General features: G+C 45.7%; 1 protein-coding gene across 2 annotated transcripts; it reads right to left on the bottom strand.

Annotated features, from left to right (window-relative positions):
* Positions 1 to 23,244: 23,244 nt before the first annotated feature.
* csrnp1b (cysteine-serine-rich nuclear protein 1b) lies at positions 23,245 to 56,465 on the bottom strand. Of its 2 annotated transcripts, none has more exons than XM_038808852.1 (5): positions 56,255 to 56,465; positions 38,073 to 38,311; positions 34,098 to 34,357; positions 31,304 to 31,600; positions 23,245 to 28,707 (listed from the first exon to the last, which is right to left on the bottom strand). In XM_038808852.1, exons 2-5 carry the CDS (start codon positions 38,284 to 38,286, stop codon positions 27,676 to 27,678), a joined length of 1,803 nt encoding a protein of 600 aa, XP_038664780.1. In that variant the 5' UTR covers positions 38,287 to 38,311; positions 56,255 to 56,465; the 3' UTR covers positions 23,245 to 27,675. The 2 variants fall into 2 exon arrangements, with proteins under 2 accessions (XP_038664780.1, XP_038664781.1); XM_038808853.1 differs by lacking the exon at positions 56,255 to 56,465 and adding an exon at positions 48,154 to 48,225.
* Positions 56,466 to 72,089: the final 15,624 nt, after the last annotated feature.

Genomic DNA, 72,089 nt, shown 5'->3' with positions numbered 1-72,089 from the left:
GGACCTCGCCATAGTAAGGCGAGAAACCAATTATTACCACTTTAGCCCAATTTCCATACAATTAACGAGAGCCATCCCATTACCACCGGCCCCATGTCATTCAGCGGCCTCCCGAGCACCGGTTAGTGCACCTTTAGAAAAATGTGAACCTGAAAGAAGGGCTTTTGTGAGGACCCAAGGAGGGAAGTTGCCATCTTTGCTCACAGGGAAATAGTCCGGGGGCATTGGGCTTGCCACCCCATTGTTCGGTTGGGAGGCCCTTGGCTTGGGGTGGGGGATCATAGGAGGGTGGGGTGGGAGGTGCTGGTGGGCAACCGGGGGGCCAACCACTCACGGCACCACTATGCCAACCTCTGGATCATTTACGTATTCCAGGGGCAACCCTTGTCCCTACCTGTCTGCCCAACCAAATACCCATAACCCCCATCGGCTGCCGAGGCCTCAGGCCATGTGGCTGAAGGCTTTTGCTGGCAGGGAATTGGTAATCGTGTTTAAGTGAGTACTTCACACATCCCAAGTGGACTCTCGTGGGTAGGTGGGCTATGTAGCATGTGGGAGTCATTGCCTGGAATCCCAATCCCACCTTGATGCCTGGACAGTGTGTAATCACTGTGGGAGGCAACATCACACATGCAGCAGCCAACATTTGACAGGTCCTCCGGGTGTGGCCCAGTGGTTCCTCACCTCTGCGGCGTCTGCCAGCCTCCACATGTGTGATCGATCTGTCCTCGGCCACACCAGTCACCTCCAAGGGACGCTCCTCAAAGGTGGTGAGGATTCTTTAGACCAACATCCCTCTGCCAGTCTGGGACCTCTCCCAATGATTATGCTGGAGCTTTTCCTGAGGAGAGACAGAGGGGGCATCGTTAGCCACACGTATAGTTCACAGTGGTGGGAGGGTGTGTGTGCAGGGTCCCTTGGATAAGATTGTGGTAGTGTGGCATGTTGAAGGAGCATACTCTTGCAGTGCATGTGGCCTATCATGCAGGAGTGCACAAATTCTGACCCACAGGGAAAAAGCAACGTTCCCGGGGAGCAAGGTCCTAGTCAAAGTGAACCTGGGAGCCAGAGTGTGAAGACCTGTATAAAGATTCTGTGCCTGTATATAAGTTACCTTTGTTTGTTGCCAACAAAACCTTCATTATTCCTTACTTATATCTATTTGGGGCTGTTTAGCACAACGCTAAATTGCTGGCTTTGAAAGCAGACCAAGCAGGCCAGCAGCACGGTTCGATTCCCGTAACAGCCTCCCCGAACAGGCGCCGGAATGTGGCGACTAGGGGCTTTTCACAGTAACTTCATTTGAAGCCTACTCGTGACAATAAGTGATTTTCATTTCATTTAATTTCATTTCATTTGGTATTGCCTCGAGCCATCACATTGGCGACGAGTATAAACTGGATTGCTCGCAAACCTGCAGTCATTGAATTCAAGGGGGAAAGGAGAAGCCTCCAGGGAAATAAAGGAACAGAGAAATCGGAAAGCCCGGCGTTACCAGAGAACGGTGAGTAAAAAGTGCCCAAGACTGGGAACTTAGACCATTCCAACAGGGGACTGAAAACTGGAGTCGCGAATTCCAGTGGCTCCATTATTTCTCCACAGCAAATGAAATAACGGATGAGGATAAAAAGAAAGTTATCCTATTAAGTTTGCGGGCCAACAACCTAAGAAATTTGACATCCCTGAAGGCACCTCACACAAGGTCTTTTGACAAATATGCGAAGCTGGTCAGGGAGTATTTCAATCCCAGACCCTCAATCATAGTACAAGTTCAAATCGGCTGTCAGGGACCCAGGAGAAACAATCTCCGCCTTTGTTGCCCGATCCGGCAAATGGCTGAAAATTGTGAGCTCTGTGCAGCACTCAGTGACATGCTGCGTGATCATTTAGTATGCGGTATTAATAACAAAGTGTACAAAAGAAGCTTCTAACTGAAATTAAGATTTCTTTAAACAGGGTGAACGAGATTGTCCAGGCAACCGAATGCACGGGGAGGGCGTGTAAGAGTTTCAAAGTGTGCAAGAGGGCGAAGTGACCCAGTTGTGGAGCAGTATGGCTATAAGGCATGGAACCAGGTCAACAGGCACAGAGGAAGTTCAGCCATGATCCCAGGAACAGGGGGCTGGATTCTCTGGACGCCTTGCTGAAATCACGTTCGGCGAAGAGGCGGAGAATCACATTTCCCAACCGAATCGGGGGCGGCGCTGCTTTTACGATGCTCCGCCTCCTCCAAAGCAGCACATGCGCAGAGTACATCGCATCATGTATCCACAGCCTCAGGCCATTGCCTTAGACCTGCCCCCGATGCTCCGCCCCCAACTGGCCGAGTTCCCGACGGGGCATGTGTGGTCTCATCCAAAGGGAACTCAGCTTGGCGGCTGGGGACTCAGTCCAGTCCCGCCACAGTTGGGGGAGAGTCGATCCACGGGTGGGGGGGGGGGGACATTATTCGGGGCTGGGGGCACTGTGGTGGGGCCTGCCGAAGGGGGGAACTATTTCGCGGGTTGGGTCCGTGAGCGGACTCCGCCATGAAGCACAACATAGCCGCTGCAGTCCGCCGCTGTGCGCAAGCGCAGCCATGGACCTGGCAATTCTCCAGGACGTATCAACAGCTAGACCCGGGTGCTCTATGCTGCCGTCCTGCTAGCCCCCAGCAAATGGGAAATCGGTGGCCATTTTGCACCAGTTCCATTCCCACACTGCCATGGGGACGTAGTCTCCAAATCTGAGAATCTAGCCCAGGATGTCAGTGGTGAGGGAAGACATTTGGATGTCAGCCCAGAAGTCAAGATGACTGTTATCGATGTGCAGATGATTACCCCCAAGAATCGTGCCACCGCAGACAGTTTTTTTGTTTTTGGTGCAATGGGAAGAGCCATTTCCAGGCACATTTCCACATCAATCAGACCATACCAATTTAAAAAGAAGCAGCAAAACCATAGTCCCAGTGCACAAAACTAGTAAGGGCTGCTTTAGCTCATTGGACTAGACAGCTGGTTTGTGATGCAGAACAAGGCCAGCAGCGCAGGTTCAATTCCTGTACCAGCAGAGAATTCTGAACGCTCCCTCTGTGTATCTGAACATGGTGTCAACTTCATTGCAGTGTTAATGTAAGCCTACTTGTACAATAAGTTAATTTAAGTGGAGAGGAATTCAGATGAAGAACCTGAAACATATAAGTTAAACATGGTGAATGTGAGCAAACCAGCCCCAATTGAGATAGTCCTCACAGTAAATTGAAGACCACTAAAGATGGAGGTCACAACACTGGGGCATCGGCCACGGTGGGCAAATATCTTTGAAGAGACATTCAGTTTTTGAACTTGAAGAGCACAACAGACAAATTGGCAACATACATGGGGGAAACCCTGGGAACGGTGACTCCAGTGTCACATCAGCAACAAAATGCCCAGCTACCTGTGATCATTGTCAAGGGACATCGACCAAGCCTGATGGGGCAGGATTAGTTGCTCCAAATCAAGTGGAATTGGTTGGAAATTTTCAAACTCTTGAACAGTGTCTTTCAGGAAATCTTGTGCAAATATAAAGACATGTTGCAGAACGCACTGGGTCGAATAAATAATAACAATCTTTAGAATAACTTTATTGTCACAACTATGCTTACATTAACACTGCAATGACGTTACTGTGAAAATCCCCTAGTCGCCAAACTCCAGCATCTGTTCGGATATACAGAGGGAGAATTCAGAATGTCCAATTCACCTAACAGAACGTCTTTTGGGGCTTTTGGGAGGAAATAGGAGCACCCAGAGGAAACCCACACAGAAACGGGGAGAACGTGCGGACTCCACACAGACAGTGTCGCAAGCCAGGAATTGAACCCGGGTCCCTGGCGCTGTGAAGCAACAGTGCTAACCACTCCCACATTCTTCACAACTCATGGTCTGCAGACCAAATTTCTTATACCACTGCTATCTCTTCTGCTCCAAGCCTCTTTGCTTGTTATTTTCTGCACCTTCATCCTTGGCGTCATGATTGCTTGCAGCCTCCTGCTTTTCAACAAATGCTACAGATTTCCTTGTCCCGAGAAAGCGCGGAATGCAGCATCTGAGAGATACAAGGGATGAAGGTGAACATTTTGGAGTGTGCACCTCATGTTGAATCTCCGCGGCCTGGACCAATCGCCACGGTGACTCCTGTCTCTGGGCGAAGGATCGGCCATCGAGGCATAGGCCGTCGAGGTAGGCATCAGCCCAGGGGTCAGGCCTTGCATCTGAATGACCCAGAGGAGGCTGAGGATATGAGTTGCAGCTGAATTGTTTGGCAATGGCCCATGTGGCCCCTATTCGTGCCCTGATTCAGGTGAACGACCATATGCTCCAAATGGAGTTGGATATGGGAGTTGCTGTTTCTGTAGTGGTTAGAGCACCTTTGATCTTATTAAACGGGGCGTGCATAATTTGACTTTGGCTGACATGGCAGCTTGTTTCGACACTCAACACGGGGAATGACTGAATATTGTGGAGTCCACCCTTACTGCAGTAGTTTACAGTCACCAATCAGTTCACCTTCCCCTCATTGTGGTGCCAAGAATCGCCCCGAGCCTGTTGGGCTGCATTTGGCTACACCATCTCCAGTTGGTTTGCAACATATCCTCCAAGTGGGATCTGGTCTTTGTGCAGTGCTGAGCAAATTCCCTGAGGTTTTCCAGCCTGACTTGGGTAAAATTGAAGGGGCCGTGGCCAAGATCTAGGTGGACTTGGAGGCCCAGCCCCAATATTTCAGCGCCCAACCAGTTCCCTATGCTTTAGTGGAGAACGTCAAGACCGAATTTCTGCTCTTGGAGAGTCTGGGCATCATCCTACCTGCACGCTTCACCAATTGGGCGGCGCCGATCATCCCCGTAATGAAGCCGGATAAACCATCTTGCTCTGCTGCGACCATAAATTGATAGTGAACACGAGGTTAGACCGTTAGCCTTTGCCACGCATTGAGATTCTTAATACTACATTGGCCGATGGCTGTACATTACAAAAATGGACATGAGCAACGCTTATCTACAGCTGGAGCTTAATAAATCATCATGGAAGTACGTCACAATCAATACACACAAGAGACTCGACAAGTGCACCAGGCTCCCGTTTGGAGTACCTTGCCATGTGCAGCCTTCCAGCGCGTCATGGAGATCATCCTACACAGATTGCAGTTTACTTAGATGATGTGCTAGTCGCAGGAACCACAGAGTAAGAACATTTGGAGAACCTCGAGATTGTGTTGAAACATTTTGCAGAGTATGAAGTCCGCCTGCGCTGCATGAAGTGAGTGCTTCACATGAAATAAGTCATATATTTAGGGTATTGGGTGGAATGAGACTGCCTGCATCTGGCCGCTGAGCAAGTAAGAACCATCAAGATGGCCTCTGACCCCCCTGAGGTGCCACAGAGCTTTGCTCTTTTCTTGGAATTATTATGGCCGATTCATTCCGAATTTGGCAATCATCCTGGCACCCCTTCACCACTCCTCAAGAAGCACCAGCCTTGCGATGGAACGAGGGTCAGGGTGAGGCATTTAAGAAGGTTAAATGGCGGTTGTCCTCTTCAGGGGTATTGACATATTTCAACCCTTTGAAACCATTATTCGCCATTTGGGATTGGGGCACTACTGTCTCATCTGATGAGCGATGTCTGTGACTGTCTTATCGCCTTTGATTCCCGGACGCTGGCTACGGCTGAGAGAAAATAGGCCCAGATCGAAAAAGAAGGACTGGCGGTCTTATTTGGTGGAAAGCGATTTCATCATTACGTTAATGGATTGGATTTGGATTTGTTTATTGTCACGTGTACCAAGGTACAGTGAAAAGTATTTTTCTGCGAGCAGCTCAACAGATCATTAAGTACATGAAAAGGAAAGGAAATAAAAGAAAATACTTAATAGGGCAACACAAGGTCCACAATGTAACTACATAACACCGGTATTGGGTGAAGCATACAGGGGTGTAGTATTAATGAGGTCAGTCCATAAGAGGGTCATATAGGAGTCTGGTAACAGCGGGGAAGAAGCTGTTTTTGAGTCTGTTTGTGCGTGTTCTCAGCCTTTTGTATCTCCTGCCCGATGGAAGAACTTGGAAGAGTGAATGAGCCATGTGGGAGGGGTCTTTGATTATGCTGCCCACTTTCCCAAGGCAGTGGGAGGTGTAGACAGAGTCAATGAATGGAAGGGAAGAATTAATGTGGACATGCTGAATTTCCTTAGTTTCCTGAGGAAGTATAGGCGCTGTTGTGCTTTCTTGGTGGTAGCGTCGACATGGGTGGACCAGGACAGATATTTGGAGATGTGTACCCCTAGGATGCAGCCTATGGCTGCATTCCTTTATCATCACGGATCACAAGCGGTTGCTGGGCACCTTCCGTGGAGAAAAGGCGATCCCACCAATTGCGTCCGCAACGATTTAGCACTGGGCCTTGCTGTTGGCTGCTTACGAATACTCTTTCAAGCACCTCCCAGGGACCCAGATTACGCATGCAGATGCAGTGAGCCAACGTCCCCTGCAGGCCAACTGCCCATTGTGAGCAGTTTTGGGATTGTGAGCAGTTTTGGGCCCTGTATCTAAGGAAGGATGTACTGGCCTTGGAAAGGGTCCAGAGGAGGTTCACAAGAATGATCCCTGGGACTTGTCGTATGAGGAACGGTTGAGGACTCTGGTTCTGTTCTCGTTGAAGTTTAGAAAGATGAGAGGGGATCTTATTGAAACTTACAAGATACTGTGAGGCCTGGATAGAGTGGACGTGGAGAGGATATTTCCACTTGTAGGAAAAACTAGAACCAGAGGACACCACCTCAGATTAAAGGGACGATCCTTTAAAACAGAGATGAGGAGGAATTTCTTCAGCCAGAGGGTGGTGAATCTGTGGAACTCTTTGCCGCAAAAGGCTGTGGAGGCCAATTCACTGAGTGTCTTTAAGACAGAGATAGAAAGGTCCTTGATTAATAAGGGGATCAGGGGTTATGGGGAGAAGGCAGGAGAATGGGGATGAGAAAATATCAGCCATGATTGAATGGCGGAGCAGACTCGATGGGCCAAGTGGCCTAATTCTACTCCTATGTTTTATGATCTTATGGTCTTAAACCCCCCTATGGCAGACAAAGTTGTTGGTGTACTGAATTTTATGGACTCCTTGCCTGTCACTGCATTGTGTTTCATGATTGGACGTAAACCAGCCCCCTACTGACCAAGGTAGGGCATCTAGTGCTATAAAGTGGCCAGCATCGACAGCTTCCACAGTAGCCCAGTGGTTAGCACCATTCCTTCACTGTGCCAGGGACCCCGTTCGATTCCAGGTTTGGGTCACAGTCCGTGCGGGGTCTGCACGTTCTCCCCATGTCTATGTGGGTTTCCTCCGGGTGCTCCGGTTTCCTCCCACAAGTCCCAAAAGATGTGTTGTCAGGTGAATTGGACAATCTGAATTCTCCCTGTCAACCTCTGGTGCCAGCCTGGTGTCCAGGAAGCCCAAAGTCTGTTTCTTTAACCCCCATTTAACATCTGCACGGCCCTTTGTGCCAAGCCATTCGTTGCCGGATGATATGCAGCAGAGCGGACATGCTGCATCCCGTTGCTTTCCCCAAAAGCGGCAAATCCTTCACTCGTGAAAGAGGCCCCATTATCTGTTATGAGCATCTCAGAGGTTCACGCTGCACGCAGTAACTGGAGTGTCCCCCGCTGAGATGTTAATGGGTCGTAGGCTTTGTACCAGACTGAATTTGGTTCTCCCAGACAGTGGCGCGAATGTGCACCGTAACCAAGATTTGAAAGGGCGTTGCCCAGTTTGATGCTGACGTCTTCGACTCTCTACACCTGACGACACATTGTTAATTTGTAACGTCAATGGTGGTCCTCGCTGGCTCTCTGAGAATATTGTCCGTCAAACATGTCCAGTCTCTTAACGAGTTCGACTTCGGGGGCAACTGATGAAACAGCACTTTCATCACATTTGCTCACGGAGCTTGCTCCCTCATGAGGTTCCTCAGAAGAAACCTGCCCTGAATCCTCCAATTCCATTGCTAAACTAGCCTGCTGCGGTGCCTCCAGTTTATCCTGATGCTGACATGCCTCACGTTGTATCTTGCGACTCTGAAATGGAGACGCAGAAGTCTGAGTTCACGGACGCTGATTCGACAGTCCAGCCACTTCCTGCCAATCGTTCACCACAGCGTGACTGCTGCAGACGGCGTTCACCGGCTGGGTATATGCTGACTGATGCGGTACACGACGATTTGCCGGAGAGGAAGAGAGTCAGAAATCCTCCACCTGCTCCTCCTTCGCCTCATTGGTCATCAAGTGGGTCTTCAGATTTTGGTGGGGGTAGGAATGAATTATCCCTCATGGGACTTACAGGGTGGTAATGATTGTCTTCCCTGTGATCCTTGTGGAGTATGAGCTCCCCAGGCTAGGGACAGGATAACTCTATTACCCACTTTATAAAAGGTCGGTCAGTAAGGCACCAACCTGGAGAGAAAAACCCGGTAGGAATCTACCGCGTAGTGTAAGTACCGTATTGTAAATAAATCTTTGTTCTTTACTTCACTCGGTGTGGACTCCCAATGTCCTTATTAAAGTCTGCTCTCCCGATTTACGTAACAGCAGGAAAGCACTCCGGTTGATCCTTGTTACCCTGACAGACAAGTGACCACTAGTTGAATAACAATTTAAAATAAATACATTTAGAGTATCCAATTCTTTTTTCCCAATTAAACGGCAATTTAGCGTGGTCAATCCACCTACTGCACATCTTTTTGGGCTGTGGGGGTGAGCCTCACGCAGACAAAGAGAGAATATGCAAACTCCCCACGGGCAGTGACCCGGGGTCCGGATCGAACCCGGGTTCTCAGTGCCGTGAGTTAGCAGTGCTAACCACTGCACCACCGTGTCGCCCCTCAGTTGAATTACTAATTAACGGTTTATTAAAGTGAAAAAATATGTACAGACATTGAGATAAAAGCTACCATGTTCCAAGACTCCAAACTCCTAAATGACTGGGAACCCACGTGCCGTCCCCAGGGTTTGCATGCTCCAGCCCCATTGGCCAATTGGGTCACACGACCCTCCGGGGACTCACCCCCCTTATATGGGCATGCCGACACACATTGTTAAGTGGTCAAATATACGGGTGATGCTAAATATGAAGAATCAGCTGAGAAATTATAAAAAATGTTGATAATACAGAGGAATGCCAGAATAAATTCCCTCTCGCCCTTGTAGTAATTTACTTTCTTGCTGTCTCGTGTTTCATTCCCTCCCATCTCAGCTCTTTATTCTTTTACCATCTCCTGCTTTATTTCCTCTTGTTGCCTCCTGTTATTTAACACTCTGATCAACTCTAATTTTTATTCCTTCTGCCTCTCTCTCTCTTAGCAATTCACACGATTACTGACTCTTGCTGTTGCTCTGTCTCACTCAGTCATGGTATTTTAAAATCCCAGAACGATTCTTATCTGTTCCCAGGTAATTCATTTTATTTCAAGTTACAACAAGTCCAGTTAAATACTATTTGTTTCTTGGTTAATGCTTGCTGTGACTAATTTGAGTTTACCTGTAATGTCTCAGTTTGCTAGAGACCTCGAATAAAGTACAGAGGTTAAAAGTTGAAATTGTTACATTTTAGGGTCTGATTGTTATGACACCATACTGGCAACCCTGAGGTTAAGAGTTTAAATCCTATCATAGTTGTGAAGCTCAATTAAATAATATGGTGACTTAGAGGTTTGCAAAAGAAAACTTTATGAAAGCTGCCAGATTGCTGTTAGTAATCACAAGCCTGTTTCAAAGAAGGAATCCTGCCACTCCTACTTGGCCTGGCCTGTTACACATAACTACAATCCCACATTGTGTGGCCTTACTGTCTGGGCAACTAGGGGAGGGCAATAAATATATAATTGCCATTGCTTCCACATTAATTAAAGACATGCTGAATATACACCACATACTAGCTGGACAAAACATTCCTAAAGCAGCATAATCAATGGGGAACATTACAGAATGCTTTCGGTAAGTTTTCATATCTGCATTCATAAGAACATAAGAACTAGGAGCAGGGGTAGGCCATCTGGCCCCTCGAGCCTGTTCCGCCATTCAATGAGATCATGGCTGATGTTTTGTGGACTCAGCTCCACTTTCTGGCCCGAACACCATAACCCTTAATCCCTTTATTCTTCAAAAAACTATCTTTATCTTAAAAACATTTAATGAAGGAGCCTCAACTGCTTCACTGGGCAGGAATTCCATAGATTCACAACCCTTTGGGTGAAGAAGTTCCTCCTAAACTCAGTCCTAAATCTACTTCCCTTTATTTTGAGGCAATGCCCCTAGTTCTGCTTTCACCCGCCAGTGGAAACAACCTGCCTATCTATTCTATCTATTCCCTTCATAATTTTATATGCTTCTGTAAGATCCACCCTCATCCTTCTAAATTCCAATGAATACAATACCAGTCTACTCAACCTCTCCTCGTAATCCAACCCCTTCAGCTCTGGGATTAACCTAGTGAATCTCCTCTGCACACCCTCCAGTGCCAGTGCGTCCTTTCTCAAGTAAGGAGACCAAAACTGAACACAATACTCCAGGTGTGGCCTCACTAATACCTTATACAATTGCAACATAACCTCCCTAGTCTTAAACTCCATCCCTCTAGCAATGAAGGACAAAATTCCATTTGCCTTCTTAATCACCTGTTGCACCTGTAAACCAACTTTTTGCGACTCATACACTAGCACACTCAGGTCTCTCTGCACAGCAGCATGTTTTAATATTTTATCATTTAAATAATAATCCCTTTTGCTGTTATTCCTACCAAAATGGATAACCTCACATTTGTCAACATTGTATTTCATCTGCCAGACCCTAGCCCATTCACTTAACCTATCCAAATCCCTCTGCAGACTTCCAGTATCCTCTGCACTTTTTGCTTTACCACTCATCTTAGTGTCATCTGCAAATTTGGACGCAATGCCCTTGGTCCCCAACTCCAAATTATCTACGTAAATTGTGCTAATCTATGTAATCTATGTAAATTCGGTGCTAATCATCCATCCCTGTGGAAGTGGTGATGTACCATCTTGTTAACAACAACTTCTATTTATGTAACACCTTTAAGGTAACGAAACATCCCAAGTGATTTCACAGGAGCATTATACAATAAAATATGAGACTGACTTAGGGAGATATTAGGACAGATGACCAAAAGCTTGGTCAAAAGCTTGTTCTAAGAAATATCTTAAAGAGGCAAGTGAGGTGGAGAGGTGGTGGAAATGTGTAGGAACGGAATTCTGGAGCTTGGGGCCAAGGCAACCAAATTCATGTCTACCAATGTTAGAGCAATAATGATTGGGAATGCACAAGAGGCCAGAATTAGAGGAACAGAGATAGTTTGGAGGGTTGTGATGTTGGAGGAGAGGAGTGATAGAGAGGGGCAAGGCCTTGGAGGGAGTTGAAAACAAGGATGAGAGTTTAAAAATCAAGATGCCATTCAACTGGGAGCCAGTGAAGGTGAGCGAGCACAGGAGTGATAAGAGAGTGGGACTTCCTGCAACTTTAGGATGAACTCAAGTTTACGAAGGCTTTGCTGCCTCACTGCGCCGAGATCCCAGGTTCGATCCTGGCCCTGGTTCACTGCCTGTGTGGAGTTTGTACATTCTCCCCTGTCTGCGTGGATCTCACCCCCACAACCCAAAAATGTGCAGGGTAGTTGGATTGGCCACGCTAAATTGCCCCTTAATTGGAAAAAGTGAATTGGGTACTTTAATTTTTTTTTAAGTTCACAGAAGGTAAAAGGCAGGAGACCAGCCAGGAGTATGTCGGAGTTGTTGAGTCTAGAGGTAACAAAGGAATGGATAAGGGTATCAACAGCAGATGTGCTGAGATAGGCGTGAAGTGAAGTGACGTTATGGAGGTGGAAACAAACTGTCTTAATGTTAGGATACCAGACCAGGCCCAACTTTTGTTAGGATACCAGGTGAAAACCGCCAAATAATGATTTTTCTTCTGTAAAACTGTGAGGAAAGGATACTTCACCCCAGGAGTGATGACTCTGACCAATGGGTATTTTTATGTTAAAACAAACTTTAATTTAAACAGAATTAACCACCTTAACATCAATTACTTACAATTATCAGTTAAACAGTTCTTAAATAAAAGCTCTTATTATAACAGTTCTTAAATAAAAGAGAAAAATTGAACTTACTATGTACACTCCCTGAATTCCAATTAAAGATCACAATACAGTTCAAATGCCACTTATAAATAAAGTTAACAAAACCAGTTACGTGCTTAGCTGTGTAGATAATTTTAGAGAGAGACCCTTTCAAGAGTAGATCTAGTACACTTCTGTCTTGTCAGACTCCAATCCTATGGCAATGTAAAATCTTGTAATAGACTGCAAAAGTACAGACCGATCTGGCTCCTCCCATTAATTGCATCATCTGTATACAACTAAGTTCCATTACCTGCTGAGCTAGGACTAAATACAAACCCTCATAAATTATCCATTCTCCAGGGAACCATTCAAAATATAAACAATCTTGCATTAGCCCTTTATCTGTAACCAAATAAGTGGTTGGAATGAATGATTACCTCGCTCTTTTACAAAACCTTAATTACAGCTTTAGCAGATATGCTGCCTGTATGTATTTTAAACCAGAGTTTTAATAACATTACTGTCACATAATATAAAATAATATAACAATTTCTACATTAATCACACTTAGAGATGACATGGATATAAGGTTGGAAGCTTATCTTGGGGTAAAATATAATCAACTTTGTAAACAGACTGGCTAAATGTCAGGTGCACAATTTAGCATCTGTGCTAAATTGTGAATAGTTATGGAACAGAGATTAAAGCAGCCTTCAATCTTCAATTGGAGGAAATTTCTTCATCCAGTAATGCATGTTGGATAAGCGGTCTGATTGTTTCGCAACAGTGGAGGAGTCGAGAGGGGTGATAGTCAGGTAAAGTTGGGTAACAGCAGAATATATCTAACACTATGCATTCAAATTATGTCACCAAGGGCAGCAGGTAGATGGGAAATAGGAAAGCTCCAAGGATTGATCCTTTGGGGACATTTGAGCTAAAGGTGTGGGATCTGGCAGCAAAGCTATTTGCAAGTGATTATCTGGCTATAGTGAGATAGATAAGAATTGAACAGCACTTTCAGAAATGGATCCCAAATGGTTTGTTACGATCGAGTGCCAGGATACCCCAGTGGGGAAGGAATCAATCAGGTCGGTGTGAGATTGGAGTCACACATTCTTATTTGGATTTCAAGCTGCTGCCATTTACTTTGTTAAATCCTTTTTCAAAGTTAAGGAGTCTACTGCTAGGTTAGAAAAATGGATGAAACAACAGAAGTCAAAGGCGATTCACATAACCCAAATGAGAACCTCCAGCATGGGCACAAGTCTCCAGATGGTCTTGAGGATGATTTTGCAGAGTTGATATTGGGATTACTCAAAATTTTGCCTTGATTGAATACATTGATGTATGTTATAGGTCCATTTGATGCTTCTCTTAGAATTTACAACTGATTGGATTCAGAGACCATTGAGGCACAGCTATATATTGTGGAATTGGAATTACGTGCAGACTAGGCTTTCCTTTTCCAGAAGGATATTACTAAACCAGGTGGTTTGTTCAGTACTGCAACCACTTCATCGTCCATATTCCCAGTTAGTCATATAGAATCCAGTCCTTCTGAAATTTTGTGACTTTGTTTATCACAGAATCACAGAGTATCACAGTGCAGAAAAGGCCTTTCAGCCTGTTGAGTCTGCACCGTGCAAGAAAGGCCCTGACCTGCCCACCTAATCCCACTTGCCAGCACTTGGCCCATAGCCTTAAATGTTATGGCATGCCAAGTACTGATCCAGGTGCTTTTTAAAGGACGTGAGGCATCCCACCTCTATCACCCTCCCAGATGGTGCATTCCAGACCGTCACCACTCTCTGGGTAAAGAAGGTTTTCCTCAAATCCCCCCTAAACCTCCCACCCCTCACTTTGAACTTGTGTCCCCTCGTAACTGACCCTTCAAATAAGGGGAACAGATGCTCCTATTCACTCTGCCCATGCCCCTCATAATTTTAAACATCTCAATTAGGTCACCCCTCAGTTTTCTCTTCTCCAGAGAAAACAACCCAAGCCGATCCAACCTCTCTTTACAACTCAAATGTTCCATCCCAGGCAACATTCTGGTGAATCTTCTTCAGTGCCTCCAGTATCTCTTCTTCTCTTGGGCAGTCCCTCAGGATTGATGGTGACTTGCTTCCACTCCAGTTCGATGGGTTCAGAGATGGCTAATAAGCGCAGTGGGCTATCTGTAGACTCTGCCTCTAGTACGGCAGCTGGTCCAAATACTCCAAACGGGGTCTGACCAAAGCTTTACGCAGCCTCAGCAGTACATCCCTGCTCTTGCAATCTAGGAGTTTGAACATTGGGTAGATTGGTTTGGAGGTTTGTGCAGCTCCCTCCGACATCTTGACTTTGTCTCTGCATGTCCCGACGTCTCTTGATGTGTTCGTTGCCTTTCCGAATATGCCTTCTCCATTTTGATTGGTCACAAGCCAGGGGCTCCTACAAGTCGGCGGGTATGTTTGACCTCTGCAGGAAGGCTTTGTGGACATCCCTGAAGCGTTTTTGTGTACCTCGTGGGAAACTCCTGACACAACCAGGTTCTGAGTAGAGCAGTTGCTTTGGGAGTCTGGATCTGGCATATGAACATGCCCTATCTAACGAGCTGGATTTGAGAGATTAGCATCTCAATGCTGGGCACATTGGCTTGGGAGAGAGGACGCTGCTGTTGGAGTTCCTTTCTTTCCACTGGAGTTGGAGGATCTTGCAAAGGCACCATTGGTGGTACTTCTCCAGTTCTTTGGGGTACCTGCTGTAGGTCATACAGGTTTCAAGCATAAAGGAGCAGGGGCATCACTGTTGCAATTTAAACCATGGTCTTGGGTTCAAAATCCTAGTCCTCAAATATTATTTTCTTCATTTGACTGAAGACTGAGTTGGATCTTTGGAGTTGATAAAAAATTACATTGTCTACGTGGCCCTTCATTGAGCAGAAGCTCCCGAGATATGGAAAATGGTCCAGAGTTTCTTGGAGCTCACTGCTGATTTTATTTAAGTGGGAATGTTTGCTGTGGGAGCTGGTTTTAAGAAGACTGTTTTTCTGGGTGTTTAGTGAAAGGCCTATTTCCTCATATGCTTTGGAATCGACATTGACCAGGAGCTCAGCTTCTCAGCAAGTGTACACACAAGCTTCATCTGCATACTGAAGCTCAATGGCTGAGGTAGAAGTGGGTTTAGATTTAAGGTGGGTAGGTCAAAGAGTCTGTTCTGTTGGTGATTTCCACACCTGTGGGTAATTTGTTGGCAGTGAGGTTCAGTACTGCAGTGAGGAAAATGGAGGAGAGTTGATGGAATGACACAGCCTTGTTAGAGCCCAGTTTTCAGTGATCGAGATTTGTGGTCGTTCTGCTGGTGAGCAACTTGCATGTCATTAAGGAGTGTGTGGAGGATCGAAAAGGGCCATGTAATGCGGTTGGTGCTGCTTCTTGCTCTTTTTTTTTATAAATTTAGATTACCCAATTATTTTTTCCAATTAAGGGGCAATTTAGTATGGCCAATCCACCTACTCAGCACATTTTTGGGTTGTGGGGGCGAAACCCACGCAGACACGGGGAGAATGTGCAAACTCCACACGGACAGTGACCCAGAGCCGGGATCGAACCTGGGACCTCAGCGCCGTGAGGCGGTTGTGCTAACCACTAGGCCACCGTGCTGCCCTAAGGAAGTATTTTTACTGCTTAAGGACGGCACGGTAGCACAGTGGTTAGCACTGCTGCTTCACAGTGCCAGGGTCCCAGGTTCAATTCCTGGCTTGGGTCACTGCCTATGTGGAGTCTGCACGTTCTCCCCATGTCTGCGCAAGTTTCCTCCGGGTGCTCTTGTTTCCTCTCACAAGTCCCGAAAGACGTGCTGTTAGGTGAATTGGATGTTCTGAATTCTCCCTGTGTAGCCGAACAGGCACCGGAGTGTGGCGACTAGGGGGTTTTCAAAGTAACTTCATTGTGGCGTTAATGTAAGCCTGCTTGTGAGAAGCACAGTGGCGCAGTGCTAGCACTGCAGTCTCACAGCGCCGAGGTCCCAGGTTTGATCCCGGCTCTGGGTCAATGTCCGTGTGGAATTTACACATTCTCCCCGTGTTTAGTTTACACATTCTCCCCGTGTTTACATGGGTTGCACCCCCACAACCCAAAGATGTGCAAGGTAGGTGGATTCAACACCCTAAATTGTCCCTTAATTGGAAAAAATGAATTTGTACTCTAAATTTATTTTTAAAAAGGTACATTAGGGGGATCAATAATGATCTCTGTAGCCAGGATTGAGTGTCCCGAAGGAGATGTTGCCTACCTGGCACTAGGGTTAAGAATGTTTCATCTGTGCTGCAGAGGAACTTGGAGTGGGCAATTTAGCATGACCAATCCACCTACCCGGCACATCTTTGGGTTGTGGGGGGTGAGACCCACACAGACAGGGGGAGAATGAGCAAACTCCACATGGCCAGTGACCCGGGTCCTTGGCACAGTGAGGCAGCAACACCAACTGCAGCGTCACCGTGCCGCTCTAAGAGTAGGTAAAGATTTTTAAAAATAAATTTAGAGTACCCAATTCATTTTCTTCCAATTAAGGGCAAATTTGGCACGGCCAATCCACCTACCCTGCGCATCTTTGGGTTGTGGGAGTTTATATTGAATTAATGGTTGCTAAGGTTGTAATGTTCTATAATAATGTAGAGGGACTTTAAAAGGGTTTCACAGGACGGTGCAACATCGTGGGCCGAAGGGCCTGTACTGCGCTGTAATGTTCTATGTTCTAAGATGTTCACTATATGTTTTGAAAAGGTTAACTCGAGTTCATTGGAAGCATTGTTTTGCTTAAAAAAATACTTTCCCATTTCTGCTGTACCACACCTGTAGAGTGGGCCGTGTACTCCCCATACCACAATCTATTAAAAGTTGTGGGTCAGGTGAACTCCATGATACACTTTGGGGTTCTCTAAACCCTGGCCCATAACAGCTCGGAGGACTGACCCCTGCGGCACCCCACTGGTTATAATTTGCCAGCCAGAGAAGTTCCCGTTTATCCTAACCCGTTTATCCTAACCCACTGCTTCCGCTCTTCAGCCAATCCTCAATCCAATCTAGTACCTTACCCCCAATCTTCAACAATTTCTCCTTCAGGATCAGTCTTTTATGCAGCACTTAATCAAACGTCTTCTGGAAGTCTTGATATACCACATCCACAGCTTGCCCAGTATCCACCTTGGTCGTTACATCCTCAAAGACCTCAAGTAAGTTTGTCAAGCAAGACTTACCCTTCATAAAACCATTCTCTCAATGGTGGATTGAGCTTTGTCTTTCCAAATGTTCAGTCAACTATTCCTTAATGATTGATTCCAGGGGGCAGTACGGTGGTGCAGTAGGTTAGCCCTTCAGCCTCACGGCGCCGAGGTCCCAGGTTCCATCCCGGCTCTGGGTCACTGTCTGTGTGGAATTTGCCCCGTGTTTGCGTGGGTTTCGCCCCCACAACCCAAAGATGTGCAGGCTAGGTGGATTGGCTAAGCTAAATTGCCTCATAATTGGAAAAATGAATTGGGTACTCTAAATTTTTTTTAAAAATAAAAATGATTTATTCCAGCAACGTCCCCGCCACACTGGTCAAGCTAACCGGTCTGTAATTTCCTACTTTTTGAAGATGGGCATCGCATCAGCGTGTTTCCAATTCACCGGGACCCTTCCAGAATCCAGGTAATTCTGAAATATCATAACAATGCACCCACTATCTCCACTGCCACCTCCATTAATACCCTAGGGTGTGGGCCACCAGGTCCCGGAGACATATCTGCCTTTAATCCCATCAGTTTATTCAATACTTTCTCCCTAGTAATGGTTATTGCACCATGTTCCTCTGCAATAACTGTCATTTTTGGAAAATTAGTATCTCTAGCATGAAGACAGAGGCAAAATATTAGTTCAGTGTCTCTGCCATCAGTGTTCCCCATTATTACCTCACAAGTATCTTCCTCTAAAGGGCCAACATTTATATTAGCTATTCTCTTCCTCTTTATGTACTTATAGAAGCTTTTGGTATCAGTGTTTATGTTTTTTGCTAGTTTCCTTTTGTAATTCACCTTGGCTCTTCTAATTTAATTTTTAGTAGCCTTTTGCTGAACCTTATTCTCCCAAATCTCCAGCTGACCACTAGCTTTTGCAATTTGGTATGCCCTAGTTTTTGCCTTTATGCCTTCCTTGTTTAGCCATGGAACATTTTTCTCCCTTTTACAATTTCTCATCCTCTCAGAAATGCACTTTCATTGAGTGGAATTGATTGGTATTTAATATCTCCCTGAACAACAGCTATTGTTCCTCAACTGTCCTACCCTCAATTATCTGTGCCCAATCTACTTGGGCCAACTCTACCCTCAAGCCTGTATAATATCTCTGCCGAACACTAAAGCTCCAGTATGGCACTCTTGTCTTCTCTCGCTCAATCTGAATTTGAAATTTTAGCATGCTGTGATGACTCCTTCCAGGACGCATTTATCAAGCCTTCTTTGTTACATAACACTAAATCTAAAATAGCCAGCCCCTAGTTGGCTCCATAACATATTGCTCTAAGAAACAATCATACACTATGAAATCTCCCTCAAGGCTACCCTTGCCAATTTGATTAATCCAGTCAACATGCATATTAAAATCACCCATGACTACCATTGTGCCCTTCTCACAAACCCTCATTTCTTGGTTTATACTATGTCCCACTTTGAAAGTATTTCTCAGGGGCCTGTAAATTACTCCTACCAAGGAGTTTTTTCCTTTTTTTTTTTTAATTTCCACCTGGATCGATTCAACATTTTGGCCCCAAGTGCCAATATCATTTCTTAATACAGCCTTCATGTAATCTTTAACCAATAAAGCATCTCCATCCTGTCAATCCTTTCGGAATACTGAGTACCCTTGGACATTCAACTCCCAGTCCTGGTCCTCCTGCAACCATGTTTCAGTAATTCCCATCAAATCATACCCATTTCTTTATATTTGTGCTGTCAGCTCATTAACCTTATTCCGAATACTGCATGGATTTAGGTACAAGGTTTTTAAATATATGCTACTGATTGTTTTTTCTCTTACAGGATTTTCTTGTGCACTACACTTTTCAGACATTCTGACCTCCTATATTAATCTCTGATGGCACTCATCCCCAACTTTCACATTCCCATAGCTGTCACCTTACATTTTGATTTTTTACTGTTCCTTCCCTTTCCGTAGTCATTAGACTGGCCCTGCCTATTCACCTGAATTACCCTCTTCCTCCCACCCACACCCCCACCAAACAACCCATTTGCTAGTTTAAAAGTCCTTGCGACCACCCTATTCATCCTTTCCACTAGAACACTGGTTCCAGATCACTTCAGGTGAAGACCATCCCAACGACACAGATCCTTCCTGTCCTAATACTGATGCCAATGCACCATGAATTGGAACATCTCTTTCTTGCACCACTCCTTTAGCCACATGTTTGCTTCCCCAATTTTCTCATCCCTATGCCAATTTGCAAGTGGCTCGGGTAGTAATCCAGATTATAACCCTCGAGGACCCGTCCTTTAATTTTGTTCCTAGTTCCAGATAATCCTCAAACAGAGCCTAGTTGTTCGCCCCAAGGTGGACCACAACAATTGGATCCCCCCCCCCCCCACTCCAATATTCTTTCAAGCCGGTCAGAGATGTCCCTCACCCTGGCACCAGGCTGGCAACATACCATGCGGCACTCTCGATCCTACTTACAAAGAATGCTAAACTTCCCTTAATTTTTATAATCTTACTAGTTTCACAAGTAGGCTTACATTAACACTGCAATGACCTTACTGTGAAAATCCCCTAGTTGCCACACTCCAGCACCTGTTCGGGTTCACGGAGTGAGAATTCAAAATGTCTAATTCACCCAATAAGCACGTCTTTTGGGACTTGTGGGAGGAAACTAGAGCACTCGGAGGAAATCCTCCGACACGGGGAGAACTTGCAGACTCTGCACAGACAATGACCCAAGTCAAGAATTGAACCTGGGACCCTGGTGTTGTGAAGCAACAGTGCTAACCACTTGTGCTAGCATGCCACCCATTGTAGCATCTCCTACGATTACCACTTCTCTTTTTGCACCCCTGCTTAAATGGCCAACTGTACTATGGTGCAGTGGTCGACTGGCTCATCCTCCCAACAGTCCTTTTCCTCATCCGCACAGCGAGCAGGTACCTCGTACCTGCTGGACAAGGTCAAGGGCTGAGGCTCCTCCATTTCTGAATTCAGGATCCCTCTCACCCGCAGTCACACCCTGCTGTACCTGACCACGTGGCAAATTGGAGGTACTTAATCTACGGGGTGTGACCACCTCCTGAAACAAAGTGTCCAGGTAACTCTTCCCCCTCCCGGATGTGCCACAATGTCTGAAGCTCAGACTCCAGCCCATAAATTCTGAGCCAAAGTTCCTTAAGCACCGAACACTTCCTGCAGATGTAGTCATTGCATCTCGCAATGGGATCCCACATCATGCAGCTACAGCACATCGCCTGCCCAGCCATCTCTACTTAAGTCAATTCATTTTGCAGTTTTTTCCCCAAAATTTATCACATATTCCCTATCAGCCAATCAGGTCAAAGCTTGCATGTGACATCAGTTTTTAATCAGCTTCAATGGAATCCCCAATACTCATCTCACTGATGCTCTCTGGAGACTAGGCCGTGAATCCCCGAGGTAAGTTACTTTATATACTCACCTCTCCAATGCTCCACCCTCCGAGACTGCTCCCTGGAGACCGGGAATCCCCCAGGCAAGTTGCTTTATAATATACACTGCTCCGATGCTCTGCCCTCAGCACTTTTAAAAAATCTCTGGCTCCTCTTGCTCTTTTAAATCCCTGGTTCCTCTCTCAGGAGAAAGGCAAAAAGTAGGAAACGATAGAACAGTTAATTTAACATCTGTCATTGGGAAACTGTTGGTATCCTTATTAAGGAAGCAGTAATGGGATATTTGGAAAGTCAAAACAGATCCATCAATCAGCATGGTTTTATGATGGGTAAATCATGTTAGACTAATTTGCTGGGGTTCTTCGAAGATGTAGTAAGCAAGTGGACAATGGGATTCCAGCAGATAGTGAATCTGGACTTCCAGAAGGCATTTGATTAAAGGTGCCACATTTGATTGAAGGTGCCACACTGGGTAGCACTGCTGCCTTAGCGCCAGGGACCCGGGTTCATTCCGGCCTTGGGTGACTGTCTGAGTGAAGTTTGACAATTATTTCCGTGCCTACGTGGTTTCCTCTGGGTGCTCCGGTTTTATCCCAGTCCAAAAGATGTGCAAGTTAGGTGGATTGGCCATGCTTAAATTGCCCCTTAGTGTCCAACGGGTTAGGTGAAGTTACTCGGATAGGCAGAGTAGAGGCGTGGGTTTAAGTAGGGTGCTATTTCCAAGGGCTGTTGCAGACTCGGTGGGCCAAATGGCCTCTGAAAAGGTTAATGCACAATGTAGGATCCCATGGGGTTGGGGGTAATATATTAGCTCAGATAGCGGATCGTTACCCACCAGAAAGCAAGAGTCGGGATAAATGGGTCTTTTTCTGGTTGGCAAACTCTAACTAGCGATGTGCCACAGGGTCCGGTCCTTGGGCCCTAACTATTTACAATCTATACGAATTATTTAGATGCAGGGATGTACTACAGCCAAATTTGCAGACAACACTAAAATAGGTTGGAAAGCAAGTTGTAATGAGGAAGTAAGAAATTTACAAATGGACATGGATAAGTGAACGGGCCCACAATTTGTCAGATGGAATGTGTAAAGTGGATAAATGTAAGGTTACCAGAAGAAAAAAAAAGGCAACTTTTTATCTCAATGGAGAGAAACTTCAAGGTCCTTTGGCGCAGAGGGATCTGGGTGTACTCGTTCATGAATCACAGAAAGTTTGTATGCAGGTCCAGCAAGTAATAAGTAAGACCAATGAAATTTTGTCATTCATTGCTAATGGAAGAGTAGACAGGGCTGGTTTAGGACAGTGGGCCAAATAGCTGGCTTGCAACGCAGAACAATGCCAGCAGCACGGGTTCAATTCCTGTACCGGCATCTGTGAACAAGCGCCGGAAATGTGGTGACTAGGGGCTTTTCACAGTAACTTAATTGAAGCCTACTTGTGACAATAAGTGATTATTATATAAAATGTAGGGAAGTGCTGTTGTAACTGCATAGGGCGTTGGTGAGACCACATTTGGAGTACTGCAGAGTAGTTTTGTTCGCCTTGATTGAGGAAGGCTATAAATGCATCATAGGAAATTCAGAGAAGGTTCACTAGATTTGATTCCAAGGATGAAGGACTTGTCAAAAAGAGATTGAACAATTTAGGCCTATACAACCTGGAGTTTAGAAGAATGAAAGATCTAATTGGAGGTATACAAGATGCTACAAAAAGAGATTGGCAGGGTGCACATGGAGCAGATGTTTCCCCTTGTTGGACATTCTAAAGTGAGACACCAGAGTTTTAGGCTATTTGAAACAGTAATGAGTAGGAATTGCTTCACTCAAAAGGATTGCGAATCTGTGGAATTCTCTATCCCAGCGTGGAGTCGAAGTCAGAACATTAAACAAATTTGAGGAGACAGGTGGTTTTTAATTAGTTGAGGGATGAAGGATTATGGGGGGCAGGCAGGAGGGTGGAAGTGAAACTGCGATGTGATCAGCCATGATCGTATTTAATGACAGGCTCAAGGGCTGAATTGTCTACTCCTGCTCCAAGTTCAAATGTTCTCTGTGAATAAGGGTACAAAATAAGGGTACAAAATTCGAAAAGAAAAACATGGTCCTGCTCCTTGTTGCTACTTAATAACTCCTGCAGAAAAGTGAACAGATGTGCTGGTGTATGTGCGGAGAACGCCAATAACATGATCTGATTAAGATACATTAACCTGGTGCTGCAAGACGTCTTACTGATTAGGATACAACATTCCTCGCTATCTCTTCCGAGAGTCTGATGGACCATGATTTCACACGAGGGCCAACGCTGTCACTAATTGACCACTTGGGTGAGGTAACGGGGTGTGGCTGGTAATCATTGGAATGTATCCTGGCAATCAGCAACATTGAGAAAAAAACAGGGAAGATAACTGAAAGAAGAATCACAAACACTTGCATTTCTTGCATATATAATTTTATTATTTAAAAGTATGATGAAAATGATTTCATACGGCTTGAATGAAATGAATAGCATGGAGTCCACCAACATATTTTACAGATTAAGCTAAATGTGGTTTTTTTTTAAAAAAAAAATCATAGTACCATTCGGCAAAATTATTGAAGTCTAATATATATTATTTACATATTGAAGGCAAATGGGAGATGTACAGACAAATCAATTCAATACGTAACATTATCTGAACAGTTTTGCAATAAATACCAATTTTCATTTTTTCTATATACAAACAGGCAAAAAAATTGAATCATACAATGGAGTGAGATTTAACTTATTTACAAATTTCTAGTGCCTTCGAGAAGGAACGGAATTCAATTTTTTTCCACAAACTGAAAAGGGAACAAAAAAATAAATTAATGACTTTTAAAGGCAGTATAGCTGCATATTGCTTGGTTCAGATTGTTTATGCAGAGAAACTTCAAGGGGCTGAAGAGAAAATATATTATTAACTTGACTACAGACTCACCTCCTACTTAAAAAAAAAGGCCCTTTCCAACTGAATTGAAATGTCAAGTACAATTAACCCGTCATACAGGGCTCCTCACTGTGCCATTTTACCATATGCCAACACATTTAAAGTGGAGGGGAATTTCGTACAAACTCTCAAAAAAAAACTGGGGATTGAACCAATTGTAATCTCCAACAGCATCTGTTCTTTTCACCTTCAGAAACTTGAGCGGCAGGGGGAAAAGGGGAAGAGAGACCGTAGACAATAGCAGTTATCTTTCAAATTGACTAGATTTCTAAAGTATTTGACAGACAAAGACATTAGGGGGAAAAATTGGATCAATAAATGCTTGCAAAAACACCCAAAAGCTCTTTGGAAAATAGATCAATCTATTTTAATTTTATGATTCCTTTCCACTTTGGATTCTCCATCTTTCAGACCTTACTGCTATTATTCTACAGCATCCCTTTTGCTACAAAAATGTTTATAGTTCCTCTGCATATTGACACTGGGCTGAACCATGCATGCTACTTCCTCACAGAATTGCAATAAATTATAAACTGTAAAGCTTAAAAAAAATTAGCTTTGTGGAATTTTAAATAATTAAAGGTTTCAAATCCCTAGCCACCTTTACAGAGCTACGACCTTCATGCCAAAAATACAGCCTAAAACACTAAAAGTCTGAATGTAATTCACGCATTTAATTTTTAAAAAATGTTTTCTTACCAAAAGGTACTTTTCAAATCTTAAAATATTTTGCAGTTCTTGGAGAAAAGCCAAGAATCCGCGATAAAGTGTTTCACTTGACTGAAGCAGTGCTGTCACCAGGATTTTAAGTGATCATCATTTGATAGGCAAAGTTTGTGTTGAAAAACACCCAGGCAATCCAAGTCAGAGCTTTTGTCCCTCTGAACTTGGCTCGTGTGTGGAAATTGCATTTTTAGGCTGTGGAAAAACCACGAGGACAAAGTACTGGTAGTTACAGGTCTCGTGTGGGTGAAAATATAAAGCATCTTTTAAAGGTAACAAATTTAAAAAGGTGTGGGATTAAAAAGTGCATGGCCAAAACTGCAGTGTGCAGCTGGTTTTTTGCAATTTTGATTTTCTGTAGCATATTGGTACCAAGATGACTAGTGACAATACTGCTCGAGCAAACACAGTTATCATAACAGTGTAATGATCAGAAAGACCAGTGCTACTGAAAGGCTGTATTGCACTTCCATTGTTTCATTATTAAACCACAGTGCTTCTTGCAGTACTGCATGTACAAAAATAAATAAATACAGTACAAAATAAATAAAAACTGCACATGTAATACTTAAGGTACAGTATTACAAAAAGTTACTTATTAACTTCCTGTTATTTAAGACCTTGTCTCAAGTTGGCTTTATCAATGTACTTTGCACCTACAAATTAAAATTTGCTAGGCTCGGCTGTAGTTAAGACTTTGCATAGTAAGTCAGTCAATTTGTGCATTAGCCATTTGCCATTCAAAGAATCTTTTTATCTTGTAGGGATATATTTTGAATATATATTTAGAAAACTGCACGTTAGATCTACGAAAAAAGTGCTGGAAATGCAGAGCAGGTCAATCAGTGCAAGACTGAAAAAGTCAGACCGAAGAAACTTCACTGGAACTCAGGAATGGTTACATTTAAAACTCACATACCAAAAGATCCGTTTGTACATTTCCAGCATTATACATGCTTTTCAAATTCCAATTGTACAATCTGCCTACAGTAAGTAAATATTAATTGGACTGCAGCCCCTTCTTGCCAAAGGATGTAGAGATTCAATCCCATTAAATTATATGAAAATGTGGATAGAATCTTATTATTCTTTACCAGTGATGCGTACATTTATTACATACCCAAGTTCCAGTCATCCAGTGCATTGCATCCACTGGACAACGATCAGGAGAAGAGATCAAAGATATTTCCATTGGGGAAGTCAACTAATACAATAAATTTGGTGGGGCTCACGGTGGCGCAGCAGTTAGTTAGCACTGCTGCCTCACAGCGATGTGGACCTGGGTTCGATCCTGGCCCCAGGTCACTGTCCGTTTGGAGTTTGCACCTTCTCCCCATGTCTGCATGGGTCTCACCTCCACAATGCAAAGATGTGCAGGGAAGGTGAATTGACCATGCTAAAATTGCCCCTTAATAGGGAAAAATAATAATTGGGTACTCTAAATTTAAAAAAAAAACAACTAAATTTGACACAGCATCAATGCTCTTGTCACTCACACAAGTGGGTACATACCACTGCATTAGATGCTGCCACATCTACTTTTTTTAAGATGTCCTAAAATTGAAGCTTGGAATGAAATCACAATTTTTAGTTTCAGAATTCAAACCCAATTATGTCGACAACCTGCACTGTCACACAGGTCGGAATCTTATCAGAGGAAGTTCAAAACCTCGACCACTAAAATTCTCATCCTGGTGCTCATATTTGCTTCCTTCTTCCCTCTGTGTTAACTCCTCTAGCACTATAATCCTCAGAATTTATCACTCCTCAAGTTCTGGTCCTCATGGCAAGGTGATTTCTTTCACTTCACTACCATCAGCCATCTAAGCCTTAAACTGCAGAGTTCTCTACTTAACCCTTCACACCACTGTCCTATGCTTGATCTCCTTTAAATTGACTTCTTTCACTAACATATAGATCACCTGTTGTATGGGTCCTTATGTGGCTGTCAAGAGTTTTGTCTGATAACCCTACTTTGAACTATCTTGGGATCTTTTACTTCATTGAAGGTGCAATATAAAATCACTGGACAATCTCAATGTACACTTTCACTGGACAATTGGATTACCACTCTCACTTAGAGAGAAAGGCAGATTTCACAGCTTGAAAGATCATTCTCATCCAATCATCAATAATTACTGGACCGAATGCAGATGTGAATCAATGCACGGGAGTGTGTGAATAAGGCTAATTTCTAACATGCGTCATTATGTAGTATTATGTGCTACCAAAATGACTTAGTGCACAATGCAATATGTGGGTGGCGATGAAGCAGAAATACCAGGAGCATTCTGGGTTCAATGGCCAATTTGGATTGAGTTAGTTGATTTCAGCCAGACTGAAGGTGAAAACTGGGACGCTCCCATGGGTTTCAATCTGTAGGGATCAGGGTATCCTTTCTCAGGGAGAGATCTTCACACCCTCAATAATGGCACAAGGGTATGGCAGTAGACTTGGCCACTTTAACAGTAACAGCTAGCCGGCACTCATTGTTTGGGTTCATGTAGTACAGGCATTGGAATGAGGTTATAAAGGTCCAGCAGCAATGCTTAATTGGTAGAGTGGGCTGTTGCTTTCAGGTTTCAGACTGGGATGGAGCAAAAACAAAATACAGCACATGATACAAGATCGGCGATCGGGGCTGAAGAAAACAAAGGTTTTTCTTTGAATAGGATTGGTCACAAAGACGTCAAGTTATTGTCCAATTAGCTGCCAGACGTCCATTGATAAGAAGCCAAGCATGCCGAGACTTCTTCCATTCCACTTTTAAGTGTCATCGATAAGTCATTATTTCTGTCTCACTTCACTAAAGTACCACCGATATTCAGCACGGACGTGTCATTATTACAATGCACTCAGGGTCCAATTATCTTTCTGGTTTAAACAATATATAGCTCTCTCATACAAACCATTATTATTTGATGATCAGGAGTATCGCTCCCACTTCTCCAAGTTGAAGAATCATTTAGCCATTGGTAGCCTCACTGGATCAATGATTGCCACAACTGAGGACTAATTACCGCAGAATGATTCCTTGACTCAGAATTTCAATTAATTCAGCAATCACTCCCCCTCCCTCCCCCAAATACATATGTCATTTCATAAAAGATATATATCAATTACCTTTGAAAAGAAATAAACAAATTTGGAACCAGTCACTTCAATAATCTGAAGTCAAACCTTCACAGTTTCCATAATGGATGTCTTGATGGCTTCTTCAAGATGCTGACTGTCTGGAAAAGGTGTAGGGGGCTCTGGGAATGAGTCTGCGGTGATTGGCTCAGCTAGACCAATCAGAGACTCCAAGAAACAGCTGCCTGGGTCAGCAGCCTGGGAGAAACTGGGAAACACAGGGAACTGAAACTGCAGGGTTGGACAATTGTCCATGTTTTCGTAGTCCTTCTGTGAATTGTGAAACGATCCATAGTTGAACTCTGAGAATGATTGGAAAAATTCAAAGGAGTCAGTCGACAGGCTGAGGTCAGTGTAGCTTTTCGTGGTCTGATCCGGGCATTGGACAGGGGGGTAGACATGGCCACTGCTCTGTGTTGGAGCTACATCACCCAGGGGGAAACTGCCCTCCTGGTTGGCATTCTCATCCAAGCTGGGCAAGTGATTAGTGTAGTACTCAGTGTTGAACTTGAAGTTTTCCATGCCACAGTGCTGGTCACCAGTCTCACAGAAAAAATCTGATGGGTTAAAGTAAGAGAAGCCATCCTGGTTCTCGGCATCATTGCCGCACTCATTATCAGAATCGTTAAAATGGAGTATACGAGCCAGTCCATCATCGTCAATGTCCGGTGTTTGATGTGACTGCTGTGCATTATCTAAGAAACGGTCATTGCTTCCCTCATCCACCTCCTCACTGTAATTTGACGAACTCGAGTCGGTCATGTCACTGCTACAGCTGTTATCCTCACTGTCATCGGTCTCCTCACTGAAGTGAAAGGCTGGTGTTAGGGAGGCACTTCTGTCTTGAAACGCAGCCTTGTCTGTTGAGTAGCCATAGTGCTGGGAACTTTCCAAGCTTGGCATATCTGACTCTCCATTCTTATTTTCACCATTTGATTGTCTTTTCTCCAAGTCCAACTTCATGATAGTGTGGATGAAGTGTGTCTGCACTCTGGCAGAGTTGAACTCTATCCTCCCCTTTGTGTTACCACAACCGTCCTTTGTACAACCACAGGGAAAAGACATGCGATCCATCTGCACAGTACAAAAATGCACAAAAGGTAAGCTTTTAGGAACACAAGTTGTCCTTTTGTACTCTTGTCTAGCCTAAAGTGCCAACTCAATCACCACAATAACTTAGTTATCTGGTTTTGTTCATCTCTATTTCCTCATGTCTTCCATGAAGATGATAAATTAGTTATATGGATGTCGCACAAATAGATTTCTCTGTTGCCATTTCACACCAATAGTGGGCTGAAATGTTGGAGGTGCCGGATTCCACAAGAATATAATTCCCACCCTTCTGGTTCAAACATTAGGGGGTGGGGAGTTGGTTAAGCCCATTTATGGGAACACCCGCCACCCGGCAGCCATTTAACAGGCTGGAGGAAGAATTTTCACCTCTCATGAACACATGACCCATCTCAAAGCTACCAGCCAATCAGTGTTGGACTAGGACAATTGTATTGGGGTTGAACCGGATGACAAGCTACCAGAAAACATGAGGGGCGGGTGTTTGAAAGGCAATGGAGGAGGGTATCTTGTGGGGGGGGCTCCAATGGTTTCAGGGGGCAAATCAAGTAGGGACTCCATCCGGCTCCGGGTCACTGTCCGTGTGGAGTTTGCACATTCTCCCCGTGTCTGCGTGGGTTTCACCCCCACAACATAAAGATGTGCAGGTTAGGTGGATTGGCCACGCTAAATTGCCCCTTAATTGCAAAAAAAATGAATTGGGTACTCTAAATTTAAAAAAAAAAAAAAAAGTAGGGACTCCATGCCAACACATGGGTCACCCTGCACAGGGAAATCTGCTATGGAGGTCTTCAGTAGGGAATAATTACTTGCTTAATAATCATAGAATTTACAGTGCAGAAGGAGGCCAACTCGGCCCATCGAGTCTGGACCGGCTCTTGGAAAGAGCACCCTAGCCGAGGGTAACACCTCCACCCTATCCCCACAACCCAGTAACACCATGGGGAATTTTGGACACCAAGGGCAATTTATCATGGCCAATCCACCTAACCTGCACATCTTTGGACTGTGGGATAAAACCGGAGCACCCAGAGGAAACCACGTAGGCACGGAAAGAATTTGCAAACTTCACTCAGACAGTCACCCAAGGCCGGAATGAACCCGGGTCCCTGGAGCTGTGAAGCAATTGTGTTATCCACAATGCTACCATGCTGCCCTTCCTCCAGGATCTCAATTGATCCTTAATGATCTCAATTGATGCACAGGCAGCCACTAAGAGAAGCCATAGGGCAACCTGAAGACAAATAGGAAACTCTTCACTGGATGCGAGCATCTTCATCTAGGAGGGCGTGTGGGGGCACAATGGTTAGCACTGCTGCCAAACGGGACTGGGGGTCTCAGGTTCGATCCTTGCCCTGGATCACACTCTGTGTGGAGTTTGCACATTCCCCCGTGTTTGCGTGGGTTTCGCCCCCACAACCCAAAGATGTGCAGGGTAGGTGGATTGGCCAGACTAAAATACCCCTTAATTGTAAAAAAAATTATTGTGTACTCTAAATTTTTAAAAAAGCATCTTCTTCTATTCACTTAGACCATGTACCTTAATTCATTTGCAGTTTGTGGGACCTTTCAGTGTGACATAAGCAATCAATCTTCAAATTACTGTGCAACGGTTTGGACACCATTGATGAGGTATTATAGAGTGTGTCAGGTCTTTTACAGGGTTTCAATTAGGTTCAAATTAATAGGTCATCCTACATTGGCCTCAAGTGACAATAAATCAAAAGAGCCAGTAATAATAAAGTTTTTATTTTGATAAGGATTTTTTGTTTTTAAAAAGAGCTGCTGATTTAAAGGCACATGCAGTGCTCACTAAACACCAGAGCTGTTGATCTTCTACACTTCTATCTCTATATAATTAAACATCTGGAACACAGAGGGATTAGCGTTCAGCTCAATGAAATGTTAGCTGTTGACAAGGCAGGCCATGCATGTAGACAAACCTGAATCAAGAAATTGCATTGTAGACCCTGGCCCCTCCGGCTACTTAATTACTTAACCTACATTTTAATGGTTGGCAGCCAAGCTGCTCCCTTATCCTGCCATACAGGTTTTTCTCTTTTAATATGAAATTAGAGGATTACTATGAAACCAGTGCTCGTTTTTACAAGCAGCAATTCCTCGTAACAACCACAGAATTAAAATAGCAGCAGCAAAGCGTGTTTAGGCCTTACAGCTGTATGGCTACAAGATTTGGGTGTGCTACAAAGTCTGCTGAGTTAACAGAATGCCTGCATGGAAAGATTGGATGGGTGGGGGGAAAGAAAGGAGAGAGAGCAATACTGGTCCCCTTTCTGAAGGCGAAATATTGATGGGATTTACTTACCAGGAATTACCCTGGCTGGCGAGATACACCCCCAGCCACTAAATTGGGGTCAATGTTCATATTTGACCTACTTTTTAAGAGACACGGACACCAGAAACCAGAGACTGAATTTATGCCATAGTCAAAGTCAATAGTTTGCAGATTTAAAAATAGTTTAAAGACACAATTAAAAATAAAATTGTAATGTAGAAAACCCAAAATATCACTTGCCACGCTGGCAAGCGTACAGATCTCGCTGTATAAAATTAAACATTTGATCAACTGCTCACTTACTTGGCATTTAATTCCAGCCAGATTACAACTGCAAGTCTCCGGTTCACAGAACCCCTTGCAATCACAGCCACAGTCCTCGCGCGACACTCTGATTGCGTTCAGCTCCCGCTTTTCCTCTCTGTCGATTTTCTTCACCCCAGCTGCTTTCAGCAGGATGTGCCGTTTCTTAGCAGGGTGTGGCTGGGGGAAGAAGTTGCTGTCGAGCTCCATCTCACCGACATCGATGTCGTCATCCGAGATGTCATCCACGGTGAGCCGGTCAGCCTGTTCAGAGTCCGCAGTACCATTCTTCGTCAGCTATTTGGGGTGGAGGGAAAGAGGCGCGTTATTTTTCCTCCTAAATTAAACCCAGTGATCAACACTTTTCCTGCAGTAGTACTCAAAATGTCTCCAGGTTATTAAACTAGCAGCACAAGGAGGCCACCTGACCCATCATGTCTTGAGAGACAAATACCAAAGAAATCCTATTCCCCTCCCTGCACCCCACAAACCTGGATTCATCACTCAGGTACATTGGACAGAAAGGCCCATCTCAGTTCCTGTTTGTGCTAAGTTGGCCGATCTCATCCAGGAGAAAAAGGAGAAGCAGTGCAAACGAATGACCAGGGGAAGGTGATTTGATACGGGAAGTACTTGGAAATATTTGCAGGCAAATATTGTTACTATCTGCAGTGCACTGCCTTGAAGGTGGGGGAATGCAGGCACAATAGTAATTTTCAAAAAGGAATTGAAAGAGGAAAGAGCAGGGATGGGAGTGGGATTAATAACTCTTTCAAAGTGTGGGTGCAGGCATGATAGGTCAAAGTTTCTTACAGCATGGATGATTCATCAATGAATTAGGGCAGCACGATAGCACAAGTGGATAGCACAAGTGGATAGCACTGTGGCTTCACACCTCAGGGTCCCAGGTTCGATTCCCCACTGGGTCACTGTCTGTGCGGAGTCTGCACTTTCTACCCCACGTGCTCCGGTTTCCTCCCAGAGTCCAAAGACGTGCAGGTTAGGTGGATTGGCCATGATAAATTGCCCTTAGTGACCAAAAAAAAAAAAAAAGAGGTTAGGAGAGGCTATTGGGTTACAGGGATAGGGTGGAAGTGAGGGCTTAAGCAGGTTGGTGCAGACACAATGGGCCGAATGGCCTCCTGCACTATGTTCTAATTTCTACATTTTGTGGGTGGCAGCCCAATATGCTGCTTAGCTGAATATGTCCCAGTGGCAGGTGGTAATGCCAGCACCCGAGCAGACAGATAACGCCACAAGTCACATGTTCCAGTTCTGATTCCCTATATTTATTTGAGCAAGGACAAGTGAACAGAATCGAAGCTCCTCGTCATAAACCAGCAGCTCAAGATGCACTTGCTTTTACCAGTGATGCCCCACATAATGAAACAGGTTGGCACTTATACAGACTCTAAATTCATATTTGAAGAATAGGCAATGCGTTGGAGGGAAGCCAGTGCCACTAAATTGGAGCCGTCACGACTTAACTGAATATAGAGCTGGATGGAAGAAATCGAAGCCGATAGTGGGAAGGGAAAAGCAAAAAGCACCACAAAATGTACTTCCCACCCTGGAGTGTTTTATTTATTTTTAACAATCTCAGGATATATGTTTGGTATTGGCCCTTGTTACCCAGCCTTAATAGGCCATTTTGGGAGGTAGTTAAGAGACAGCAACTTCATCTTGGGACAAAAGTCACATATGGGCCAGGTAAAGGTGAGCCTTCTCTAAAGGACCAACAGCTTTGCGGTCATCGCACCAGATACTTATTTCCCAGATTTATTTTCTTTCAATTGAAATACAAACTATCAAACTACCATAATGGTAAATTGAACTTGCATCATAAGAACATAATTAACACTGCACAGTAGAAGAGTGGTTAGCACTGCTGTCTCACAGCAAAGACCCGTGTACAATTCCAGTCTTGGGTGTCTGTGTGGAGGCTGCCTGTGTGGAGGCTGCACATTCTCCTAGTGTCTGTGTGAATCTCCTCCGGGTGCTCCAGTTTCCTCCTACTGTGTGGAGGCTGCACATTCTCCTAGTGTCTGTGTGAATCTCCTCCGGGTGCTCCAGTTTGCTCCTACTGTGTGGAGGCTGCACATTCTCCTAATGTCTGTGTGGATCTTCTCCGGGTTCTCCAGTTTCCTCCTACAGTCCAAAGAGGTGCAAATTAGATGGACTGGCCATGCTAAACTGCCCCTTAGGGATCTAAAGAGGTGTAGGTTAAGTGGGGTTATGGGGATAAGGCGGGGCGTGGACTTCGGTACGGTGGTCTTTTGGAGGGTCGGGGTGGACTCACTGGGCCGACGGGCTTCTTCTGCACTGTAGGAGCAGGAGTAAGCCTACTGACACCAAGAGCCTGCATGATCATTCAGTAAGATCTTGGCTGATCTTCAACTGCAATCCCACTTTCTGACCAGTACCTTTATCCTTCAGTTCCCAGAGAGTCCAAAAATCTATCAAATCACAGCCTGAATATACCCAACGATTAAGCATTCCCTGGAGTGGAGAATTCCAAAAGATTCACAACACTTAGCTGAAGAAATTTCTCAGGATCTCAAACCTAAATCATCACCCTCTCATCCTGACCACTAGTTCTAGACTCTCCAGCTAAGGAAATAGCCCCATCAGAATCTAGTGCTTTAAAGGAGATCACCTCTCATTCTTCTAAACTCGGGAGACGAGAGGCCCATTCTACTTGATCTCTCCTCACAAGAGAACTCTCATCCAGAAATTGAGAATCAATTCTGGATGACTTATCTGGTAACACAACTACCATCCCCAGGTGTCATACCTGCAGCCTTAAAGAATCCAGCTTCTGTTCTTTCATAAGTTCCTTGATTTTCTCCCAGCGAACGAGTTCCTGTTCTTTGGCAAACTCTGCGAGCGTGTACTGCCTGCATGAGCTGTGCTTGTTGGCCATCCCCAGCGTGCAGCCGCCCTGGCTTGGAACACTAGTGAACCCCTGACACCGTGCAAAATAGAACACGACAACACGGTCGAATTGGACGTTGTTCTTTCTCATGCGTTTAGATCTCTTCAGGATGGGCGCAGCTGCAAATTCAAGGAGGAAAGAGAAAATAACATTAAGCATTTAGCTGTTCATGGTTTTAATTACAAGGGGATATTTTTATTCGGTATATACGGCTTAAAAGATAAAACTTTAGCCATATAAAAAAGTGCCCTAGCAACTTCAGGACATCAGACAATGCTTTTGAAATAACAATCACTTGCGCAGCATAAGGACTTACAGCAACCATTTGGCACAAAGTAAATAACGTTAAAATAAATGATCAGATCGTGTATTGCTTGTTATTGGAGAGATAGGCAGAAATGCAGGGCCAGCTATTCTTTTCAACTGTGCTAAATGATCTTTTACGTCAACCCAAATGGACAGTTGGGATCCAGGTAAAAGACAGTAACTCCAGCGGTGCAACATTTCCTCAGTACTACTCAGTTAGGGCAGCACGGTGGTTAGCATAAATGCTTCACAGCTCCAGGGTCCCAGGTTCGATTCCCGGCTGGGTCACTGTCTGTGCGGAGTCTGCACGTCCTCCCCGTGTGTGCGTGGGTTTCCTCCGGGTGCTCCGGTTTCCTCCCACAGTCCAAAGATGTGCGGGTTAGGTGGATTGGCCATGCTAAATTGCCCGTAGTGTCCTAAAAAGTAAGGTTCAGGGGTGGTTGTTGGGTTACGGGTATATGGTGGATACGTGGGTTTGAGTAGGGTGATCATTGCTCGGCACAACATCGAGGGCCGAAGGGCCTGTTCTGTGCTGTACTGTTCAATGAACACTGAAGCGTCAGCCTGAATTGTGTGAATCTATGGAATTTGCCTTGAACCCACCAACATTCTGATGAAAAGAGGGTGCCATTGAGCCATGACTAATGCCAAACTTCCCCCAAGGAAGGGCAAACCTTTTCAGTGGCCTCAGCTATTGAGCTGGCCAATGAACTTGAATTTGGGAGAGTGGAGAACTATGGCCATGGTGTCTTAATATTACACTTTCAGCTTCATCTTCTCTAAGGGGTTTGCGTGAGTGAGCGTTTTTTTAAACTTATTGCACAATGTTCCAGATGAGGGAGAAATTATGGCAAATTCATAATGGGGAAAAAGTGAACAAACCATATTCAAACCAACAGCAAGTGAAAAAATTAGAACAAAAACATTTTTCCTTTAAAAAAAGGTGGGTGTGTCACCATGTGGCACCGTGGTTAGCACTGGGACTGCGGCACTGAGGACCCAGGTACGAATCCCGACCCTGGGTCACAGTCCGTGTGGAGTGTGCACATTCTCCCCATGTCTGCGTGGGTTTCACCCCCACAACCCAAAGATGCGCTGGTTAGGTGGACTGGCCACACTAAATTGCCCCTTAATTGATAAAAATGAATTGATACTCTAAATTTATTTTTAAAAACCGACAGAAAGGAAACAGCCACTCTAGACACTGGGAGCCTCAGCACGTGACTCAATGCTGAGTTTTCTTGGCAGCTTTAGTTTCAAGGAACTCAGTTGCCACTGAGGACCAATTTCAGTCCTATTTTAAGCAAATTATTAAGATGAAGGCCTGTTATTACAAATGCTTTTAGCATGGGTTTTTTAAAAAATGTAGCAGTAACACAACATAGTATCTGGTGATTTAGAAACCATTGATTCCATCCTTTGAATTTTACCCAGTTCTCACTAGAGGACAGCTTCAGAAGAGGTAGACAACCCTGCTACTAAGAGTACCACACCCTATTCAAACTGTCGCTTCGTCCGAGGTGCTAGATTTCCACATTCAAGTTTAAGAGCTTCAATCATTAAGGCATCACAGACCAGCCCTGCCCTCAATCCAATCAGGCTCAGCACCATCGTTGTTGCTCTACTGACCAGGGCTAACCAGGCAGAGATTTTACTCATCTTTACCGACGCATGGGCAATAATTGGTTATTGCATACTGCATTTTGTTATTTTGGGGAATAAAAGTTATCTTCTTTCTCAACCAAGTCTTTAAGGCAAGCTTCTACTAATAACTGGAATGTAAGCCCCTCCTGAAGGAAGCAGGGCAACAACCACTACATTGCTATAGCACCTTTAACAAAGTGAAACATCCAAAAGTACTGCCTAGAAGTATAATCAAGCCAAAAATTATATTGGTTTCGGGGCAGCATGGTGGCACAGTGGTTAGCTCTGCTGCCTCACAGCGTCAGGATCCCGGATTCTATTTTAACCTTGGGTGGCTACCTGGATGCAGTTTGCACATTCTCCCAGCATCTGCGTGGGTTTCCTCTGGGTGCTCCGGTTTCCCCTCAGTTCAAAGATGTGCAGGTTAGGTGGATTGGCATTAATTGACCCTTATGCCCAATGGTCAGGTGGGGTTACGGGGAAAGAGTGGGAGATTGGGCCTAGTTAGGGTCCTCTTTCAGAGGTCGGTACAGACCTGATGGGCCAAAAGGCCTCCTTCTGTACTGTAGGATTTGATGATAGCTTTCAATGAGGTCTTAAAGGAGGGGGCTGGGCCAGTCAGAGAGAGAGAGTGAGCCAGAGATGTGAGAACATCCATGTGCATTTCCATTTTTCAGTACAAACTATTACCAAAGCCCTTAGTTTTTATGGGTAGCATCTGCTTGAGGATTCTGAGCCTGCATATCAAGAATCGAGTTCTTTCTCCTCCAATTATTGTCTGACATTTTTGTTCACGGGATGTGGGTGTTGCTGGCTAGGCTAGCATTTATTGCCCATGCCTAATTGTCCTTGTTCAGAGGGCATGAAGAGTCAACCACATTGCTGTGGGTCTGGTGTCATATGTCAGCCAGACCAGGAAGGCTGGCAGATTTCAGGACATCAATCAACAATGGTTTAATGAGACTTTAATTCCAGATCATCAAATTCAAATTTCACGGGCAGCACGGTGGCCTAGTGGTTAGCACAACCGCCTCACGGCGCTGAGGTCCCAGGTTCGATCCCAGCTCTGGGTCACAGTGTGGAGTTTGCACATTCTCCCCGTGTCTGCGTGGGTTTCGCCCCCAGAACCCAAAAATGTGCAGAGTAGGTGTAATGGCCACGCTAAATTGCCCCTTAATTGGAAAAAATAATTGGATAATCTAAATTTTAATAAATAAATAAATAAATAAAAAAATTCACATTTCACCACCTGCCATGCTGGGATTGAAACCCAGCTTTTAGAGCATTACGCCAGGTCTCTGGATTACTAGTCTGGTGATATAACTACATTGCCATCTCCCCTACTATAAATTATATATTCTTGGTTGGTTGGCTCATTGGGCAGTGTTGCTACAAAACAGATTTTTGTAAGGAAAACGAAAAGAGGCCATTAATAAGTCACTAATAAATGCAATATGAATTTAAGAGAAACCTCAGTGGTTAAAATGTGGAATTCATTACCACAAGAAAAAATGAGACAACTCTCTGTTGCATTTAAAAGGAAAGCTAGGAGATACTGTAGTAAGGAAGAGGAGGATTTATTGATGGGGTTAGATTAAGAACGGTGTGTGGGGGTGGGGAGAAGAGGAAACGAACACTACCATCAATTTTTTTGGGCTGAACAGCCTGTTTCTGCTTGATTATGCTATTTAGAAGGACATTTCCATTTTTAATCTAGAATGCCTTACATCACAGGGGTGCAGCAGTTCGTCCATTCACTGGCAACACCACTATAGCCTTTTCAGGAGCCCGGTTTAATTTAATTTCAATCAGGCCCTTACTTACCGGCAAGTTTGGTTTCCTGCTTAAATCCCACCCATAATGTTAACCAGAGGATGTACTTACGGGTAAATGGTGTTGAAGGGAAAGTTGCATTGCTTCTGGCTGCCCATGTTTCACCGCACGAGCTGTCATCATCAGAGTCCCAGCTGGAGGACAAAGAGCAAGATGAAGCGGCAGAGGAAGATGATGAAGAGGAGGATGAGGAGGATGACGGAGAAGATGAGTAACAGGGATCATCTTCTACTTCTTCAAACTTTCGTTTCAGAATTCCACTCATGGCAAAATGCGGTTTGGTCACAGTTCTGTTTAAAATCAGCACACAAAAAGGGGGGTAAAAACACAATGAAGAGTTTGTCTACCTCATGCCGTAAACCTTACAGCCGTGCTCATTGACTGTTTCAGCAAGACTCAAATTTAAACTTAAGAATGTTCCTGGCATAACTTCTACTCCAATGCATTAGGAAGCAGTTCAATAACATTGCAAATCTCAAAAGTAGTTATTTAGTTTCATATCGACAACCAAATTGTTGAGGAATGTCTTTACATTGAGATTTTTTAAAAATCCACTGAAAATGATCAGATGAAGCTACATTGATGCATGGCAAAAATCATTTTTAAAAAACAGAAAGGGGGAAGGGAGAGACAGGTTCGGTGTTCTGGCTGCCGAGCTGGTTTCCTTGTTCAAGAGCGGGGATGGTGGGTGGCGCAGTGGTTAGCACTGCTGCCCTATGGCACAGAGGACCCCGGGTCACTGTCCCCGTGTAGTTTGCACATTCTCCCAGTGTCTGCGTAGGTCTCACCCCCACAACCCAATGTGCAAGTAGGTGGATTGGCCATGCTAAACTGTCCCTTAATTGGAAAAATTAGAAAATAGCAGGGATGGTTAGATGACTGGATTAGTATTCAAAGTTCTAAACTAATCTGAAGAACATCAGTTCAAATTCCACCATAGTAGTTTGAGAACTTTATAAAGTACCCGAATATATCAAGCTGACAGTGATTATAAAGCTGTTGAATTGTTTATTTACTAATGCCCTTTTGAAGAAAACATGCTTTCTTTACACTGTCTGACCTACATGCAACTTTCAGATCCACATCAATTCTTACCAGCCCTAATTAGCCACTTATTTGTATCAAATCACGACAATGCAAGGTGGCTTACCATCACCCTCTGAGGGAAACAATAGTTGTATTTGCCAGATGCGTTCATATTGAAAACAAATGAAAACAAAAGAATGGGGCAAGTAGAGCCATGTGGTGGATTGGGTACTCCACGATTGTATATGGAATTAAAATAGTAAGCTTCACAGCCCACAGGTTTATCTTGCGAAGGTTAATAATTTTTTATTTATTTTTATTTTTTTTAAAATTTAGATTACCCAATTATTTTTTCCAATTAAGGGGCAGTTTAGCGTGGCCAATCAACCTACTCTGCACATTTTTGGGTTGTGGGGGCGAAACTCACGCAGACACGGGGAGAATGCAAACTCCACACGGACAGTGACCCAGAGCCGGGATCGAACCTGGGACCTCGGCGCCGTGAGGCAGCTGTGCTAACCACTAGGCCACCGTGCTGCCCTGCAAAGGTTAATAATGATACTAAAGCCAGCAGCAACATTGTTCATGTGGTGTTTTTTTTTTTTAAATGCCTTCTTTTCAGCAAGAACTTTTATTAATTTGCACGAAACAAGGAAAATTCTCAAAAGCAGATTTTCTGTCAGTTGTCAAAATTAAAGAAAGGTCCACTAGGTTTTTCCTGATGGATTAGATCAGTGCAGTGTTTGGAGGAAATATCAGCACCATACAAACAATGCTAGTCGGCACCAGGTTAAACTCGTGGTCCAACAGCAAGCCACAGATCAATGTAACAGTAAAGTGGAAAGTGCATGGTTTTGGTTTAGAGAGGGGTTTGGATATAACAGCTCCTCACTCAAAGATTTTCTCCAGCTAAGGGTTGTTGAGCCGAACTCCAGCCACACCGGAGATCAACTAATGGATGAGAACTGTGATTTACACTATCAGGACAAAGTAGTCATAAGTTTGCATTTTTGCAGCACCTTTCCCGACCCCAGGACGTCTCAAATTGCTTTAGAGTTAAAGAAGTGCAGCCACTCTTAAAACCATGATGTGGAGATGCCGACGCTGGACTGGGGTGAGCACATTAGCCTGGTGTTGTAAGACTTCTTAAAGTCCAACATGTTTGTTTCAAACACTAGCTTTTGGAGCACTGCTCCTTCCTCAGGTGAGTGAAGCGGTATGTTGAGGGGCATACCTCTTCATTCACCTGAGGAAGGAGCAGTTGGCAATTTGTGCATATCAAAGCCCAACAACAAGCAATGAGGTAAATGATTATCTGTATTAGTAATACTGTTCAAGGGTTAAGTATTGGCCAGGACAATGGGGTACTCCACTGGGATGTGACTCTACCAGAGAGGTAGATGGTTTAACCGCATCCAACGGACCGCAGATCTAGCAGTGTAGAACTCCAGTAGCAGTGCGAAGAGTCAGACAACATTATGATTTACTGACCAAAGGTGAGCATTCTACAACTAAGCTGCAGCCAACACATTACAGCCATATTGGATGTCACTAATACCTCAGTAAAATCCCAGATCGAGTGTCCCAGTTTGTCAACATACACCCCTAAATTACAACACTGGCTTCCGAATGACGGAGAATGTAATTGGCCCCCAATTAATAAGAACATCCAAGAGGTTTCTTTTAGGGAATAGCAACAAAATCACTACCCAAACTGCAATCTGGATTTCCCTGCTAACTGCCGAGGTGAGGAAAGGAATCATCCCAGGTCGCATTAAGTCAAATGGATCAGAAGACTCCAAAATTCTGGTCTGTATGAAGTTAGTTGACCACATTGTGGGGAAGACAACAGTAACTGGGTAGGGAACAAGTGGTCTTGCACTCCTGAGTGGAGAAAAACATTAGCTTAGGTTCTTGCTCCAGTCAGTTTATGAGCGCTCAGCAAAATTGGTCCAAACTGCACTTGGTTCCCTGCATTGGTGACAGCCAATTGTCACCTGTGTAGTCAGGAATTTATCTTTCAGGGGCTTTTATTGTTCTGTTCCAGAATGATGGGAGGCAAACCCGAAGCCGATATTTGTCCTGGGAATGTGGATGATTGGGCAAGACTGCATCTGATCTCCCTCCAGAGTTGCCCAAAGGAGTAAATTATTTACAATTAACCATGTAACCTAACTAGTGCAGCAAGTAGGCCAGACTGGGCAGTGGTGCAGCTTTCCTCATCCTCTAAAAATAAGTTAGTTAACCAGTCAGGTTATACAGTTGGTGGTCGGGCAGCACGGTGGTGCAGTGGGTTAGCCCTGCAGCCTCACAGCGCCGAGGTCCCTGGTTCGATCCCAGCCCTGGGTCACTGTCCATGTGGAGTTTGCACATTCTCCCCGTGTTTGCTTGGGTTTCGCCCCCACAACCCAAAGATGTGCAGGCTAGGTGGATTGGCCACGCAAAATTGACCCTTAATTGGAAAAACTGAATTGGGTACACTAAATTTAAAAATACAAATAAATAAAAATTGTTAAAAATACAGTTGGTGGTCACCTTTTCTTCCAGATGCCAGCCTACATATGATCAGATTTAATAAATTCAATTATGATCAATGACAATGACAGTCCTTTTACAGGGGCTTATGCATGTCGACATTTCAGTGTCGTAATGAGGGAGTGCTGCACTGTTGGGGATTTTTATTTGGACGAACCGTCTGCCCTCTCAGGTGGAAGTAAAAGATCCTAAGGCTCTATTCAAAGAGGAGCACGAGTATTGTAGTCAACATTCATCCATCCCTCAGTTAACACCCAGAACAGATTATAAAATTTTAAAAATTAATTCTCTGGATATGGCACTAATTACCCATCTCAAAAAAGTAGTGTTGAACTGCAGTCCATATGTGAAAGTGGTTCTGGGTAGGGAGTTCTGGCTTTGACCCTTTAACGATGAAGGTTAAGCAGTGCACAAGAGGTTTGTCATTGAACTAACAACTGGCATTGCAGGGCTGTGGATATGTACTGAGTAATCTGATACAACACAACAAATACTCGTAAACACAGCTTACTCATTGGTGTCAGTGCAGGCTCAAGAACTTCCCACACATGACTCAGTACAGTACACTCAATAATGTAACCAGATGATTTGCCCTCCCTTTACTAGAATGATTCTGCAACATTTTACAGCCTGCACGTGGGTGGAAGCGACTTTCTATGGAAGGCTCATCGGATCTATTACTGCAAGATTTCACAATGATTCATGCCAAGTGTATGTGAGAAAACCTCCACTGAAATAAAATTAAACACAAACCTACTCTGCGACAATAGAGAAGAGCAAAAAAAGACAAGGAAAGGGCTGTGGGAGTGTTCAGAGAAGAGTGTGATGAAAGTCGTGACATTCAGTATGAAACACATGATAGTCCTTTGAAAGTTAATCATAGATTTTTAATACACTGCTTAAAGTGGTTCATTGAGTGAGAATGTCAAGAGATGATGATCCACCAGTGTATCATATGCACTGCACACACTAAGCTCAATGTCATCTATACCAAATGAGTAATGAAACAGGTATTTGTACAGATGCGACTCAGGCAAGTGGATTTTCCTCTCTGAATTGTTAGAGCAGGCAACAATTCAAAGTCCTAAGAGGATATCTTGTGGATGCATTAAACCCCAGTGGCTTCTGCATCCTGGAATAATCCCAGGTAAAACCAGGGAACATAAATCCTTGTGGAATACAGCCCTTCAGCTACATTGGCAGACAGGAACACCTCCACAGCTGTGGATCCTGTGTTGTTCTACTCAAGATGGTGCAAAGATTGGCATTGTTCCATGGTATATTTAGTGTGTTGATACCAATGCAAAATAAAACTACACCAAGGTCAATATGTTATCCTATTGTATTGAGTGTTTAATCTCAACTCATCACCCCTAGGATCCTTACAAACAGCGACTGATCTGCAATGATTGATATTTCATCCTGGAGACAATTGTTCAAAAATTCACTCGGCACAACCCAAATTGGAACGGGATTTTGTACAAGTCGACTGGACAGGATGTGAAATGTTCCATATATTTCATTGCATTCAATGTAATATAGTGACGCGCTGGTCCTTGGGCTTAATGATAGCATTCCCCCTTTGAATTCAGAAGATTGTGGTTCAAGTCCCACTCCAGAGACTTTGACTACATAATCTAGGGCGATATTTAACTGGAGTATAGAAGGACTGGTGCAGTGTGTTTTGGAACAGAGGTCACATTTTCACAGTTGGATATAAAGATCGCACAACAGTAACAAGTGTCCAGGGCAAAATCTATTCCTCAGGCAACACTGTCAAAACAATTGCGATGTGCACAAATTGATCTACAAAACAACATACTTCAAAAGTACTTTTGAGATTTCTTGTGATAAAGTAAGGTGCTGGATAAATGCCAGTCTCTTAACTCATTTTGTCTTTGGTGGGAGAATGGTGAAGCACATCTGCAGTGGTCAGAGTTTGAATGGAATGGCTATATCAAACATCCTGCTTATCAATCCTAGACAAATATCCAAAACAGTTCCAGTAAGTGCTAAGTGCTTCGACAAAGAGTCATCGGACTGAAACGTTAGCTTTTTTCTCTCCCTTAAGATGCTGCCAGACCTGAGATTTTCCAGCATTTTCTCTTTTGTTTCAGATTCCAGCATCTGCAGTAATTTGCTTTTATCCAGTAAGTGCTATGATGCAGCTACTAGCAGACGTTGCTGTTGCCTGGCAACACAAAAAGGGCTGGGACAACCAGGAAAATACAACATTTTGTCAGTGATTCATCATCAGAGATTTGAGCATGTAGTTACGTTAGCATTCGCTGAACAGGGCAGCTTCAATATTTTTCTTAGAACTTGGGGAATTAACTGTACTCAAAACAGTTGGCCAGATTCCAGAGTTGTAAAGCCAGGACTAGATGAACAGTGTGATCTGCCTCACCGTAAATACCTCAGTGCAATCACAATCTAAAAGAGAAAAAAAGGTGCGAGCCGAATGAATTAAATCCTTATGTTAATAATGACTAAATTTTTTAAATCGTTAAGAGACCAGCATCCTATCGCAACTTAAAGCCTGCTGCAAAATCTTATGCTCGCTCCCCAACAGGATCCAATGCCTACAAACCAGATGTGTACGCATGACCAGAGTTTCAACTGTTTCAGTTTTACCACACTCTCCCACCCCCATCCAAAGAACCAAGTCCAATATCAATATCCTGAAACATGTCAAGTGTTGGGTGCTAAATAGACCACAGTACAGCTCTGACTATGCTCTTAAATATTCTCACATCACTCTCTTAAAAGTCCACCACAAGTGACAGTAACTTGCTCAAGATAAACACAAAAGTCAACAGACATAACCTAAGCTTCAGTTAGCAAAGAATGATTCTCCTGCCAGCTTCAACTACTGTTCAAGTCAGACTAAGTTTTGCACATTACATTTTACGGAATCCCAGTGGCTGCACTATACAGTCGAGTTTAAGGTTGCGAAAAAGAAAATCAGAACAGTTTACAAACTAACTAGTGAACAACTAAAACTGCTGTCTGTGTTTACTTGCAGTGTTACTTCAGTCTCATGTCTTGTTTGAGAAGTTTGACCACACACACTTTTTTTAAACAGGGATATTTATGGATGGCAGAGACATCTTTCTGTGCAATTATTTCAGAATGACATGTTTTAGAGGATTAGCTGGATATTAGGAGCATTTTAATTTCTTACAACTGACACGATTGGACTTGAGCAAGAAAGGTCATCAAACCACATCAAAGAATAAAGTGGTTTAGTAACAATCCTGCATTAAGTCAATACTGATCTATTTTTAAATGGGTCAAAAAGTGATAGACAAGGAAATGTTGAGCGGACTTAACAACTAATATTTATTTGCTTTAGTGTAAATTTATTACACTATATACTAGAAAACAGAACAGTTAAACTGGTGTAATATTGAAAAAAGGTTTGCATTTAAATAGCACCTTTCATGAAATCAGATGTCTCAACCTACTTAAGACAATTGAAGCCTAGCCCCCTGCTGCAAGGTAGGAAATGTAACAGCCAGTTTGAGCACAGCAGGATTCCATAAAATGCAATGAGGTAATTAACAAAATCTTACACAATTTTGCTGACGAATAAATCCAATGCTGAAGGAAAGCCCCCTTTTCTCTTCAAAATGTGACGTGGAATCATCGAAGATAGCCTTTCTGTTTAACTCTTCATACACAAGCTGGCATCTCCAACACTACATTCCTTCTGTATTGTACCACAGCATCAGCATAGATTTGGTGCTTAGGTCCCTGGTCTGGGACTCAACCTAGAGCCTTCCAATTCAAAAGCAACAGTGGTCCCACTGAGTCAATGCTGACTCACCTAGCTACCTGCTGCAGCCAGAGTGTTTGTGGTGGAGGATAGAATTCGATAGTAAAGCAGCAATATTGTAGACTGCTCAGACCTCTACAGTGTACAGCTTCAAATGTTGTTACACATGCATCCATCCAAGCAAATGGTGAGCATTTGATCATGGTCCTGATATCAGCCATGTAAACAGTGGTGAATTTCAAGGCACCAGTAGGCAAATCATTCATTTCAAAATAACCAGCTTCTTCCCGGTTTGTATAACCATGGTGTTAATATGGATCGTCTACTTAAGTTTCTGTTTAATGATGCCCCTCAGGATGTTAGTGGGGGATATGCTGATGGCAACATCATTGTAGATAGGTGGATATAATTAATTGGAGCTTTTCTTTCGAGATGTGGTCACTTGCTTGACTGATATGGCTTCTCAGGCCAAATCTGGATGCTTCTCAGATCGGACTGTAAATTAGTATGGGCTGCTTCATTGCCAAAAGTCAAATGTGGCTAAACACCAACATCAACAAGTGAGAAATCTCACCACATGACCTTCGAACATCACTGAGCAGCTGATAATGTTTGGACCAACGATGCTGCCCTGAAAATCTCCAGCAGCGACGACCCGGAGCTGCATGATTGTCCTTTAGTCACAACCTTATCCAGTGTGTCAGCAGTCATAGTTCCAGCTGCTAGAGTGGTTTTGTTTATTTACCATGATGTGGAGATGCTGGCATTGAACTGGGGTGAGCACAGTAAGAAGTCTTACAACACCAGGTTAAAGTCCAACAGGTTTGTTTCAAACACGAGCTTTCGGAGCGCAGCTCCTTCCTCAGGTGAATGAGGAAACAGGTGAATGTTTATTTACCACAGACCTCAGCTTTTCTTGGGTTCCTTGGTACCTAGTTGAATTCAGACATCGTGGGCAGTGACTCTCGCCTCTCTTCTGGCCTTACTCTTGCATCCACGTTGGGATCAAGGCAATTATAAACAAATTGTTTAGATGGAACCAAAATGGAGTCTCGGTGAACAGACGTTGCTTGATGACACTGTTACTTTTTCTATTGCTATGCTAAAGATGTGAGAAAGATAGTGCTGGGGGGGCGGGTGTTAATTGGCCAGGTTAGGCTTTACACACGTTTTGAATTTTATTAAAAGATCTCATCGTGTCATCATGCTGCAGACAAGCACCCTCACCACCATTAAGCACTTCAAACCATCTTTCGCATTCCCTAATCAGCTCATGCCTAGAGCAGCGACAGCATCCAAAACGAAAGCGAACTATCAATGGAAATCTTTCCAAAGTATCACTTTTCTCTCAAGAAATACCAACATTTTCTGCTTTATCCAACACAAAGTGACAACTGGGATGGGGCAATTCCCTCTGGTAATGTTGGCAGTCAGTTCTTTCCTTCCTGGCTTTAATCCAAAACAGATGGGAGCCTTTTGGTTCATATCCTATGGCTTGTGGAAAATAGGTAGCTCACTGCCAGGCTTGCAAAAAAAATGTTCCACACAACAGAAAATGGATTATTATTTTTAGTAAATTCAACTGTTCTCAATTTTGAAAACCAATCATCTCAATTCTGAAAAGTTGTAGTAACACGGGCAGAATAAATGTTCCGTAGACACTGCCCTCTGGTGGCGCAGTGGGAGAAATTACAACATCTGCAACCTAGTTTTCAAATTCACACAGAGGATGAAAAAAATAGCTTTGTACCCTGTCTCCACTGCCAAAGAACATTCTGTTCCTTGGCTCCAGCTCTCCCTCATTCATTCCATTTAAACTGTCTGTTTTAGTAAAAATAAACAGTGGAACAGATAGAAGCCACAGGAATTTTCTGCTGGCTCTATGACTCCCACTCAGCTTGGAACGGTGCATTGCAAGTATTTTACCCAGATGGGTTTGATATTCCCTTTGTATGAAGGGGGCAGTAGCGTGGCATGGGGAGAGAGTGGAAGGCAGTGCAGCTTAAAAGGGAAGAGTGAGCCACAATCAATTCCCTGCTCACTTTAACCAGGGAGAAAGTATGCAGAACCACATCACATCCTCAAGAAATCCCAGAGTTCTCCACAGCCAAATTATTTGCTGAAGCATAGCCTCTCATGTAAACCAACACAATGACTGCACTTTGCACAAAACGATCCCACAAGCAGCAAATGCGATGATGAGCCAGCTAATCTGCAAATCTGGGTGGTGGTTGAGGCAGGAATTCAGAGGAAACTCTTTGCCAGGAACAGGCTGACAGGACCTCGGTTGAAAGTTCCCCCTGAAAGACCCTGCCAATGTAATGCACCCTGGATACTACACAGAAGCAGCAGCCTGAAGAAGTCTTTGAGACCTTACTTTAAAAAAAATACTTTTATCCCATTCTTAAAAGTTACAAAGCCAAAGGCACAGCCTGTGAAGGGCAAGCCCTTCATCCATCTCATTGCTGGCTTCAAAAACCAGATCAATTTCAAATTGAATCCAATTCATGTGCTCCACAAGAGAGACATACAAGATCCAAGCTAACAAGAAGTGGCATTACACCTCATCTTGGGCTTGATCTCATGCTTCATCTTAGCCAAAAGGCTGGGCAGTTCAACCAACTGAGCCATGAACTGTTAGTCTAGCAAGTGAGAAGGCTGCACTGACAGTATATAACTTCGCAATGAGATGCCAAGCCCACTTTTTACTTGGGGAAGTCAAATTGGCTTTGCATCTCACCACCTCTAGTGGTTAAAGAAACCGCACAATTGAGCCACAGATTCAAAAGGTACCTGGTCTGTACAGAGTTAGCTTTTCTCAGACAGAGTTGGAAGCAGGGGACTTGGATTCAGCAGCCCTGGGGAAACAGAGGTGGAGGAGATGCGTCAGAGTTCAAAGAAATAAAAATCCAGGATCTCCCCCATTCGAATGAGCTTTGCAGGATAGTACACCAGAATGTGCAACATTGTACCAGAAGGCCCAGCAATAAGCTCAAAAAGAAAGCTTCCATAAGAATCAGGAAGCATAAGTACCCCAAGGAACCAACTATTCAACACACAAACAGCCTCGCAACACATCTGAATGCATGTGGATCATACCCCAATAGTTTGAAAATAAAGTGGTTTGGGTAGCAAAAATACAAAGGACATAAAGGAAGATTAAGGTGGAGGAATGGCAGTGCAGTAATACACTTTCGGGTTCTGGAGGACATTGATACAGTGCTTGAAGTAGTCCAAACTCAAAAACACATTCCAAACCATGTGGAACCCGACAACATGCTAAGTGCATTACAAACGATCCTGCCTCAACTCTCGAAAACGCATTTGCTTCGTGCATGGTGAAATGGCAAAATGAGAACCCCTCCCAATCACTCAGATCCAATCAACCAAGCAGCATTCTGGTCAAAGCACTTTGTAACAGCCCTAGTTTAGAATAGTTCTCTGCTGTCGCTCATCACCAGGGAATAAAAAACTCGTTTGCAACAAGATTATTAAAATTAGCATTGAAGTAGAAAGTTAGCTTTCATTATTGTCATAGTGCATTTCCTTACTCCTCTTCAGGTGAAACACTCCTTGCTTCCATCGAATACCGAAGAGACACCTTTCACCTTCAGGAAGCTCCCGTCTGTTTTGCCTCAACATTGATTTGCATTAATGTTTCTAGTAAAATTACTTCTGTTTCAGTAAAGTATCTAAAATGAACCCCAGTACAAAACATTTGGGGAGTTTATATTTCATGTTGTGCGTGTTAAATCAGGTTAGTTAACAGTACTCTCATCCACTCCCACCCCAAATGAGCATGGTATTAAGCAAAGTCATTTAGTTTACTTTTGCATCCATCTTTTCTCCTCCTCTCCTTACTTGCCTTGGCACTTTCTTCAGTTACCATTCATCAGAGCCAGCTGGCTGGAACGTCAACCTGTACAAGAGTCACTGACTTATGCCAATTTAAGCTTCTTTCTCACCCATCTCCCCCACACCCCCGGCAGGTGAAATGCTTTGCTCTCATTAGTAGTGATATCTAGATGCGTAGATGAACATTTCTCCCTCCTTCTTAGCTTCAGTTCAAGCTGGTAGATGGAGCATCAGTGGCTGACTGTAACACACATACAGAGTAGAGTGGGCCCACTCTGAGCAACTCAGCCATTCAATAAAATCATGGATGATCATCTTGCAAATTCAACCTCACATTCCTGCCTACCTCCAACAACCTTTCACCCCCTTGGAACAGTGGAATACAACACTGCGCCAGACTCTAACAATCATAAAGTCAAGAGTTTTACAACACGGAAAGAGGTCCTTTGGCCCATCGTGACTGCGACGACCCATCAACCACCCAAGTCTTCTAATCCCATTTTCCAGCTTGGTTTTATTCTCTTATGTCAAAATACGTATTTGTCATGGAGGGAGAGGTAACAACAACTTGCATTTATGTATCATCTCTAATGTAGTAAGATATCCCAAGATGTTTTTACAGGAGTGTAGCCAGCCAAAAGGTGACACCAAGTCAAAGGAAGAGATATCAGTACAAAGAATTGATGTTTCATTATATCAAAACAGTATTAAAACACAAGTCTTTGTTATAACCATCCTTATTTCATGATTTGTGCGCAAGTATCAGGGTAGAAACTTCTTTATAACACAAAAACTACATTCCCAGCCGCCAAATGCACACATAAACACAAAGTGCCCTGATAGCAAGTCATGGTGTTTCACAGACTTGCAAGCTGACATCTACACTGGAACTCCGCATGGTCTGCTAATCACACAAAGCTGGGTTAATGTAACAAGGCTACAGTATCATGGTCAGCCAATTAAACACGGAGAACTGCAATAGCATCCCAAGAAAATGGGTTTTAGCAGTATTCCCAATCAAGGGTTGAGTGAGAAGAAAAAGGAAGAAGTAGGCGAATATAACTAACTCTTATGAAAACAAAATTTCTGTCAACAGCACAGGTAAAACACTTGAGAGGTGTGGCTGTACAAGTAGTTAAACCTGTTTCTATTTGCACAGGGAAGTTCATTCCCAGCCATTGATGCATTCACTGTTGGGTCTCCAAATCGGTCAAAAGATAGTTTATTATACATCATGCACCTGCATTATAACATTTAAAAACAAATGCCAACCTGTTTGTTTTTTTGTTAAACATGGTAGAAAAAGAAACACTTGGAAAAAAAATCCATATGCCTGATGATTAATTTTATAGTTTACCACCTTCAAATAGCTTCATAAATCATCTGCCGTTAAAGCACCTAGCATGCATTTTTCATTAAAAAAAACAATGGAAGGAGCAGAGCAGCCTGCAAACACAGCATGCCAAGGGCAATACGTTCTATTACTGTAAACCCATTTACAGAACCATAAACCTGAAGTGGTTGGGAAATTTACTGTGGTTTTAATAAAACTACAAATGATGCACAATACAAGTGCCTCATCACAATTAAAAAATATTAGAATTCTCCGAATGGATCTATGCACTGCTGAGCTATACGGCGCAGGAAGGACTTAGATGTGGTCTGTGTTGAATCTGTTCATCTCACATTGGGTAATACGGAGTAGATTAGGCCTTGTACAAGTCGGTCGAGCACCCCACTACTTTGGTAAGGGGCAGGGGGGTAAGAATTAAGTCAGGACTCCTGCTCCTGTTCGTTAACCAAAGATGAATTCTTGGGAGGTTTGAGGCACAAACGAGGCAATTATTGCACATTCTCCTGGACTTTGGCCATTTTCCATCTAATCGCACTTTCATAAGCCAGAGCAAGTCCACTTTGGTAGCGACCCTTTGCTGTCCAAAGTCATCTGGTACGAGAATACGAGAAAAGATTATTTTGACTTCACATAAGGGGAGGGATTTAAAGTGATGCAGAAGCAGAAAAGCTTTATATGCTGCTGCTAATGTTGAGTTCAGTGCACCAATGAATGTAAAAATGCAGTAAAGTAAAATGATAACTGTGCATGCAGAAAATTATGCATCTTTTATTTTGGATGGGGGGGGTGGGGGGGGGGGGGAGAAAGAGGAGGAGAAGAGATAGATATTGCTGTGGTGGAAATGCCACTGGTCTAGTAATCCATTTACCCAGGCTATGGGCTCAAATCCCACCAAGGCAGCTGGTGGAATTTAAATTCAACTAATAAATCTGTGATATAAAGCTAGCCTCTAATCATGATCACGAGACTTATCAATTGTCAGAAAAGCCATTGGATTCACTAATGTCCTTTAGGGAAGGAAATCTGCCATCATTACATGGTCTGGCCTACATGCGACTCCAGACCTACAGTAACATGGTTGATTCTCAACTGCCCTCTGAAATGGCCTGAAATGCCACTCAGTTCAAGCACAATTGGGGATGGACAACAAATCCAGGCCTTGGGATTCCCACGTCCCAAGAATGAATTAAGAGAAAAAAAAAGCACAGGTGCGGCACAGTGGTTGGCACTGCTGCCTCACCGCGCCAAGAACCTGGGTTCAATTCTGGCCTTGGGTCTGCCCATGTGGAGTTTGCACATTACCCCTGTGTCTGCATGGGTTTCACCCCCACAACCCAAAGATGAGCAGGGTAGGTGGATTGGCCATGCTAAATTGCCCCTTTAGAAAAAAAAACACACATTCCTGGTTTGCCCCCAACTTTGGTGGAGCTCTTTAGCTGAATCTTGGCATTTCAAGGGGGCAACAGTCCTGCCAAAAACAACTTACAGCATCGTGATCCAACGAAAGGAAAGGAAGCACTCCCATGTACTTGCTTCACATAACGTTTTATTGGGTCTCAAAGATATCCTAAAAACCTGACATCCACACATGCAAATCATTTTCATTCATTTGCAGGATGCTGGTGCCACCGACAAGGCTGTCATTCACTGTCCATCTCAGAGGGCAGTTAGGAGTCGTTCACATTATGGGATGGGAGTCATATATAGGCAAAAAACTGAGAAAGGACACAAAGTGCCTTTCCCAAAAAAACATGAGCGAACCAGCTCACTTTTACAAGACAGCACGGTAGCATTGTGGATAGCACAATGGCTTCACAGCTCCAGGGTCCCAGGTTCGATTCCGGCTTGGGTCACTGTCTGTGCTGAGTCTGCACATCCTCCCCGTGTGTGCGTGGGTTTCCTCCGGGTGCTCCGGTTTCCTCCCACAGTCCAAAGATGTGCAGGTTAGGTGGATTGGCCATGATCAATTGCCCTTAGTGTTGGGTTAGTTACTGGGTTATTGGGATAGGGGGAGGTGTTGTTTTTGGGTAGGGTGCTCTTTCCAAGAGCCGGTGCAGACTCGATGGGCCGAATGACCTCCTTCTGCACTGTAAACTCTATGATATCGATGATAAGACAACTTTTTACGATACCTTTTACTGATAGCAGATTTTTCTTTATTTCATTTTTTTTTATATATATTGAATCATGGAATTTGAATCACTTTCCTTGCATTACTAGTCCTGTAATTTAACCACTGCATCACAATATCCGACATGCAAGATCAAAAGACATAGGAGCGAATTAGGCCACTCGGCCCATCGAGTCTGCTCCGCCATTCAATCATGGCTGATACTTTTCTCATCCCCATTCCCCTGCCTTTTATCCCATAACCCGATCCCCTTATTAATCAAGAATTTATCTATCTCGGTCGTAAAGATACTCAGTGATTTGGCCTCTACAGCCTTCTGCGGCAAAAAGTTCCACAGATTCACCAACCTCTGGTTGAGGAAATTCCTCCTCATCTGTCCCTTTAGTCCGAGATGGTGTCCTCTGGTTCTAGCTTTTCCTACTTGTGGAAACATCCTCTCCACGTCCACTCTATCCATGTCTTACAGTATCCTGCAAGTTTCAATAAAATCCCCCCCCCCCCCCCCATCCTTCTAAACTCCGAGTACAGTCCCAGAGTCCTGAACCGTTCCTACAAGCTGTTCATTCCAGGGATCACGCTGGTGAACCAAATATCTCCTCCTTTAACTTGGCATCGATTTTTTTGAAACCTCTGTTCCCATTTACTCCCTGTACTAAGTCACAAAGAAGTGGCCAAGATGTGAAAATGGTAACAAGTTACACATCGTTAAGCTACAATGTCATACAGCAACCTTCTGAAAATGAAAATGTACAAAAGATCCTCAATAAATAGCCAGTAACTCATCTTGCAGGCCTCTATTCCTTTCAGAAACTGACACACTTAGTAACAGAAGAGAATGTGAAAGCCAATTAAAGGAAACTTTATGTTGCACCTCCTATTATTACGGTCAGCAGATTTCTTCCCTTCCACCTCTGCCAAAAAAAACTGCACATTTTCACTTCTACTGCACAATAAAATGACTCTCTTGTTAAGGCAGCTGGCTCTGAACCAACCAGCACAAGACTGGAGTTCCTTTCTCACCTCCTCCCTCTAGCTGTGTGCGCCAAACAGGAAGGGGGGGGGGGGGGGAGAAGAGAAGAAAATTGGCAAATTTAGAATATATAGAAGCAATTTGCAAAAGAAATTTGTTCAATGGAAAGGGTAGAACATAGGAGGGGCTTGGATTAGTGAGGAAGGCCCTCTGGGTGGAGGAAAAGAATAGGGGTGGGAGGGTGGTTGAAGAATGAACAGTATTTCTACTGAAACAGATTGAACAGTGCTCCTGGGATTAATAACTATCATGCTCTACTGCTGATTAATTATTTAGTCAGGCCAAACTGTAATTACAGCTGTTCCTCACAAGGTGCCACAAACACATCTTACAAGCTATCCTGAGCTCCACACCACCCTAAGTTTAAAGGCAAATACTTTCCCAGCTCGCTTATCTTACTATATTTAGAACAGGCTGCTTCTGAAGTCAGTCTTGATAAATGTGCATCAGCCTCCCACATTGGTGAGATGTAACTGATGGCATGTCACAACAGAGGATGGCATAAACTCCAGTAACTGGAATATGAGAAAACTCCAGGTGCTTCAAAGGACACGAGGAAAGAGACACAAAAAAATTGCTGAGTTAAAGAAGGGTGTCTAAAAGTTTAGATGAAGAAGTGGGTTTTAAGGAGGGTCTTGAAAGGAAGGAGAGAAGAAGGGGCAGAAATGTTTTGAGGGGGCAGTCTGGAGTTAAGATGTTGGTGGGCAAGATGGGATGAAGCTCTTAAGAAAAGTTGTAGCGTAATTAAGTAACCCCCCCCCCCCCCCCCCCATGGGCCCCCAAAATTGCTGCCAACGGGAATCTCCATTAGGTCTTCAACAGATCTTTAACTGAACATGCTAATGGAAAACAAGGAAACCAACATCCATTGCTTTACAAAGTACAGCAGAAAATCATTTGAATTGAAACTCACAGCTAAAATATGTATTCTGATCTAAAGAAATGCCCTGAAAGGAGATTTGGGAGAATTGAAATTCTTGGAAGCCTTTAAATTTGCATTCCCCAGAATCTCAAACCACAAGAAACATGAACTTTCAGCAATTTTGTTTAATCCAGGCAAAGATTTACTAACTTTTTGGCAAGGCCCTTGCGCATTTAAGAGTGTTATGTTATTTTCACAAAGAAAGGATTAGTCCTAGCTTGAAAATTACGGGGTGCAAGAAACTCCCAAACTATTTTATTTAAGACACAAGGCTACATCCAGCTCACTCTCTTCTGGTCCCATTCTGGCTGATTTTGGATGTGACCCTTGATTAATTCAATCACCAAATAGTGGGGGGTGGGGGGGGGGTTTAAAAACTGGTGCAGATTCGTGCTGAAAATTATGCTTCACAATTAAACCTCCCACCCGTACAAAAAGGCAAGCTCATTTCAAAAATAAATATAGACAATAAAATGGAATTGAGACAGAATGGGAAAAGGATGTGGATTAAGGAGTTGGCAAAACCATGTTTAAAAAATGTGCATTGCATTCCTAAAGAACAGATCAGCCAACCTGCTGCAGAGAACACAAGAGGGAAAAATTCACAGTGATTTGTTAATTTGCACAGTGGAACTGATTCAGTTATAAGAGCAGACACAGCATGGAACTTAGCCTCTTCAAACTGATCATTATCTCCCATCACTGTTGACTGAGGCGGCTTAATTAAGCTCCTTTGAAGTCAACCTTTCAAATACCTCTACATTACACAGGCAGATAAAACAAAAAGAACTTGCACAATCAAAAACATGTCTGTAAAGATATTACTTCTTAAAATGATCAGAGTACAGGAGTACTTTATCAAAAGCCCCTGGAAATTATCTAAAGCACCAAGACAACTCATTATGGCATATTTGGATTTACAAGAACTACATGCACTCCTGAGATTTACTACATTTGCACCAATATGGATAGTATGGTCTAACCCCTCAGTTTGTTCCTCCAAAACATACAGCAAGTTAAAATTGTGTTTTTAATCAAGGAGCACAAATTCCAAAATGGAAATGTATACCGTGTGAGACAAAGTATTCAGTTAAAGTAACAGATCTTTTCAATTAAACGAAAATTAAATCTGCTCAAAGAGAGTCTGTAAAATCTGTGTAAAACGAATCTGCTCATAACGAGTATACATGTGTATTTTATTCTGCTACACAATGCAGTAGTTCCACTCAGCATAAACTCAGACATCCTACTACTCCAGGTTACTAAGGCAACATATTTTTTCTGTCTAGCAACTCGCAGGAACAGTCTGAACCTACTGAATAAGCACTTTTTTGGAACAAGAACAAAATTGCATTCAGTCTTGACCAGACACAAACAAACATATATTTTATGCAATATTTAAAATATATAAATATACATTCATTCCACAGCTACTTCACATTAAAGCAACACTGTAACACCCTATCTGACATGTAGTGCTACATACATACCTTCCAAGTTGACTATCTAACTCCGGCAGGCAGACTGCATACCAGAAATTCTATGAAATCTTATAACATAAGGGGGGGGGGAGAGGAGAGAAGAGGAAAAAAAAAAACTTACCTCTCGAGAATTCCCAAGGTTTGATAATCACCATGAATTTGAAGGTAAATTGGAGGACGGAGACTTCTTGAAAAATAATTTAAAATAAAATAGATCGAGTCAAATTAAATTTAAAAAAAGGTGGCAGGCTTTATGTTCTCATGTTAAGACAGACAAGGGTAACTGGAGGAGTGAGCTGTTGAGAGTTGGTGGTCCCTGAACCTTCACAGGAATGGGGGGGGGGGGGGGGGGGGGGGGGGGGGGGGGGTAGACACTGGCTGCTGAGGAGCGGGCGGCTCCAGCTGCCGGCCGCTGCCGGGGGGGGGGGGGGGGAAGAGAGGAGAGGAAGGTTACAGCGGAGTTGCTGCCGCTGCCGCGGGGCGAATGACAGGGAGCGGCCAAGCTGCTGCTGCTGCTGCTCCTCTGGCTCCGAGCGGACTGGAGCTGCAGCTTGAGCTTCGCCCGCCAGTGACTGGCTCCCAGTGACTCAGTTCCTCCTCCTCCTCGCCGGGCTCGCTCTCCTCTTTCTCTCGCCACCCAGCGGAAAAAAAAAGACTTGCCGTGAAGCTGACGCACGCTCTGACAAGCTCCAGCCCACTGCTTCCTGTTTCCCGAAAACCTTCGCCTCCCTCCTCCTCTCTAACCAAGTCATACATTTCTTTTAATGTTGCATTTATTATTGTGCAACACCCTATCTCTCTCTCCACCCCCCCCCCCTCAAAAATCAAGATTTTTCAGGTAATCTACCAACCAAATTGTAAGGTGAAATGAAGTGTAACATTAAAATTCAAACATTACTTCAAATTTTCTTTAAAGTTGTGTGGTAAGATCTCTATGGTTGTGCAAAGCCCTTCATTTCTCTTTCTCTCCTCCCCCTTACACAAAACATTATGAGAACAGGCTGTTGGCACTAAAGGTCAGATTAAAGTCTCTGCAGCCTGTCTGATTTTTTTTACCTCAGCCTTTATTAGACTAATGCAACCAATAGCTTGTCAGGATTTGGCTAAGATCCAAAAAAAAGAGGCACGGATTCTCGTGTGTGTCTCCTCTGACATCACCAGTACGCGTGGAAAAGAGGTTTTTTTTCTCTCTCTCTCCACTTGTTCATACTGGAGGAAATGTGATGATTTTTCACACTCTCAAAATGCTGAACAGAACTGGAACAGCTTTCCCATGCACTGTTTGTCGAACTCAGTGGTGCAGGGAGTTTTACGCTTACGGCCCAAGCTCACTTTTTCCAATAATGTCAATGGGGGCATTTGCGAATTTCCACAAGCTACAAAAGCCGCTGCAGGGAAGAATGCGTTGCATGAATTATAGAATCTTACATCCCAAAAAAGAGCAGTGGAGTTGCATATTGGTTAGCAATGCTGCCTCACAGCTCCAGGGACCCGGGTTCAATTCTGGCCTCGGGTGACTGTGTGGAGTTTGCACTTTCTCCCCGTGTCTGTGTGGGTTTCCTCCCACATTACAAAGAAATGCAGGTTAGGTGGATTGGCCATGCTAAATTTCCTCAGAGTCTGATGGACCATCAATTGAACGCGAGACGAGTTGCTGAACAAAAGTATGGCTTTAATCTACTAGATGTTAGCGGTCGATTACAGTATAAGTACGACCACCGGGAGTACTGGGTATTTATACTCCGCCTTGGAGGTGGGGTTAACTCAGCCTCTCGACTAATCGGGGAGCCATCACATGACTGGTCTCAACCAACCGGTCGAGAGGCACATGACCGATCAGGGCCAATGGTAAGCCGGTGTTCTGCACCAATGGCAGGCAGCTATGCTAATCACACCACCACATTCACCCCTTGCGGAGAAAGAAGCCGGGGGGGCGGGGTGTTAACGAGAGCTGGGGGGGGGGGAGAACTGGTGGTATGAGTAGTAAGAAGAGAAGGAAGAAAATGTATCCTTGGCTTCCCACTGGCCCAGACATTTAGCAACAGTACATAGTGTCCATACAAGGTCCATGGTGGTGTTGAAGTTAAATGGACTCGATCAGCCTTTTCGTTGCCCGTGACGTCCTGGCCGACTGCCACAGTGGAGTTGGTGACGTTGGTTCAGCCGATGGTGGTGGTTCAGCTGATGTCCTGGACTCCGGGAGCGATGGTCCTTGAACTGTCTCCATACCCTGGGCTGGTAGGGGAGATGCCATGGATGGGGGAGGGGTGGCCTGGGTGGGGCGCTGGGGGAAAATGGACGGGGGGGGGTCTGTGGTGAAGGGGGGGAGGGCCGCACGCCGGCGGGTGCCAGGTCCCGGAGGGAGACCGTGTCCTGCCGACCGTCGGGGTACTCCACGTACGCATACTGCGGGTTAGCGTGGAGTAACTGGACTTGTTCCATCAACGGGTCGGACTTGTGCACCTGTACATGCTTCCGGAGCAAGATGGGTCCGGGGGCGGCCAGCCACGTCGGGAGAGGGGATTCGGAGGACGACTTCCTGAGGAAAACAAGAAGACGTTCATGAGGTGTCTGATTAGTTGTGGTACAGAGGAGGGAGCGGATAGAATGTAGGGCATCGGGGATAACCTCTTGCCATCGGGAAATAGGGAGATCTCTGGACAGGAGGGCCAGTAGTATGGTCTTCCAGATGGTACCATTCTCCCGCTCGACCTGTCCGTTACCCCGAGGGTTATAGCTGGTCGTCCTGCTAGAGGCAATGCCCCTGCTGAGCAGGAATTGACGCAGCTCGTCGCTCATAAAGGAGGACCCCCGATCGCTGTGTATGTACGCGGGGTAGCCGAACAGGGAGAAGATGGAGAGGAGGGCCTTAATGACGGTCGATGTGGTCATGTCAGGGCAGGGAATGGCGAAGGGGAAGCGGGAGTATTCATCGATCACCGTCAGGAAGTAAATGTTGCGGCTGCTAGAGGGAAGAGGCCCCTTGAAGTCTATGCTGAGACGTTCGAAGGGGCGGGATGCTTTGATCAGATGCGCGCGCTCGGGGCGGTAGAAGTGCGGTTTGCACTCTGTGCAGATGTGGCAGTCACGGGTTACTGTCCTGACTTCCTCGATGGAGTAGGGCAGGTTGTGGGTCTTTAAGAAATGATAGAAACGGGTCACCCCTGGATGGCAGAGGTCCGCGTGGAGGGAGCGGAGGCGGTCTATCTGCGTGCTGGCGCAGGTACCGCGGGACAGGGCATCAGGAGGCTCATTGAGCTTCCCAGGACGATACAAGATATCGTAGTTGTATGTGGATAACTTGATCCGCCACCGCAAGATCTTGTCGTTCTTAATCTTGCCCCTCTGTGCATTATCGAACATGAAGGCTACTGACCGTTGGTCTGTGAGCAGGGTAAACTTCCTGCCGGCCAAATAGTGTCTCTAATGTCGCACAGCTTCGACTATGGCCTGGGCTTCCTTTTCCACAGAGGGGTGGCAGAGTTCGGAAGCCTGGAGGGTTCTGGAGAAGAAGGCCACGGGTCTGCCCGCTTGGTTCAGGGTGGCCGCCAGAGCTACTTCTGATGCGTCGCTCTCGACCTGGAAGGGGAGGGACTCGTCGATGGCGCGCATCGTGGCCTTTGCGATGTCCGCTTTGATGTGGCTAAAGGCCTGACAGGCCTCTGACGACGGCGGGAAGGTCGTGGACTGAATGAGGGGACGGGCCTTGTCGGCGTAATTGGGAACCCATTGGGCGTAGTAAGCGAAGAAACCCAGCAGCGTTTAAGGGATTTGAGGGTATTGGGGAGAGGGAGTTCCATCAGGGGGCGCATGCGTTCGGGGTCGGGACCTATCACTCCGTTATGCACTACGTAGCCGAGGATGGCTAGACGGTCGGTGCTAAACACGCACTTATCCTTATTGTAAGTTAGGTTAAGGAGTTTTGCAGTTTGGAGGAATTTTCGGAGGTTGGTGTCATGGTCCTGCTGGTCGTGGCCGCAGATGGCGACATTATCGAGATACGGGAAGGTAGCCCGTAATCCGTACTTGTCGACCATTCGGTCCATCTCCCGTTGGAAGACCGAGACCCCATTTGTGACACCGAATGGAACCCTGAGGAAGTGGTAGAGGCGCCCATCTGCCTTGAATGCGGTGTACTTGCGGTCACTCGCGCGGATGGGGAGCTGGTGATAAGCGGACTTGAGGTCCACCGTGGAGAAGACTTTGTATTTCGCAATCTCGTTTACCATGCCGGAAATACGGGGGAGAGGATACGCGTCCAGTTGCATAAACTGGTTGATGGTCTGGCTGTAGTCGATGACTATCCCGTTTTTCTTTTTTTTTTAATAATTTTTATTGAAAATTTTTTAATTTATACAACAATAACGCACCATAGTAAAATACCAAAAATAACAATAATATTAACAATCATAAACATTCGCCCCACCTCCATGAACAACACAGCATTTTAACAACAACGCAAATTTACACAATATAAAGTTACAGAATAGACTCTACAATAAGGAACACCCCCTCCCCCCCCCCCCCCCCCCCCCCACCCCCGGGTTGCTGCTATTGACCAAGTTACCTATCTTTGAGCCAGGAAGTCCAGAAAAGGCTACCATCGTTTATAGAACCCTTGTATTGATCCTCTCAGGGCAAATTTGACCCTTTCCAATTTTATAAATCCCGCCATGTCACTGATCCAGGTCTCCACACTTGGGGGCCTTGCATCCTTCCACTGCAGCAGAATCCTTCGTCGGGCTACTAGGGACGCAAAGGCCAGGACACCGGCCTCTTTCGCCTCCTGCACTCCCGGCTCTACTGCAACTCCAAAAATCGCGAGACCCCACCCTGGTTTGACCCTGGATCCAACCACCCTCGACACCGTCCCCGCCACCCCCTTCCAGAATTCTTCCAGTGCTGGGCATGCCCAGAACATATGGGCGTGGTTCGCTGGACTCCCCGAACATCTGGTGCACCTGTCCTCACCCCCAAAGAACCTACTCATCCTAGTCCCGGACATGTGGGCCCGGTGCAGCACCTTGAATTGGATGAGACTAAGCCTCGCACATGAGGAGGAAGAGTTGACTCTCTCCAAGGCATCCGCCCAAGTCCCGTCCTCTATCTGCTCCCTAAGTTCCTCCTCCCATTTAGCCTTCAGCTCCTCCACTGACGACTCCTCCACCTCCTGCATTACCTTATAGATGTCAGACACCTTCCCCTCTCTGACCCACACCCCCAAAAGCACTCTGTCCATCGTCCCCCGCGACGGCAGCAGAGGGAATCCCTCTACCTGTTGCCTAGCAAACGCCTTTACCTGCAAGTATCTGAACATGTTCCCTTGGGGAAGCCCAAATTTATCTTCCAGTTCCCCCAGGCCCGCAAACCACCCGCCAATAAACAGGTCCCTCACTTTGCTGATGCCCGCCCTTTGCCACCCCCTAAATCCCCCATCCTTGTTCCCCGGGATGAACCGATGGTTGCCACCCAGTGGAGCCTCCATCGAGCCCCCTATTTCCCCCCTATGCCGTCTCCACTGTCCCCAGATTTTTAGGGCCGCCGCCACCACCGGGCTCGTGGTAAACCTCTTAGGGGAGAGCAGCAACGGTGCCGTTACCATGGCACCCAGGCTCGTACCTCTACATGACGCCATCTCCATTCTTTTCCACGCCGCCCCTCCCTCCTCCATCACCCATTTACGCACCATTGACACATTGGCTGCCCAATAGTACCCCAGAAGGTTGGGCAGCGCCAGCCCGCCTCTATCCCTCCCTCGCTCCAGGAACACCCTCTTCACTCTCGGAGTCCCATGTGCCCACACAAAGCTCAAAATGCTGCGAGTCACTCTCCTAAAGAAGGCCCTGGGGATAAAGATGGGCAGGCACTGAAAGAGGAACAAGAACCTCGGAAGCACCGTCATTTTGACGGACTGTACCCTCCCCGCCAACGATAATGGCAGCATGTCCCACCTCTTGAACTCCTCCTCCATCTGATCTACTAGTCTGGTGAAGTTATGCTTGTGAAGAGTCCCCCAGTCCCTGGCCACCTGCACCCCCAGGTACCTAAAGCTCTCCCCTGCCCGCCTAAGCGGGAGCCTACCAATTCCTTCCTCCTGGTCTCCAGGGTGCACCACAAACACCTCGCTCTTGCCTAAATTTAATTTATAACCTGAAAAGGTCCCAAACTCAGCTACCAACTCCATCACTCCCGGCATCCCTCCCACCGGGTCCGCCATATACAGTAACAGGTCATCGGCATACAACGACACCCTATGTTCCTCCCCACCTCGCACCAAGCCTCTCCACCTCTCTGAATCTCTCAATGCCATCGTCAGCGGCTCGATTGCCAGTGCAAACAACAAGGGGGACAGGGGGCAACCCTGCCTGGTCCCTCGGTAAAGCCAGAAGTACTCCGACCTCCTCTTATTCGTGGCCACGCACGCCATTGGGGCCTCATATAGCAGCCTTACCCATCCAATGAACCCTTCACCAAATCCAAACCTCCCCAACACCTCCCATAGGTACCCCCACTCCACTCTATCGAAGGCCTTCTCCGCATCCTGTGCCACCACTATCTCTGCCTCCCCCTCAATCGCCGGCATCATGATGACATTCAACAATCTCCGCACATTCGTGTTCAGCTGCCTTCCCTTCACGAAACCTGTCTGGTCCTCGTGCACAACCCCTGGCACACAGTCCTCTATCCTGGTGGCCAGGATTTTTGCCAGGACCTTAGCATCCACGTTGAGGAGAGATATGGGCCTGTATGAACCACACTGCTGGGGGTCCTTGTCCCTCTTTAAAATTAACGAGATCAGCGCCCGCGACATCGTCGGGGGCAAAGTCCCCCCCTTCCCACGCTTCATTGAGTGTCCGCACCAGCAAGGGGCCCACTAGGTCCACAAACGTTTTATAAAATTCCACCGGGAACCCATCCGGCCCCGGTGCCTTCCCTGACTGCATCTGCCCGATCCCCTTAACTAGCTCCTCCAGCTCAATCGGCGCACCCAACCCCTCCACCTTCTCCTCCTGCACCTTCGGGAAAGAAAGCCCGTCAAGGAACCTCTCCATTCTCCTCCTCTCCCCCGTTGGCTCCGACCGGTACAGTTCCCCGTAAAAGTCCTTGAAGACCTCATTCACCTCAACCCCCTTCCGCACCACATTCCCACTCTTGTCTCTCACTCCAGCAATTTCCCTAGCCGCATCCCGCTTGCGGAGCTGATGAGCCAGCATCCTACTCGCCTTTTCACCATGTTCGTACACTGCCCCTTGTGCCTTCCTCCACTGTGCCTCCGCCTTTCTAGTGGTCAGCAAATCAAATTCAGCCTGCAGGTTGCGCCTCTCCCCCAACAGTCCCTCCTCTGGTGCCTCTGCATACCTCCTGTCCACCTCCAGCATCTTTCCCACCAGTCTATCCCTCTCACTCCTCCCGCTCCTCTCCCTGTGTGCCCGGATGGATATCAGCTCCCCACGAATCACTGCCTTCAGGGCTTCCCAGACCATCCCCACCTGAACCTCCCCCGTATCATTCACCTCGAGGTACCCCTCAATACTTGCCCGGACCCTCCTACACACCTCCTCCTCCGCCAACAACCCCACATCCAACCGCCTCAACGGACGTTGGTCCCGCACCTCCCCCATCTCCAACTCTATCCAATGCGGAGCATGGTGGGAGATTGAAATGGCCGAATACTCGGCCTCCTCCGCTCTCGGAATCAGTCCCCTACTCACCACGAAGAAATCCATCCGAGAGTAGACCCTATGTACGTGGGAGAAGAAAGAGTACTCGCGTGCCCTCGGCCTCACAAACCTCCATGGATCCACCCCACCCATCTGATCCATAAACCCTCTCAGTACCTTGGCCGCCGCCGGCCTCCTACCCGTCCTCGAGCTGGACCGATCCAGTGAAGGATCCAACACCGTATTAAAGTCCCCCCCCCCCATGATCAGACCTCCCGCCTCCAGATCCGGGACCCGTCCCAACATACGCCTCATAAAGCCCGCATCGTCCCAATTTGGGGCATACACACTAGCCAGTACCACCTTCTCTCCTTGTAGCCTGCCCCTAACCATAACATACCTACCCCCCTTATCCGCCACCACCTCCGATGCCTCAAACAACACATTTTTCTCCACCAGAATCGCCACTCCCCGGTTCTTCACATCCAACCCAGAGTGGAAAACCTGCCCCACCCATCCCTTCCTCAGACGGACCTGGTCCGCCACCTTCAGGAGGGTCTCCTGAAGCATTGCCACATCTGCCTTTAGCCCCTTCAGGTGAGCCAGTACCCTCGACCGCTTCACCAGCCCATTCAACCCTCTCGCATTCCAGGTGACCAACCGGATCAGAGGGCGTCCCGCCCCCCTCCCCCGTTGACTAGCCATAGCCCGTCGACTGCCCGCCCCAGGCCAGCACCCCCTGCCCAACCCAGTCCCCACAGCCTATCCGGTTTTTCTCCCCAGTCCGGACCACCAGCACTTGGGCTCGCCAGGGACTGTTGCTGGCCTTGATGACACCTTCCTTCAGCAACCTATGGACCTCAGACCTGATGAAGGACCGGTCCTGGGCACTGTACCGTCTGCTCCGGGTCGCGACGGGTTTGCAATCGGAGGTGAGAATAGCAAACAAGGAGGGGGGTCCACTTTGAGGGATGCGAGGCTGCAGACAGTGAGGGGGGTATAGGGCCGCTAAATTGGAAGGTCAAGCTCTGTAGGTTGCACTGGAAGTCCAGTCCTAGGAGTGCAGGTGCGCAAAGGTCGGGGAGGATAAGGAGTTTATAATTTTTAAAAACCTTCCCCTGGACCGTGAGGTCCGCGATGCAGCACCCGGTGATGCGAACGGAGTGCGAACCTGAGGCTAACCCTATTTTGTGTTTTTCAGGGTGGACAGGGAGCGCGCAGTGTCTTACCGTGTCAGGGTTTACGAAGCTTTCCGTGCTCCCGGAGTCCAGCAGGCAGCCCGTCTCGTGCCCGTTGAGGTGGATTTGCGTCGTCGTCTTGACGAGCGTGCGTGGACGTGACTGGTCAAGCTGAATGGCCGTGAGCCGTGGAGAAGATCCACGTCCAGGATGGCGGCGCCCAGGACCCGCATATGGAGTCGGGGCCCCAAGATGGCGGCGCCCAGGACCCACACGTGGAGTCGGGGCCCCAAGATGGCGGGCCCCTTGACTGCGTAGAAGCTGAGAGGTTGTTTCCTCTGGCTAGGATGTTAACTCAGGATATTGACTTGGCCATTTAATAATAATAATTGCTTATTGTCACAACTGGGATTCAATGAAGTTACTGTGAAAAGCCCCTAATCGCCACATTCCTGCACCTGTTCGGGGAGGCCGGTAGGAGAATTGAACCCGTGCTGCTGGCCTTGTTCTGTGTTACAAGCCAGCTGTTTAGCCCACTGTGCTAAACCAGTCCCTATAGGACTGAGATGAGGCGAGAAATTTCTTCTCTCAGGGGATTGTGAATCCTTAAGAGTTCTCTACATACCCCAGGGGGCTGTGGGTATTCAGTTAAAGTATATTCAAATTTGAGATCGATAGAATTTTAGACTTAAGGGATTAAGGGTATTGGGAATCGGACAAGGTTGTATAGAGTTGAGGTCAAAGATTTTATTGATCTTATTGAATGGCAAAGTAGATGCAAGGCATTTCATTGGATGTAATGCACTTTCAGATACCCTGAGATCATGGAATGCATTATATAAACATATGTCTTCCTCTTTTAGAATAATGCAAGTTTATTGACTGATTGCACCGGTTTTCTGTACATAAAAATAGTAGGCAAATATTTTCCAGTTGAATAATCTGTAGTAGTAACACGCTCAGGCTAAATACCCACCAATAAGAAAGATTCTATATTTCTGCCACCATTGCTTCAGCTTTCTTTATTAACCAGTGTCAGAATCCCTTGTATATCCTGTAGAAAATGTAACAGCAGAAGGGAATTGGACATGCATAGCAACAGCTGTTGTTCATTCTTGGTACAGAGGCCATCACCAGTTAATTATGCAGATATGGGAGTCTTATACACATAGGTCACTTCGCCTCCTGGAATCTGTACCCTTAAGTCCATGGGGGAAAAGAACCTTGCATTTCTACATTGCCTTTGCTGAACCTCAGGAAGCCATCAAATAAAGCCATCAAATCAATGAGTGTCACCATTGTTGTGTAGGAAGTGCAGAACTCATTTGTACACAATAAGGGGTCACAAATAGAAATATTCTTTATTGATGTTGTCTTTTTGGTAAAAATGAATTGGATACTCTAAATTTATTTTTACCAATGAAGGGGCAATTTAGCATGGCCAATCCACCTAGCCTGCACATCTTTGGGTTGTGGGGGCGAAACCCACGCAAACACGGGGAGAATGTGCAAACTCCACACAGACAGTGACCAGAGCCGGGATCGAACCTGGAACCTTGGTGCCGTGAGGCAGCAGTGCTAACCACTGCACCACCGTGCTACCCAGATTTAGCACTGGGTGACATCCCCCAGTGAGTCAGACATTCTGTTCCTCTGCCCTTTTTCAACATTGCAGGGTCTTAGGGCATCATGCGGCGGTATCAGTGGCTACTCTAAATTTATTTTTAAAAGCATTGCAGGCTCAAATCATGGCCTCAGGTTTGTGCTGTATTGATGTGTCATTATTTGGCCATGAAGACTTTCATCCATGCACTTTTGAACTAGGGTCACTGGACAATGATCATAAGGGGGAGGAACTCCATCCTCGACATTGAGAACAACACAGTCCCTATCACTGACCCAGTTGAGATGGACTAACTCAACAATGGTCAGGGAACAAACTGAGGAAATTCCTGTTTTATTAGCTCATTTGCACATTCAGTCGATTCACAAATGGAGGAACTGAGGGCATACCAATTGGGATTTTTTCCCCCCTCACTTTTCAGTTATTCAGATTAGAATTCAATGTTTCTTCCCCATACAGTCAACTGTATGAGAAACGGAAGGGAACTTTTTTTACACACAGGGATAGGGGATCTGGAGAGGAAAGTTTAAGACTTTCTGTGTGAGAGGTGTTTCCCGGTTAGGAAGTTGAAGCCTGTTAAAAAAAACAGGAAACGTTGAATAAATTAGGATGATATAATAGCTGTGGGGACTGAATGTTTTATTGTTTATATTCCATATTAATGGTTTACTGCTCACTCTGTTTTGAACTAGAAAATTCAGCTTAAGCACAAATTTGCATGAAATGAATAGATGCCAAAATTCTACGTAGTAAAAAAAATTGCAGCATCTTTCATCAAATAATTCTGTGTATTATGGTGACAAGGTAAAAAGAAAGTGAATTATTGTAGTGTCTTTGAAACCCTCTGGACATATCAAAGGTAATGACTTTTGAAGAGTAGAGGCGGCAGCCATGCAGACATGTTACAGACACAGTTTGTAGATCTCATTCTTCTCATTCTGGCTTCATCCTTTCTTCCCCCTCTTGCCTCCTCCTATCCTGCTCACCTTGGTCTGCCCCCATTCTGCGTGCTCTAATCTGGTCCTATCCCCCACACACACACTGGTGTATATACCGTATTACCTGCTGTTATCCTGCTCATTCACACTAGCTGCTGTAATCCTGTATGAACTGGCATGCCTCTGTGCTCTCAACCTGACCCATCCCTATGCCCTGGCCCCATCATTCCCACTGGCCTGTGCCACTGAACCCTCTGGCTGCATTTGGATTTTGTATGCCAATGACACAAGTCCTTTTATTTAAACTCCCAGCACACGTACAGCACTCTGCATTTAACCAGCCAGCCCGTATCATGTTACTGGCCTGACATCTCAGCTAATGCTTTAGGGACAGCAGTAGAGCCAACGGAGATTTGGGGGAAGACTATTTATACTAATGTGAATTCAATCCAATAAATTTGGGAGGAGTTTTATATTCAAGGCTTTTTAATTAGTGTTTGGAAGGGATGATTTTATTTTTTTCAATTGAAAAAAGAGCTCTTCATTTCCACAAGCCTAATTTGTCTCCTTTGCATGGCCAAGTTACTAGCAAGATCATAAAGACTAAAAGAAGGGTTGCGAATTGTCAGCCACAGTTCAAGTAAGTGTGTCTTCTGTTTATAATCAGACATGCTATTGTTAAGGAGAAAACCCCCCAAGTGGTTCAATGCAATACTAGCATTGTTCGACAGACTATTTTCCTGTTGATAATATAAATTTCATTGGAATGTGCCCTTGGGCGGGATTCACCGACCCCCCGCCAGGTCGGAGAATCGCCCGGGGCCGGCGTCAATCCCGCCCCCGCCGTGTCCCAAATTCTCCGCCACCCGAGATTCGGCGGGGGCGGGAATCGCGCCGCGCCGATCGACGGGCCCCCCGAGGCGATTCTCCAGCCCACGATGGACCGAAGTCCCGCCGCTGACAGGCCTCTCCCGCCAGCGTGGATCAAACTACCTACCTGACCGGGGGGATTGGCGGCGCAGGCGGGCTCCGGGGTCCTGGGGGGGGGCGTGGGGGTGTCTGACCCCAGGGGGTTCCCCCACGGTGGCCTGGCCTGCGATCGGGGCCCCCCGATCGGCGGGCGGACCTGTGCCGTGGGGGCACTCTTTTTCTTCCGCCTTTGCCATGGTCTTCACCATGCCGGAGGCGGAAGAGACCCCCTTCCCTGCGCATGCGCTGGTATGACGTCAGCAGCTGCTGACGCTCCGGCGCATGCGCGGACTTACGCTGGCCGGCGAAGTCCTTTCGGCCCCGGCTGGCGTGGCGCCAAAGGCTGTTCACGCCAGCCGGCGGAGTGGGAACCACTCCGGCGCGGGCCTAGCGGCCTGACGCCGGAGTGGTTCACACCACTCCAACACGCCGGGAACCCCCGCCCCGCCGGGTAGGGGAGAATCCTGGCCCTTGTTTCTAAAATCAAAGTATTTGTCTCCCATAGATTCAGGATGAAATTCCTGCGCATAAATTCCACTGCATCTTGCCTTTGGGACTACACCCCATAGTTCATTAGAAATATACAATACTCATTCCCACTGGCCCAGGGTTGGCCTGAAGTCTCCAGGAATTGAAGGTCAATCTCCTGGACACTGCTGTGGGAAACCCTGGAGAAAAACCATTGGCGTGTGGGGAAATAAAATTAATTTGCTATTTTCCTTAATTTCTCTTAACTAGATATAATATTATTGCAAGTGGGAAAAGACAAACTCTCTGGCTGATAGTCAAGCAACAACCAATTGGTTAATGAGTCCTTTTACTTTACGATTGGCATAGAAAGGCAGTGCGTCACAGGGATGGTTGTGTTGGCGGAATAATAGCTGGAGTGTGGGGGCAAGTCATGTGTTGAAATGGCAACCCTAATTTGATCTCCAAAAAAGCAAATACCGCAGATGCTGGAAATCGGAAATAAAAACAGAAAATGCTGGGAAAACAAAGCAGGTCTGGCCGCACCTGTGGAGAAACAATTAACGTATCTTATGGATTCCAAAAGCTAACTCTCTTGCTCTCTCCACAGATGCTGCTAGACCTTCTGAGTTTTTCCAGCATTTCCTGTTTTTATTTCAGATTTGATTAAGGTCCCATCTGATCTCATCGGGGCTGGAGAAAGGCTGTGTGGATCTGGTCTCAGCATCACTGTAGAATCCCGACAGTGCCGAAGGAGGCCACTGAGCCTATCAAATCTGCACCGACCCTCTGAAAGGGTACTCTACTTAGGCCCACTCGCCCCGCTCTATCCCTGTAACCCCTCGTACCGATCATGGTCGATTCACCCAATCTGCACATTTTTGGACATTAATTAGCAATTTAGCAAGGCCAATCCACCTAATCTGCGCACCTTTGGACTGTGGGAGGAAAATGGAGCACCCAGAGGAAACTCACGCAGGCACAGCAAGATCTTACAAACTCCACACAGAGAGTCACCCAAGTCTGGAAAGAACCCCGGTTCCTGGCCCCATCACAATCCTGGTGGAACACCAGGTGTGAATGTTAAAGGAGAATGGGATCAAGAAAAGCTGCGGCTCGGCCCGTCGGCCTGCTGATATGCTCCTTTATCTGCGTGTGTTTCCTCCGGGTGCTCCGGTTTCCTCACACAGTCCAAAGATGTGCAGGTTAGGTGGATTGACCATGCTAAATTGCCCCTCAGTGTCACAAAGGTTAGGTGGGTTTACTGGGATACGGGGATAGGGTGGAGGTGTGGGCTTAATGAGGGTACTCTTTCCAACAGCTGGTCCAGACTTGATGGGCCGAACGGTCTCCTTCTGCACTGTAGGGATTCTATAGGTGCATTTCTCCGGCCTCGTTACGATCTCGCTCAAGCGTAATGAGGCCGGTGAGTAGCGGGAGAGGCCAAAAATGAGATCCGTGCCAGGTGCCAAACAATTTGCAATGCAACCGGCTCGCTCCACTAGGTGAAATCAGGATCGCGCCGTGGCGTGGCAAGAAACCAATTATTACCACTGAAGCTCAATTTCCACACAAGTAATGAGAGCCACCCCATATCCAAAGGCCTCCTGTCATTCAGCGGCTTCCCCAGCAAGTAGTCACACTGGCACCGATTAGTACTCCTTTTGAAGAATAAGTGAACCTGGCGGAAGGGCTTCTGTGGGGAGTCGAGGAGGTGAGTAGCCATCTTTGCTCACAGGCAAAGAGCCCGGGGGCACTGGGCATGTTGCCCCTGTGCTCGGTGGGGGGTGCGGGACTCTCCGTAGGGGTGGGCCGCCATGGGAGATGGGCAAAGGGTCCAGTGGTTAACCAGCATTGCAGAAGGAAGTGACAAAGACATCATAATGGTGTTGCGAAAAGGTGTTTAATGTGCTGAACAAATCCCACTCTCGATGGTGCCGCCAACCTACCCCCCCAACACCCACCACTTCTCCCCACCCCCTACCTACCCCCTTAACCCCTCTCCTGGTGCCCTCAGTGGTCCTTGGCGTGCTTGGCACTCCTAGCTCTTTAATAATAATAATCGCTTATTGTCACAAGTAGGCTTACAATGAAGTTACTGTGAAAAGCCTCTAATCACCACATTCTGGCGCAGAGGGAGACAGGCATACACAGAGGCAGAATTCAGAATGTTCAAATCACTTAATAGCACGTCTTTCAGGACTGGTGGGAGGGAACCGGAGCACCCGGAGGAAACCCACGCAGACACAGGGAGAATGTGCAGACTCCGCACAGATAGTGACCCAGCCGGGAATCGAACCTGCGTTCCTGGCGCTGTGAAGTGACAGTGCTACCCGCTGTGCTACCGTGCTGCCCACTATGTCTTGGTTTCTCCGCAGCTTGCATATCAGACGAGGAGGCAGCCACCTGCTTAGCTCGCCCCGTGGCCTTCGATGCCTCTGGGGGGCGTCCTCTGGGGCCTAAGGGCCCCAGCTCACTTGTCGGCGGCACGTGCACAGCCATGCCATCCTGTCCCGTGTGCTGACTGTGAAATGCAACCTCATCAGAGGGGTGGAACTCAGGGGACCTGGTGACCAATGTTGCCTCTCCATGGAACGGGTCCGGTTTGGTACCCAGTGCTCCCTCTTCCCGCTTGGTGCCCATAGGGCCCCAGGGTTCACCTTATGGTGGAGGGGCAGCTGATTCAAGCCCTGGTTGCCCTGCATCATCTGGCTCTGCCAGCCCTGACGATTCCCCATGGTCCACATCCTCGGCAATGCTCCTCAGTGACTAGGACATGCTCTGCAGGGCCTCAGCCATGCGCACCCGCGACTGGGACAAGCTCCGCAGCACCTCGGCCATACCCATCTGCTCGCGGGATATGTCCCACAGAACCTCATCAAGGTCGGCTGGGTGATATCCCCCAGTGAGTCGGACATCCTGCCGAGACTCTCAGCCATGGCCATCACCGACTATGCAATGCGTTGGACACCTTCACTAATGGTGCCGATATCGTGCACCAGGCTTTCCACTGTGGTCACCATCCTAGCAGTGTTGGCCTCGGTGCCACTCATTTCCGGTACCATCTCCTGCACCTCTAGCCTCTGGGACTCCTCCAAGCGGCTCTGGATCTGCTGGA

The sequence above is a fragment of the Scyliorhinus canicula genome, chromosome 10 (genome assembly GCF_902713615.1).
Source record: "Scyliorhinus canicula chromosome 10, sScyCan1.1, whole genome shotgun sequence".
Taxonomy (NCBI): domain Eukaryota; kingdom Metazoa; phylum Chordata; class Chondrichthyes; order Carcharhiniformes; family Scyliorhinidae; genus Scyliorhinus; species Scyliorhinus canicula.
The sequence above is the reverse complement of the archived record's forward strand: the minus strand, read 5'-3'. Positions and strand labels throughout refer to the sequence as shown.

Coding starts and splice junctions, on each gene's coding strand:
- csrnp1b (XM_038808852.1), bottom strand. CDS start 38,286: ATGAGTGGAATTCTGAAACGAAAGTTTGAAGAAGTAGAAGATGATCCC. Junction 34,358..38,072: donor CCCTTCAACACCATTTACCC/GTAAGTACATCC, acceptor TTGAATTTGCAG/CTGCGCCCATCCTGAAGAGA. Junction 28,708..31,303: donor TGGCTGGAATTAAATGCCAA/GTAAGTGAGCAG, acceptor TGTACTGTGCAG/ATGGATCGCATGTCTTTTCC.